At 46.2% G+C, this 68115-nt stretch overlaps 1 protein-coding gene across 1 annotated transcript; it reads right to left on the reverse strand.

Annotated features, from left to right (window-relative positions):
- Window positions 1–7026: 7026 nt before the first annotated feature.
- On the reverse strand, window positions 7027–8576 carry LOC141117735 (E3 ubiquitin/ISG15 ligase TRIM25-like). Its single transcript, XM_073610747.1, has one exon. The coding sequence runs from the start codon at window positions 8524–8526 to the stop codon at window positions 7660–7662; it is 867 nt and encodes a 288-aa protein (XP_073466848.1). The 5' UTR covers window positions 8527–8576; the 3' UTR covers window positions 7027–7659.
- Window positions 8577–68115: the final 59539 nt, after the last annotated feature.

Consider the following 68115-nt stretch of genomic DNA (forward strand, 5'->3'; position numbering starts at 1 on the left):
TGTAATATGGGGGGGCAACTCCATATTAATAACCATTGTTTTGAAATGGGATGTCCAACATATAGCTGTGATGGGTCAGCTGTCCATAAGCTTTTGGCCATATAGTGTAAATGTTTCTTGGCCCTTCTCATGCCAGCATAAAACGGAAGGTTTGACAGTCCAGAGGTGCCATGAGGTCCATTTGTAGTGTTAGGTACTTTTGCTGCAGAAATTTCATTGGGTGGAGGAGAATCTGATAGCTGCTTATCGCCCTAAACCTCCGAATATGTGACAGAATCCTAAGTTGCAATTTTTTTTCAGCATAAATGAGTGGGCCTTGCACAGGAGATGCCCGAGGAAACTCTTTGCATCCTGAGGAACCCCGAAGGTGGACTTTATGAAATCTTAGGACAATGTTTAGCTTCCAATGGTAGGCTGACATATGAGCCAGGAACCAGGAAAAAAATACAATAAGCATCTAGAAAGCAATTTTCCATAATATGTTTGCTGTTGCTGACTGAAAACACTCATATTTGGTTGTCTTTGGCTTTAAGGAATTTGAGTTCCTGACCTGGACCTGGCAGCAAGTAAAGTAATTTCCTTTCTGCACACTTGTTCCAGTCCAGGTACTCAATGTATTGAAGCTGTCGGCTCAGCATGACCGCCAAGCAACTCAGTTTCAGATTTCATTTCTCTCAACAGATGACTTCAAAGAAGAATTCTCACTTTTTTCACTGTTCTATCCCCTAGAGGATAAAATATACATAGTACTTTGTCCCATTTTCTTATGTGCTATGTAAGTCTAGCTATGAGGTCAGACAGGTCACCTCCCCTTCCATTGCAACCTTCTGACAATATAGCTAGTAAGGAGAAGTCTACTTGATAACCAGCACTTGTCTCAGCTATAAGCATGTGCCTGGGGCAAGCAAGGACAAGAGGAATGCAGAGTGGTGGGAGGCTGACTTGCCCCCTTTCCTCTGAATTCCTCTTGCCTCAGGCAAGTGCTTGGAGCCCAGAAAAGCTCTATCAAGCAGCTTTTCCTTTTCTGGCTACAACGTTGGGGGGCCATGAGAAGAGGGGGGCACCTTGTCCGACATCGAAGATAGCATCCCACAGCATATAGGACTTCAAGTACTTTGGTCCCTGTGGGACAGAACACTGTAATAAAAATGGAAAGAAGGGGTTCTTTAAAAAGAAAGCTCTAATTTTAATTTTGTTCTTAACCATTTTAAACTAAGAATATTGCCTGTGCCACTAAGAATGGTTTTACTTTGAAGGCAGGACTGGTGCAAGGATTTTTGACACCCTAGGCGAAACCTCATTTTGCCGCCCCCCTGGCTCCACCCCCGAACCCAACCCTCTTTGCCCTGCCCATGTATACCCCACTTTTTTAACGAAATGCCCATCAAATGCAGCCCACCAGCGCCCATCAAATGCAGCCCACCAGCGCCCATCAAATGCAGCCTCACCATCGGCTATCAATGCAGCCTCACCAGTGCCCATCAAATGAAGCCTCAATAGCGCCCATCAAATGCAGCCTCACCAGCGCCCATCAAATGCAGCCTCACCAGCGCCCTTTCAAATGCAGCCTCACCAGCGCCCATCAAATGCAGCCTCACAAGCGGCCATCAAATGCAGCCTCACCAGCGCCCATCAAATGCAGCCTCACCAGCGCCCATCAAATGCAGCCTCACCAGCGTCCATCAAATGCAGCCTCACCAGCGCCCATCAAATGCAGCCTCAACAGCGCCCATCAATGAATGTTTGCTTGCTTCCATTCATTCAGGAGTCGGGACACAGACACAGTTCTCTGCGCTTCAGACACTATGTCGAATGGAGCAGCGGCTGCCTGCTGATGCTGAGACTTAGTTGCTTGCTGCAGAGAGAAGAGAGTAGGAACACCAGTGGCCGTGCGCCCTAGGCGGCTGCCTAGTTTCCCTAGTGGTAGCACCGGCCCTGTTTGAAAGCTGACTCTTATTCGGGATCACTGCGGCTATGTGGCTGGCACCTCGGCCTTGCAGCGCCAGGTTTAAATTTCTCTGGGAATCTGTCTGCATGGAGGTTGTGTGTTCTTACATTGTTTGCATGGATTTTGGCCAGAACTCCAAAGCTAGAAAAAAAAGCCAGGACGACCGGGTATTTCTCACACCACAGGGTCACTTTATTTCTACAAACCAAAAAATGTGTTTCTGCGCTAAAGTGCGATGAATTACCCAAGAGCTGCACCCATATATATATATATCTATCTATCAAACGAATACCAAAAAGTAATGTAAAAACATATATACTGTACATAAATAATAGTGCGCTTCTTGTTACAAGGCAAAAACAAACAGTACCATAGGTGTACAAAATATGTACTCAAACAGTGAATTAGCAAGTTCATAAAAATAGTTATTTCAGAATCACTGGAATTAGTCCATGTGCCAAAAAATAAATAAATTGTGAAGAAAGTATTACTAATTCTTCTCACAATAATGATGCATTCCACTGGGTATCAAGCCTCGTGAAAAGTTTGGGAAGTACACCATGCCCTCCACCGCAATAAAGCCTCCTACCAGATGGTCATGATCCCCAAATACCAGTGGGCTCTTCTTTGAGGTGGGGGGGCATCAAGAAAACAACACCCGCACTGACAGCACCCCAACCCCCCCCCCCCCCCCCAGGCAGTCTGGCAATAACTCGCTCATGTGGCAGGGCTGTGGTGACCTCTCCTGGAGTGGGGGGGGCAGTGGCAGCTCCGGTGCCTGCTCCTCAAGCTTGTGCCTCCTCTTCCGCCAAAGCGCTAGGCATCCAATAGGATCGCCTGACACTTTAGAGGAACTTTAGTGTGAAAATAGCGAAAATGAATTCGCTATATTCACACAACATGGTGGGAGGGCAATGCTCTGCACTCCGAGGCCACCCTTTTCTGAAGCCCATTAGAGCCTCTGGCTTTAATCAGGTGCATAAAAAAAAAAAAAAAAAAAAAAAAAACACCCCGCATTGGAATCCATGGTCCGGCGCCACTGATATGTAATTCAGGAGGCCGGACACATGGATAGGGGAGGCAGGGCCTGTGTGCCCTCTATGGACGGGCCGCCACTGCCAATTTACAAAGATCAAATGCACAAAGGAAGCATCAGGCGCCCCCTGGTGTCTCCAAGTAAGGTAAGGTATGATCCACTGGGTCCCAACATATAATGTTCACCAATACAATCGCCAGAACCCCAAATCAGACTCAGATAGCCGTCATAGAGGGAACAGTGGAATATACTTACCTTGCTTGGAGACATCAGAAAGGGGCCTGATGCTTCTTATGTGCATTTGATCTTTGTAATTGGGGATCATGACCATCTGGTAAGAAGCTCTATTGTGGTGGCACGTGTGCATGGTGAACCCAGGGCTGATGCTTAACTATTTTGCGCCCTAGGCCTTAGGTGTGGCCAGGGTGTTGTTAGTCCTGCCTAGGGCCAGGCGGGTGACAGGATCAGAGAGCGGACTCATTAGCTACGTTCAGAGAAATTGTGCCTGCCTCCTCCACTGTTCTCGTGCTGCCTCTGCCTCCCCAGCTATCCTTGTGGCCTCCTTCTCTGCCTCCCCAGCTGTCCTTGTGCCCTCCTTCTCCACCTCCCCAGCTGTCCTCGTGCCCGCCTTCTTCACCTCCCCAGCTCTGCCCGCCTCCTCTCCCTCCCAAGCTGTTCTCGTGCCCGCCTTCTCCACCTCCCCAGTTGTGCCCACCTTCTCCACCTCCCCAGCTGTCCTCGTGCCCGCCTTCTTCACCTCCCCAGCTCTGCCCGCCTCCTCTCCCTCCCCAGCTGTCCTCGTGCCCGCCTTCTCCACCTCCCCAGTTGTGCCCACCTTCTCCACCTCCCCAGCTGTCCTCGTGCCCGCCTTCTTCACCTCCCCAGCTCTGCCCGCCTCCTCTCCCTCCCCAGCTGTCCTCACGCCTGCCTTCTCCGCCTTCCCAGCTGTGTCCACCTTCTCCACTTACCCAGCTGTTCTCGTGCCCGCCTTCTCCACCTCCCTAGCTGTGCACGCCTCCCCAGCTGTCCTCGCGCCTGCCTTCTCCGCCTTCCCAGCTGTGCCCACCTTCTCCACCTCCCCAGCTGTTCTCGTGCCCGCCTTCTCCACCTCCCCAGCTGTGCACGCCTCCCCAGCTGTCCTTGCGCCCGCCTCCTCCACCTCCCCAGCTGTCCTCGCGCCTGCCTCCCCAGCTGTCCTCGTGCCCGCCTTCTCCACCTCCCCAGCTGTGCCCACCTTCTCCACCTCCCCAGCTGTCCTCGTGCCCGCCTTCTCCGCCTTCCCAGCTTTGCCTGCCTCCTCTGCCTTTCCAGCTGTCCTCGTGCCTGCCTTTACCTGCCTCCCCAGCTGTGCCCATCTTCTCCACCTCCCCAGCTGTGCCCGCCTCCTCCGCCTCCCAGCTGTCCTCATGCCCACCTTCTTCATCTCCCCACCTGTCCTCGTGCCTGCCTTCTCCTCCACCCCAGCTGTGCCCTCCTTCTCTACCTCCCCAGCTGTGCCCGCCTCCTCCGCTTCCCCAGCTGTCCTCATGCCCGCCTTCTCCGCCTCCCCAGCTGTCCTCATGCCCGCCTTCTCCGCCTCCCCAGCTGTCCTCATGCCCGCCTTCTCCGCCTCCCCAGCTGTCCTCCTGCCCGCCTTCTCCGCCTCCCTAGCTGTGCCCGCCTTCTCCACCTCCCCAGCTGTCCTTGTGCCCGCCTTCTCCACCTGCCCAGCTGTGCCCGCCTCCTCCGCTGTCGCCCTCCTCACAGGCTGAGCTGCTGCTGACCTCATCTGCAGCAGGCGTCACGGATGTCCTCCACAGCTGCTGCTTTCTCTGCAGAGTCAGTCAGCGCCCCCAGCCCTGTGTAGGGCCCCTCATATTCCCCAGCCAGGCTAATGGGGAATTCAGCGGCCGTGGCTGCGCCCCCCCTAGGCAGCAGTGTGCCCTAGGCGGCTGCCTAGTTCACCTAGCGGGAGCCCCAGCCCTGGGTGTACTTCCCAAACTTTTCACGTGGCTTGATACCTGGTGGAACACATCATTATTCATATTGGAAGAATTAGTAATACTTTCCTCGCAATTTATGTTTCATCTGTTTTTGGCACAATTACAGTCATACTGAACCAACACTTTATTTCTAACAGAAGAGAAAATTGGGAGCGTGCATCTTTTGTTTCTGATGTCTAGATGAAGAAAATATACAGTATATGAAAACACAAAATACAGGGGCGACTTTAAGAGCATCAACTGTAAAATAGTAATATCACAAATCAGATTAAAATTTTGCTCACCCAAATCAGTTGTTGGGTAAAAAAGCATGTGGTGCATCATGGCTTAAAGTAGAACTTTGCCCTCACATTTGTAATAGAGGATAACTACCCCCCATGTACAGGAAAGGTGATCATCAATGTTGTACAATGAATGGAGGGCAATATTTTCAGACAGATATACAGTCAGCTGCTGATACTGTGGGGGTTGAGTGCAGAATCTGGTGCAGCTGTGCATGGCAGCCAATCAGCTTCTAACTTCAGCTTGTTCAATTAAGCAATGACAATAAAACCTGGCAGCTGATTGGTTTCTATTGCAAAGCTGCACCAGATGTTGTGCACTCTCTCAATTTTAGTAAATCAACTCCATTTTGTCCAATCTGAGATTTATATAATGTGTTGCAGCCAATATTCAGCAGGTTTTTCACAGTCCTTCTGGACTGGTTGTTGTCAGATGATTATTTGCTGTCCAGCCTCCCACACAGCAGCCATATATACAGTTCTTAAAAGCAGAAAACTCCAGGTAAATTGTTATAAATACAAAATAAGTATGTTTACTATTTTACCTGCCAAAGGATTTTTTTTTTTACCCGTTTCCACTGGCATCACACATATATGGGGCAGCACAGTGGTGGGCCTTGATGGCAAGCTGCTGCATATAAATTTAAATCAGTGCCCCCAGCACCGTGCCTCCGGTGTCACCAACAGCTCACGGCCCAGCAATGATCAGGAGCCGATAGGACTGGTTCACGATCCTGTGATCACTGAGGCTGCCAGTCACATGATCACATGGCCAGGGAAGCCAGGAGCCCCCCATGCAAAAAGATGACATTGCTCTAGCGCAGAGGTCTCTAAACTTTCCAAACAGAGGGCCAGTTTACTGCCCTTCAAACTTTAGGGGGCCGGACTGTGACCATTAAACCATTGGTATCAGTGGGAGGAATAGTGCCCCATCATTGATGTCAGTGGGAAGAAAAGTGCCCCTTCATTGGTGTCAGTGGGAGGAATAGTGCCCCATCATTTGTGTCAGTGGGAAGAAAAGTGCCCCTTCATTGGTGTCAGTGGGAGGAATAGTGCCGCATCATTGGTATCAGTGGGAGGAATAGTGCCCCATCATTGGTGTCAGTGGGAGGAATAGTGCCCCATCATTGGTGTCAGTGGGAAGAAAAGTGCCCCTTCATTGGTGTCAGTGGGAGGAATAGTGCCCCATCATTTGTGTCAGTGAAAGGGATATTGTGTCCCATCATTAGTGTCAGTGAGAGAAATAGTGTCCCATCATTGGTATGAGTGGGAGGAATAGTGCCCCATCATTGGTATCAGTGGGAGGAATAGTGCCCCATCATTGGTATCAGTGGGAGGAATAGTGCCCCATCATTGGTATCAGTGGGAGGAATAGTGCCCCATCATTGGTATCAGTGGGAGGAATAGTGCCCCATCATTGGTATCAGTGGGAGGAATAGTGCCCCATCATTGGTATCAGTGGGAGGAATAGTGCCCCATCATTGGTATCAGTGGGAGGAATAGTGTCCCATCATTGATATCAGTGGGAGGAATAGTGTCCCATCATTGGTATCAGTGGGAGGAATAGTGTCCCCATCATTGGTATCAGTGGGAGGAATAGTGCCCCATCATTGGTATCAGTGGGAGGAATAGTGTCCCATCATTGGTGTCAGTGGGAGGAATAGTGTCCCATCATTGGTGTCAGTGGGAGGAATAGTGTCCCCATCATTGGTATCAGTGGGAGGAATAGTGTCCCATCATTGGTATTAGTGGGAGGAATAGTGTCCCATCATTGGTATCAGTGGGAGGAATAGTGCCCCATCATTGGTATCAGTGGGGGGACTAGTGCCTCATATTAGTGGGAGGAATAGTGCCCCAAGGGCCAGATAAAGGCAAGCAAAGGGCCATATCTGGCCGGTAGGCCGCAGTTTGGAGAGCCCTGCTCTAGCATTTAGATCATATTAAAGGGCCAGTAGAAAGGGGTGAAGGAGACGTCACTTTGACCTTTCAGGTTTTCTTGTTCAATACCCCCCACCTGCTAATAATCATCTTCTCTTTGTTGCTCTGTTGGAGTCCTTGGTAAATACCCGGTACTTCTGGGAAAAGGAGAGGGGTGTGTGACCTCCTAGCAGGTTGCTTGGGCCTGAGCAGCAAATTGCCAGGTATGAACATTGTACCCTGTAGGAGCTCCAGCACCATCCAACATGGAGCTTACTCAGTAGCAGTGGGTGGAGGAGGGGTTCCTTAGAAGACAATCTCTCACTTCGGCCTGAATGGGTCTCTAACTCTGTATGGCCCGTCTTGTGATTTCTGCACAAAGCAGCTTCTTGTATTTCCTCTCTGTCTCCATCACTCAGGAGAGTTTCTTACCCGTGAGCCAAGGGTAGGGTATGCCAGTTGCCACCGTGGCCAGCGTCTGTGCCACCCTGCTAATCAGTACCTTGCCACCTTTCCACCTGAAAACACGGCTGCCAGGACTATTGAAATAAGCGTCGCTAAAAGAAAGAACACAACGACTATTACAATTATCTTGACATTCCGCCTCTTCTCCTCTTGCACAAAACAGAAGAAAACTCCATCCGACTCTTCCTCCAACAACACAGGAAAGGGGTTGGCTGTGTTCAGCATCGCATTGACGTGGGCCATCTTGCACGTCAGCTCGGCCTTCGCCTTTTCCAACTGGCGTATCCGAGAATGGGTCTTCTCCCACTTTGCGGTCAGCGTCTCCATCGTATCTCTCAGCCTCCGCTTTTTTAAATCGAAGGCGTGGTCGATCGCTAGCATCTCATGCCCAATGTGCCATAGTGCCGAAGAGCAATCTTCACAAATGCAAGCTTTATGGTGCCAGCAGTATCGGTCCAGGGCCCGGTTGTGTTTGGGGCATCTTCGCTGCAATAGAAAGTGGTTTACGTCAACCAGGACATGTTCTGTTGACTTACTGTGGAGCCTCAGGTGATGGAGACACAGCGAGACGCCACACAGGAGACACTTCTTCACAGCAAGGACCAATGAGCCGGCACAAGAGATGCAGTAGACCACGGATGACTTTGGTGCCGCCTCCGTAGAGCGGAGATGTTGGGCGACGTCGCTTAACTGTGCATTCCTTTTAAGCTGAGGATGTTTGCGGCTTCCTTCCCCGCACTGAGGACAGGCGTAGAAGCCGCTGGAGGCCTGTGATGCCAGCTCCTTTTTTATACAGACCCGGCAAAAATTGTGGCCACAGTTCAAGGTTACGGGATCTGCAAAGTTTCCCAGGCAGAGTGGGCAGCAGAGCAACCCTTTCAGATCGGAATGCGCCATGGCTAAAGTGCAGAAATGGAAAGTGAACGTGTCCCTTTCCTTGTAGAAACAGGTCTGACCTGTGTTTGTAGAACACACACCCAACTGCAGGCAAAAGTCCGGTTAATTATTGTAGACTTGGAGATGACAAGAGAGAAGAGAATTAACTCCTTCAAATGCTAATGCAGCAGCAACTAGTAACCGGCTGGATCAGATGGGTTTGTCGTGCCCCCTCCGGAGAGTAAGGCCCGGGGCGAGAGAAAATAAATGGAAAGATAGTGCAAGGCCAGCATGACAGTGTGAGAAGGGGAAGCAACTATGGGGTTAAGGATTGTAGTAGGTGGAGAATGGTGGATAAGTGGATTGGATGGAGCAATACGATGAGGAGGGGTTTGTGGTAGTTAGTTAAGGGATAGCTGGGGGTCTCCTGGACAGCTGACAAGGAGGCAGTTTTTTCCACACTACTGCTTATCATAAAAAAACATTTATTTTAAGCATGGACAGGTGGACATGATCCAGGCACGGGGCAGGGGGCCAGAAGACTTTGTAGCCAGGTATCTGCTCTGTATCCTCTATTGCAACCCTAAAGTTGCGCGACTTTTGCCGCAAATTTTACGGCACATTTTTGCCGCAATTTTGATGCGACTTGAAGCAATGCCTGTATATTCTTGAGGTCTATGGACCTCAAGTCGCATCAAAGTGATGCAGGGACTACTTTGAAGTCACATGACAAGTCGCACTAGTGGAAACCGAAGCCTAGGGTTCGGGTCAGCAGTGGGGGGGGGTGGAGCATCCCACGCACCCGGCGGTCTGGTCCGCCGGATCGTTTTTTTTCTCCCGGATACTCTCCATGAGCGTTGGGTCAGTTTATGAGCACCGCCCAGGACCCGTCAGGATTTATGCCGCGTACACATGAGCGGAATGTCCTACAGAAAAAGTCAGACGGAGCTTTTCATCGTATATTCCGATCGTGTGTATGCCCCATCGGACTTTTTACGCCAAAAATTCTGACAGACCTAGAAAGAGAACATGTTATAAATATTTCCGACGGAACCAATTCCTATCGGGAAAACCGCTCGTCTGTATGCTGTTCCGACCAAAAACGACGCATGCTCTGAAGCAAGTACGAGACGGAAGCTATTGGCTACTGGCTATTGAACGTCCTTTTTCTAATCCCGTCGTACATGTTGTAGGTCACCGCGTTCTGGACGGTCGGACTTTGGTGTGATCGTGTGTACGCAAGACAGTTTCTGTCGGAACTCCGTTGGAAAAACCTTCAGAGTTTATTCCGACGGGAAAACCGGTCGTGTGTACAGGGCATAAGGATGAGCTCCGGCGTGTTCGCACAGCCCACGTGCCGAGCCCCCCAGGAAGTCGGCACTGCGCTGTGCTAATCACAGGCAGTGAGACATTGTCCCGATGTGCGGCTGCAGAGATCAGTAAATGTCTCACCGCCTGTGATTAGCGCAGTGCTAAATTCCTGGCGGGCTCTGCACGTGGGCTGTGCGAACACGCCGGAGCTCATCCTTAGTCAGGACCACAGGCGAGGTGATTAACAGCTTCATGGGTGGGGGGCCTGGACGGAATCCCCGGTGTAGGCGGAGCTTGGTGGACAGGGTGTCAGGAAGCGTGCGTAAGCCTCCGTCCGCCCGGCGTCACTGTCCTGAGCTAACAGACCCCTCCCCCTCTGTGGTAAGGGGGGGGGAGTCTCGGCGTGGGAGGAACAATGTCGCGGCCGACAAACGGTTACCAGCTTCGGCCAGCGGCCCTAATGTCCGGTGGCGACCTCTGCCATAAGTGAGAGGGAGGGTAATGGGCCAGGAGAAGGCGGACGGCGTCCTGGGATACTGTAAGGGCTGGAGGTCTGCGCAATATATATCGGCAGGCGGATCCGGTGCGGGGAGGCGGAGCCAGATACGGCACGGATCCACGGCACCCGGGCCTTCCTCGCCCGGGGATGCTTCAAGGGGAGGAACCACAGATTCCAGAAGTGAGGTCAGAAGATGAACTGTCCTGGTCTGTAGAAGACGACTCACAAGGGCATCTGGTTTCTGGAGCAGTGGCTGTTTGGGGTCCCCCTGGACAGCCTGGTAAGACGAATAATTAATTTAACAGCTCTCTTTGTAATGTAGTGGGTAACTTGTTGGGGTAGCTGATGGGAGCGTGGCAGCCCCTCACGGTGCCACGTCGCGGGTGGGGGTATGGCCCACAGGTGGCGGGTTTTGCACCTGCTGCGTCCACAGTTGTGGGATTTATTAGGGGGGCTGCGTGATTTGGTGCATCGTTTTACGTGGGGGGGGGGAACGGGGCAATTCCCCGCAGGTGGCGCTGCGGTAGAATAGTCAAGGTCGGGATAGGGAATGGACACAGTGTGGTACCCCCTCCCCCTGGTTACGGCGGTAGCACCCACCACCACGGGGCCCATAGTATCCCCCCCCCAGAACAGGTGGCTGCTGTTGCAGCATCAGGGAAGGAGGCCGGAACATCGCAGGGGGTCCCGGGGAAAGCTGGACGATGTGCAGATAGGGTTATGCCCGAGGATTCAAAGAAGGAGGATGAGGAAGGAGGCAGTACAGACTGATACCAACGTTTTTCGCCAATTGGCTACAGGCATTTGCCATTATGGGGAGCGTCATAGGTAAAAGAACCCAGAACACGGTTCAGTGCTCTGTTGTTATATGGCGACCACTAAGACATCAGCCCCTGGAAGCGGCTCATGTCCTTAGCGCGGGCTCCGAACCAGTTTTACAGGAGGGGCCGGTGGTGCAGCTTCCCCTGGACTACCGGCCACTAAGCACTGGGGTTTATATGTGGGCAGTACGACAAGGGCAATTGCAAGTGTGCGAGCTTCTGTCGTTTTATTCACGAGTGCTCCAAGGTGGGGAGGTTCTCCTCCCGGGTACCGAGGTTTTCTTAAAAAAAAAAAAGGCAAGGGACATGCCGGGAGTCTGTTTACGAGAGGGAAGACAGCGGTAAGGGAGGGTAAGGATGCAACCTTTCCTAATTTGGTATCCGGACCGTGAGGCTGTGCGGTTGCTGCTGGGGGGGGTTCTTGGAGGGTTAAGATCCCTTGTTTCTCTTAGGGCGGCTACGCCTGTGTCACTGTATTTGCGTTCCACTTTACAACATCTAGGGGGGTCTCTGTACAGCTGGGTAAGGAGATAGCGGGGGTCGCATGGGCGGGCCGTTCACGGTGATGCCTTTGCCGGATTTAGGGATTTCCCCTCGAGGGGCGGTGACTAAGTAGGAGGCACACACGTTTTGCCTTATCCATTGTTCTCCGCTATGGAAACGGGACTCTGAGGGCGAACGCGGACATTGAATCCGTTTTTTTCGTTCGCTCCCCGTACACCTGCACAGTTTCTGCCTGCTGGGGTGCTGCTGACAGGATGAATTTTACATAGATCGTTGCTTACCCATGGGCTTCTCAGTTTCCTGCACGTTATTTGGGATGTTCAGTTGCTTTGTGGAATGGGTGGTTTGAGAACTATTAGGGTTGAATTCCGTCATCCATTAATTGGATGATTTCCATTGCGTGGGGACCCCTTCCGCTACGGTATGTGGGATACTTATGTCTATATTACAGCACATTTAGGGCAGAGTCGGTATTTCCTTGGCAGAGGGCGGGAAGGAAGGCCAGACTGCCATGTTTAGTTTGTTTCTGGTATAGTGATCGTTTCGGACACTATGGAGTGTCGGTTGCCAGAGGATACATTGGTGGCCCTCAAGGCGGAGATCTGTGGGACGCTGGGAATGCGCAAGTTACAGCTTAAAAAGCTACAATCACCGTTGGGTAAGTTAATTTTGCATGTGGCATTCTCCTCATGGGCTGGGTTTGTTTTTTTTTTTGCAGCCGGTTATCGGCTGCTACGGTGGGGGGTTAAGACCTCTACACATTTTTTCCGTCTTAATCGAAAACATCGGGAGGACTTGAGTGTGTCACACATTTTGGTAGAGTATGATGGAAGATCGGTTTGTATGTTGGAGGGGGGTGAGCTAACTCGAATTGGGGTTTTTACGGATGCTACGGGGTCATCAGGTTATAGGGCGCGTTCCTGGTTAGATGCAGGTTTTTTCGGTAACAGGGTACTCCTGGTGCTTCTTCAGGTAGTGCTGGCCATGGAAATCTGGGGCGAGTTGTTTGAAAATTAAAATTAGGTTGAATTGTGACTACTTGGGAGTGGTTCAAGTCATTGACCGCATCTCAGTTCGTCCCAACCCGGTCTAAGGCTGTTGTGCCACAGGGTGCTACGCTGCCTACAATTGAACATCTTTCTATATTCTGTTCACCTCCCAGGGGTAGACAATACGCTAGCGTACTCATTGTCCCGGTTCAGTGGGATAGGTTCAGAGGGCTGGCACCGGCGGCCAAGCAACAGGGGGTTCCTTGGCACAGGTGGCTGTGGGAGATTGTATTGGAGCCGGCTGGATCAGGAGGTCGATGAGTGAGGTTACGGGGACAGCCTACACCAAGTTATGGCGGTAATGGTGGTAGGTCTGAAGGCTAGCGTAGGTGGATCAGGTGCAGTCGGAGGTAAGGATGAGGGTCCTTTATTTTGTCTCTAGGAACATGGTGCGGGGTGTCTTCTATAGAGAAGAAGCTGGCGGACTTAGCGTTTTTCTTTAAGTTACAGGGCGGGATGGATGCTACAAAAATATTTTGGGTTAGACGGGCAGTAGGATATCAGTAGTCACAAAAATGCAAGGATGTTAAGTGGCTGGTGGTCTTCGCAATTTTGTAGGTCAATTTGGCATGGCTGGGAACGCTGTGTTCATTCAGCTTTTTTTGTATTTTTATTTTTTTCACTGGCTTTTTGGGGGCATTTCGGACCAGCGAGCTAGGAAGTTTAGGGGGGTATTTGGGTACAGGAGGTGCTCTGGTAGTAAGGACAGGTGGAGCGTATTGCTGCACATGTCAAAGATGGATCAGGAGGGCTAGGGTGCATGGGTGCAACTGTTTCCCTTGCCAGGTTCCACTGTTTGTCTGGTGAGGGTGGTGTGGCAGTTTTTGGAGGTTCGCCAGCTAGTGGGGGGGGGGCGTTGCTGTGGCATGGGGATGGGTCTCCGTTGTCCAAGTTTCTGTTTTAGCCAATTTTGGGGGTCTACAGGCAGCGTTTTTTTGGGAAAAAGAGAAAAAGACAGTATGCCTCGCACTCCTTTGATATCAGGGTGGCCACAGTGGATGCTCAGTATGGGTTGGATGAGGCGGCTGTGGAGCGGAGTAGGAGATGGGACTCCTGAACATTCCGTAGTTACATTCGCCCTCTGTGGTGGCTGATTAATCGTGGAAAATGGGGGGGAGGGGGGAGAATTTATCATGCTGGGCAAGTATTCATGGTTGTGTAGGGGTTACACAGTGTTTTGTTCTTTCTTTCAGATGGAGTGCAGCACACCTCGTTTGGTTCTAGGGTTACTCTTATGTTCTGGGGACCAGGCGAGCTGCCGTTAAGAAGGATGGTAGGTAGCTAGGCATTTTTCGGGGGGAGGCGGGTGTCCGCTGGTTAGGGGTACCGGGGATGAGGTGGAGCAAGGAAGTGCCTGAGGTGCATTACTTTGCATGCCTTGACAGGCCACCGGACATTCTGGTACTACATGTTGGGGGGAATGATCTGGGGGGGTTCGCTCCTTTGGTAGGTTGAATTCGATTTCCGGCGGCTCTGTTCAGCCTTCACGGATATGCTGGTCTTGTAGTCCAACAAGGTGGCTCGGACTACTTGGCGTAAAGCACGGTCATTTCTGAGATTTTACAAAAAAAAAAAAGTTTATAAAGTGGTGGGTCGAATTTTATTCGTAATGGGGCATGGTCATTTGCCATTTAGTATGAGTCCGATACCGGGCGGTACTACAAGGGGGGATAGGGGTCCATTTATCTGGGGTGTACATGGATTTGTGGTCCCCGGGGGTTGCATGATGGCATTCAAAGTACATTGCAGGTGTGGAGGGGCCCCCAAGGGTAAGGTGTCACCCTAGTGGGCGGTGGCGGTGGTTGGTCTTTTGACAGTGGAAGAAAATACGATTGAGATGGAAGTGTAGGGGGCTCATTGGTGGTATGTGCCCCTCTGGTGTATTCCAGTTACTAAGGTTCGCTGGAATATGGTAATGGTTGCACTGCGGGTGTGGGTTGTCTCTGAGCTGGTGTCACGGCTGGAGGCCTGGTATGGTAAAAGGTCCCGCAGTGTTACAAGTGGAACAAGTTGGAATTCTGGATGCCGTCATAAGACCAACAGGCTGATAAGTTGTTTTTGTTAATAAAAAGGCTGCTATGGCCATTTGTACTTCAATTCATGTGTGGTCTCATTAATTTAGTTAATAGCAAGGGGGACGGTGAGTACTCATGGTCGGGCAGACACAAAACAAGGTGGGACATCTTATCTACACTGGTCATGCAAGAACGTAGTTTTATACACCTTCCCCTACATCAAGGGTATCAAACTCAATTTCCTTGAGGGCCGGATCAGCATTATGTTTGCCCTTAAAGGTCCAGTTGTATCTGTAAGACTATATAAATTATCCAGGGCTTCTTTTCCTCAGAGAATAGGTGCAGGAACTCAACCACATCCACCCCCCTAACCCCCCCCCCCGCGCTGAACCGCATCGAACTGTGGGTGTGGCCAAAGTGTATAGCAGTGGGAGGATCTTAAAGAAGTAATCAATAACAGGAATTTAGGAATAGGGTGTATGCTATGCACAGAGTTCAGGAGTGCACTACATAAAGAGGGCAGTGTTTAGGGGTATACTACATATAGAGTGCAGGGTTAAGGGGTGTGCTACATACATCGTGCAGGGTTGAGGAGTGTACTACTTACAGGGTGCAGGGTTGAGGAGTGTGCTACATAAAGAGTGCTGGGTTGAGGAGTGTGCTATATACAGAGTGCAGAGCTGAGGAGTGTGCTACATACAGGGTTGAGGAGTGTGCTACATACAGAGTGCAGGGCTGAGGAGTGTGCTACATACAGGGTTGAGGAGTGTGCTACATACAGAGTGCAGGGTTGAGGAGTGTGCTATATACAGAGTACAGGGTTGAGGAGTGTGCTACATACAGAGTGCAGGGTTGAGGAGTGTGCTACATACAGAGTGCAGGGTTGAGGAGTGTGCTATATACAGAGTGCAGGGTTGAGGAGTGTGCTACATACAGAGTGCAGGGTTGAGGAGCGTGCTACACACAGAGTAGGGATGAGCTTCGAGTTCGAGTCGAACTCATGTTCGACTCGAACATCGGCTGTTTGCCAGTTCGCCGAACAATTTGGGGTGTTTGCGGCAAATTCGAAAGCCGCGGAACACCCTTTAAAAGTCTATGGGAGGAATCAAAAGTGCTCATTTTAAAGGCTTATATACATGGTATTGTCATAAAAAGTGTTTGGGGACCCGGGTCCTGCCCCAGGGGACATGGATCAATGCAAAAAAAAGTTTTAAAAACGGCCGTTTTTTAGGGAGCAGTGATTTTAATAATGCTTAAAGTCAAACAATAAAAGTGTAATATCCCTTTTTTTTTTTTTTTTTTTACAATAGAATGTAATATCCCTTTAAATTTCGTACCTGGGGGTTGTCTATAGTATGCCTGTAAAGGGGCGCATGTTTCCCGTGTTTAGAACAGTCTGACAGCAAAATGACATTTCAAAAGAAAAAAAGTCATTTAAAACTACTCGCGGCTATTAATGAATTGCCGGTCCGACAATACACATAGAAGTTCATTGATAAAAACGGCATTGGAATTCCCCACAGGGGAACCCCGAAGCAAAATTTAAAAAATAAATGAAGTGGGGGGTCCCCCTAAATTTCATACCAGGCCCTTCAGGTCTGGTATGGGTATTAAGGGGAACCCCGGCCAAAATTTAAAAAAAAAATGCGTGGGGTACCCCCAAAAATCCATACCAGACCCTTATCCGAGCACGCAACCTGGCAGGCCGCAAGAAAAGAGGGGGGACGAGAGAGCGCCCCCCCTCCTGAACCGTACCAGGCCACATGCCCTCAACATTGGGAGGGTGCTTTGGGGGTAGCCCCCCAAAACACCTTGTCCCCATGTTGACAAGGGCCTCATCCCCACAACCCTTGCCCGGTGGTTGTGGGGGTCTGCGGGCGGGGGGCTTATCGGAATCTGGAAGCCCCCTTTAACAAGGGGACCCCCAGATCCCGGCCCTCCCCCTGTGTGAAATGGTAAGGGGGTACCTACCATTTCACAAAAAAAATGTCAAAAATGTTAAAAATGACAAGAGACAGTTTTTGACAATTCCTTTATTTAAATGCTTTTTCTATCTTCTATCTTCTTTCTTCTGTCCATGGCTCTGACCTCTGCACCCCCCTCCAAGGGCTCTGACCTCTACCTCCCCCATCCCCACCTCTGCACACATCAGCCCTCATTTCTCTCTTTCCCCTGCTCCAAAAAGATTTTACATCTCATCTACCTGGCCTTGCTCTAATACCCTCCGGCAGTGTAGGTGGCTCCGCCTCTCTGTCTCATTTGCAGGGAGATCATTGGGCGGTATCTGTACACCCGGGCACAGATGAGGATCACAATGCAACTTACCATGTGATGCTCCATCCCACATTGTGCCTGCATCTTCCTTGTCCCTGCCTTGAATGCGGAGCAGCCAAAGATCTGCGAGAGCCACAGAGAGGAAAGCTGCCCTTGAAAACAGAGAAGGCTTCTGTATTTACAAGTGCAAGTGGACAACTGGGAGCGGAGGACGAGAGCCAGAAGTGGTGGAACGGAGTTCCGCCACGTTCCAGCTGAAAAAAAAGCCTGCAGTTAACCCTTTACACAACAGATTGCTGCCACCACGCGTTTTAACAGAAACATGCACCGTACACTACTAGTATCTACTGTAGCAATTCTAACTATGAAGAAGCGTCTTTCATATTTGCCGCCACACCAGACAGGGATATAGCGGAGGTTAACATATGAGACAGATTCTTTTAGTTCTAATTTAGAGCATTTAGAGATAAGGCTTAAGGATTTTAGGGCTCATTTACACTAGTGTTGCCCTCTGAAAAGCACTCTGTGATGGATCACACTTCAGAGGGAGTTTGTCAGGCAGTGAGGAAGTGATATACTGCCTCCTCACCGCCTGTTTTAACGCATAAAAGCCCTCACTGCAACTGCCTGCATTGCATGCCGGTGAGCTACCGTCCCATTGACTTCAATGAGTTTCTTTCGGTACTGTCCTCCAAACACGACTGATGGGATCATTTTTGCCATGCTGCGATGCAAAGCATTGTGACCACTGCGTGTTTATACCCCCCTGTGCTGCCTTTGCAGCTTGGGGCAGGTTAAAACACAGCTTAACTGCCTCGATTCACACCTACAGGCACAACCAAGCACGGGGCGTTTCCATGCGTTTTTCTCATCGTGTGTAGTGCAGAACATTCATTTAATTCATTTTAATGGGCTACTCGATGTGCGAGGAACATGGAAGAAGTTCCTGACTTTTTTTTTTCCAGTAATGGATTTACACTATTAGGGTCTTTATTTGTTTGCCAAACAAATGGAAGATAGAAGTGAGAGAGAGAGAGAGAGAGAGAGAGCGGCTCTGATTCCTCATACATTGGACCTCTCATTATAAAAGAGTCCGCCTGTTTCAGTGAGTGATCCATCCACAGAGGTGTGTAGGACTTTCTTCACATGAAATACATACAGTCTCTCACAAAAGTAAGTACACCCCTCACATTTTTGTAAATATTTTGTTCTAACTTTTCATGTGTCAACACTGAAGAAATGACACTTGTCTACAATGTAAAGTAGTGAGTGTACAGCTTGTATAACAGTGTAAATTTGCTGTCCCCTCAAAATAACTCAACATACAACCATTAATGTCTAAACCGCTGGCATCAAAAGTGAGTACACCCCTAAGTGAAAATGTCCAAATTGAGCCCAATTAGCCATTTTCCCTCCCCGGTGTCATGTGACTCGTTGGTGTTACAAGGTCTCAGGTCTGAATGGAGAGCAGGTGTGTTAAATTTGGTGTCATTGCTCTCACTCTCTCATACTGGTTACTGGAGGTTCAGCATGGCACCTCATGGCAAAGAACTCTCTGAGGATCTGAAAAAAATTATTGTTGCTCTACATAAAGATGGCCTAGGCTATGAGAAGATTGCCAAGACCCTGAAACTGAGCTGCAGCATGGTGGCCAAGACCATACAGCGGTATAACAGGACAGGTTCCACTCAGAACAGGCCTCGCCATGGTCGACCAAAGAAGTTGAGTGCACGTGCTCAGCGTCATATCCAGAGGTTGTCTTTGGGAAATAGATGTATGAGTGCTGCCAGCATTGCTTGAAGGGGTGAGGAGTGAGCCTGTCAGTGCTCAGACCATACGCCGCACACTGCATCAAATTGGTCTGCATGGCTGTCGTCCCAGAAGGAAGCCTCTTCTAAAGATGATACACAAGAAAGCCCGCAAACAGTTTGCTGAAGACAAGCAGACTAAGGACATGGATTACTGGAACCATGTCCTGTGGTCTGATGAGACCAAGATAAACTTATTTGGTTCAGATGGTGTCAGGCGTGTGTGGTGGCAACCAGGTGAGGAGAACAAAGACAAGTGTGTCTTGTCTACAGTCAAGCATGGTGGTGGGAGTGTCATGGTCTGGGGCTGCATGAGTGCTGCCGGCACTGGGGAGCTACAGTTCATTGAGGGAACCATGAATGCCAACATGTACTGTGACATACTGAAGCAGAGCATGATCCCCTCTAGACATGTGCACAGCCAAAAAATTTGTTCATTTTCGTTTTCATTTCATTAGTTTATTATTTTTTTCGTTTTTCGGGTCATTCGTTATGATCGCGATTCGTAAATTCGTAAATGCGAACATTCGTTCATTCGTACATTCGTACATTTTTACATTTGTACATTTGTAAATTCGTACATTCGTAAATTCGTAAAGTCGTACATTTGTAAATTAGAAAATTCGGAAATTTGTAAATTCGAAGTTTGAAAATCCAAAAACCCGAAAATTCAAAAATCTGAAATAGTAACTATTAAATTATAGGTATTGTAATTTCCTTTCAAATTTGACTGTCAGTGAACGTAACAAATATGAATTTATCCGAAGTTACGAATTATCCAAAACGAATGCTGCATCTAAACAAATGGAACGGAACACATTAATAATAATAATAAAACGTTGTTATTATTATTATTATTGTTATTTATTATTATTAATTCATTACGTTCCATTCCGTTTTTTCGGATAATTCATAACTTTGGATAAATTTGGATGTGTTACGTTCACTAACAGACAAAATTTGAAAGGAAATTACAATACCTATAATTTTTAAGTTACTAGTAATAATTACTAATAGTTAAGTTATTATTAGTTAACTATTATTTCAGATTTCCGAATTTTCGAATTTACAAATTTACAATTTCACAAATTTACTAATGTACGAATGTACGAATGCCCGAATTTACGGATGTCCAATCTTATCGAATTTACGAATATTCGGAAAAAATTTGTTAAACGGGTTTTCGTTCATTCGGATATTCCCGAATTAACGAATTTGTCGAAATTCGTTAAAAAACGAATTCGGAACGAAACAAATTGCACATGCTTAATCCCCTCCCTTCAGAGACTGGGCCGCAGGGCAGTATTCCAACATGATAACGACCCCAAACACACCTCCAAGATGACCACTGCCTTGCTAAAGAAGCTGAGGGTAAAGGTGATGGACTGGCCAAGCATGTCTCCAGACCTAAACCCTATTGAGCATCTGTGGGACATCCTCAAAGGGAAGGTGGAGGAGCGCAAGGTCTCTAACATCCACCAGCTCCGTGATGTCGTCATGGAGGAGTAGAAGAGGACTCCAGTGACAACCTGTGAAGCTCTGGTGAACTCCATGCCCAAGAGGGTTAAGGCAGTGCTGGAAAATAATGGTGGCCACACAAAATATTGACACTTTGCGCCCAATTTGGACAGTTTCACTTAGGGGTGTACTCACTTTTGTAGCCAGCGGTTTAGATATTAATGGCTGTGTGTTGAGTTATTTTGAGGGGACAGCAAATTTACACTGTTATACAAGCTGTACACTCACTACTTTACATTGTAGACAAGTGTCATTACTTCAGTGTTGTCACATGAAAAGATAGAAGAAAAGATTTACAAAAATGTGAGGGGTGTACTTACTTTTGTGATATACTGTACACTGCAAGGTGGTGGTTGGGACAGCATTGTTTTTTATGAACACACAAGATTGGATCGCACATTCTTGAATAATAATAAATCACACAGGCTTTTTTGTTATATTCAAGATTTTATTTTGGTGTATTTGATTATTTTGTTTTATGCATATTTATTTTTCACAGAAGAAAAGATTCATATTGTTACACTGGTATAAAGCTGTTCATGTTTTTGGTATTGCATTGCAGCAGCATAGGTGGTAGAATAAGGGATGCTCCCCATCTGTTCGGATGTGATACAATGTAGCATTGTTACTTTTCATTATACTCTGTTTCATTCATCAGTAGATCAAATTGATGAGCTTTAACCTGCATATAATATCAGTTACAGCAACCTGACAATAATAATTATTTTTTTTTTTAAATGTGTACCTCTTTAATTCTTATTATTACTTAGTCAGCCCTAATTATCACCTTCTTCCCCTTCTCCCCTTGACTGTTTATTTCCTGCTTAATTTATATTTTTCTAACTTTTGCTAAGCACTTAAAGCGGGATTCCGTCATAAAAAAAAAAAAATTAAAAGTCAGCAGCTACAAACACTGTAGCTGGTGACTTTAAATAAGTACTTACCTGTCCTGGGTGCCCACGATGTCGGCCGCCCGAGGCCGACCCGTCCCTCAGCTCTCGGGTCTCGGCACCGCCATCCTAAGTAAGGGAAACAGGCAGTGGAGCCTTGCGGCTTCACTGCCAGTTTCCTACTGCGCACGCGCGAGCGGCGTGGCGCTTTGTGAATGGGACGCGATGTGTTGTGGGACACACACAGTTCCCATAACACACCGCGCCCCATTCCCCAGAAGACAACACGGGGAGCAGAAGACTGAAGATCACCGCGGTGTAGGAAGAGGCAGATTAGGAAGACTGCCTAGCAACAGCCATTTCACGTAAGTAAAAAAAAATGTTTTTTTCTTTTCCTCCATTTTTTTAGGTATTTTTTGGTGCATTTTTTTTTTTTCAGGGTGGACCTCCACTTTAACAGCTCCGGAAGATTTACCCCCCTTCATGACCAGTCCATTTTTTGCGATACGACACTGTGTTACTTTAACTGACAATTGCGCGGTCGTGTGACGTTGTACGCAAATAAAATTGAGGTCCTTTTTTTCCCACAAATAGAGCTTTCTTTTGGAGGTGTTTGATCACCTTCTGTGGTTTGTATTTTTTGCGCTATAAACAAAAAAACCCCCAACAATTTATTAAAAAAAAAAATAAATAAAAACAATATTTTTAGCTTTCTGGTATAAAACATATCCAATAAAAAAAAAAAAAAAAATCAAATTTCTTTATCAATTTAGGCCAATATGTATTCTGCTACATGTTTTTTTGGGGGAAAAAAAATCCCAATAAGCGTATATTGATTGGTTTGCGCAAAAGTTATAGTGTCTATAAACTGTGAGATATTTTTATTGGATTTTATTAGTAATGACGGCGATCAGCGACTTATAGCGGGACCGTGACATTGCGGCAGACAAATCGGACACCAAGTGACGCTTTTGGGGACCAGGTAACACCAATACAGTGATCAGTGCTAAAAAATATGCGCTGTCACTGTACTAATGACACTGGCAGGGAAGGGGTTATCAGGGGCGATCAAAGGGTTAAATGCACGTCTAGGAAGTGTTTACTAACTGTGCGGGGGGGAGGTGCTTTAACTGTGAGAAGACAGAGATCTGTTTTACTGCTTAGCAAAACACAGGATCTCTGTCTTCCCTACTAACAGAACGGCGATCTGTCATGTTTACATAGGCAGGCCGCCGTTCTGCCTCTATCAGGAATGATTGTCAGGTTTCCGGCAGATGTCGGGTCCACCGGACCAGCTGATTGACTCTCGCTGTGTCCAATCACAGCGGAAGCGGGTCACCGCCGCAGACCCGGAAGTGCAGAATTAAGTACCTGTACGTGATTCTGCGCAGAGCAGCTGCCTCCCCGCAGTAAATGTACGTGGGACAGTCTGCAACAGGTTAATCAAAAGTTTTTCTGCTCATTTTGTTCATTCATTTTTTTCAGTGTCACAATAAAAAAAAAAAGTGGAAAATTGAGAAAAAAAATGGTTTGTGTCAAATTTTTATCTATAGATTGCATAAAAACTAAAATATTTTTTGCAAGACAATATCACCAAAAGAAATCCTTGCTTGTCTTAAAAAACAAAACAAAAACAACAGTATATATTATTATAATGATAAATGCAGTGGGGGTCCGTCCATAAAGGGCGCAGGAGCTCCGCCCCCTCTCTCCTGTTATCTCTCTCTCACCATAGATAGATTCATGCATCGCATGAATCTATCTATGGTCGCCGCTGCCGCCCCCTATTCAGGTGTCCGGCCCCTTGAATTGCAGCGGCGGGTTTTTCTTGGACTAGCCTGATTAGAGCCGTGGGCTCTAATAGCCATCCTGATTAGAGCCGTAGGCTCTAATAGGCTTCCAAAATGGTAAACAGCGGGCGCAATGCTGTGCGTTCGCTGTTTACTCAGTGTTGTGTTAGGAAAGCGAATAAATCACTTTCCCAATACTGACCCGCCTCTCAGCCAATCAGGTGCTCGGGTCTGGTTACCTGTCACCTGATTAGCTGAAACAACAGGTGCGATTGGACGCCTGATAGAGAGGACCGGAGACATCGAGGAGCGTGGACATGGAGGACGCCACCGTGACCCGCTGTGAGACAGGTAAGTCCCGATGATGCACACTGGCAGCATTTGATGGGGCACAGTAGCGGCAATTGATGGGGCACAGTAGCGGCAACTGATGGGGCACAGTAGCGGCAATTGATGGGCACACTGGCAGCAATCGATGGGCCACACTGGCAGCAATCGATGGGCACACTGGCAGCAATTGATGGGTACGGTAACTGCGTTTGATGGCACAGTGGCGGCAATTTATGGATACAGTGACTGTGTTTGATGGCACAGTGGCTGCGTTTGATGGCACAGTGGCTGCGCTTGATGGGCACAGTGGCTGCGTTTGATGGGCACAGTGGCTGCGTTTGATGGGCACAGTGGCTGCGTTTGATGGGCACAGTGGCTGCAATTGATGTTTTTTTTTTTAAATCTGTTTGCACCCCCCCCCCCCCCAAAAGAAAAAATTTTGAGCGCCAGCCGCCACTGGATAAATGTATTGCATAATAAACCCGGCACATAGAAATGTAAATCTTGCTCTGGCCCTCGGTGGTGTACAGGTGTGATAGCTGAAGTGGTTAATAATATAATAACAAGGGCTGCATACATTTGTGTTTTTCATATCTGCCTTTCACCTTTAGGTTTTATAGAGATGTCCCCTGTTCCTTGTGGCTAGATTGAGCAGAACATGGAGAGGTCCTCTATTCAGGACTGCAGCCTCTTGCCAGTCATTGCATGCAACCACTTCTTAGTAGATTCCAGTGGGATGGATGGAGGGTGCGTAGCATTTTCTTACTAAAGTCAGTTTAATTAGAACGGGACAGTCTCATGGAATGGATCTCAACATGTAGTCCACCCACACGTTTCCAGAAGAATGCAGATGGGTGGTTGGGGTCCTGTATCTTGCAAGAAAGCAGCATTGGGAGTAGTGACATCCGAAAGTCTGGTGACAGGCAAGAGTAAATGCAGAAAGCAGAGCATACTAATCAACGACCAGATGAAAGTGACAAGCTCTATGGTGGCAGATTGTCTCCGCTCTATTTAAAGTGTAACTCCACTTTTGTTGGGGAAAAAAAAAACAATCCACTCTGGGTGATCAATGTCCATTGCAGGGATTTAACAAATGTAGCAGATTCCTAGTCTTTTTGAAGAAATAACTGTTTGCGTCACCATGTCCTTACCAGACAGATTCTGAATGGGAGGGCCTGGTTAATTATAACCACCCGGTGCACTTTCAGTGTTCTAATGAGGAAAGAACAGTTTCTGAATCCCTGTAGAAGGAGATAACCCTTAGGGAGTATCTAACTAAAAATTAAACTCCTATTGCATGGCATGCCCAAAATGTTACTTGTATCTTAGTGCAGAGGTCTGGGAAAGTCAATGAGCCAATCACACAAGCAGGAAATGACATATCTGAGGCATTCCGTCAATAATTTTTTTTTGTTTTTGTTAAAAGTGGAATTTCCCTTCAATTGACAATCCTTTATACTCAAATACTTGATTTAAAATGGAGCATAAAGCATCACAACTAAAAAAACTAAACTAAAAAACAGCATTATAAGGTCGTGGCTTTTTCTCACTACCTGTCTGGGTTGTCCTTTTATTTCTCTAATCTTCCTCTCACTGTCCTGAATGTCACAAAAATCACTCCTCTCTGACTCTTCTTCCTGTAAGACGGCCACGGGGTCATCATCATTGACCAGGGAGATGATGTCTCCGATCTTCTGGGTCAGCTGATCTCTTGCCATTTCCAGCTGCTGGATCTGATCGGGGATTTGTTCCCTTTTGGTCGTCAACTCTACGAGAATATCATTTAATCTCTTCTTCTTGGCCTCGTGGGCATTTCTGAGGTTTACCACACCGTGAAATGCATGGCTAAAGTTCAATTCACATTTAAAACATATAGCAGTTTTGCACTTACGGCAGTACGAGGAAAAGTCTGAATTGTGTTGTGGACATCTCCTGAGGGTTGGTGAAGCACGGACGTGGGTCAAGGTGTGGTCTGAAGATTTGCTGTGCACTCTGATATGGTTTTGGCACAAAGTGGCTTCACACTGTAGGCACTTCTTGATGGCCGGCACAGGAGCGTGAAGACAGTAAGAACAGAAGACGTTCATTCCTCTCTGTGTCATCTCCACGTTACAGAAAAGCTCCACCCTGTTGCAAAGCCTTTAAGTTGAGGGTCCAAAATTCACTTGGGGCAGGTGGAAAGTCCAACGTAACCCTCAATAGCCAAAGACCTAGTAGTAGTACTGTGTCAGTGTTAAGCTCTCTTCTGGAGGGAATGGTTAAGTTGCTCAACAGAAGAAACCATGGATGAAACCATGAAGAGTTCCAACAGGTCCACGTCCACTGTGTTGCAAAGCCTTTTAATTCTTAAGTTGAGGGTGCAAAACTCACTTCAGCACTCAATGCAGGTGGAATGGCAACATAATCTTCTGTGGAAATATCCTTATTGTGTCTCCAGGAAGCTCTGTGCTTGTTTTTTTATGGTTAACATTCTTATGAAGGGAGCGGTTAAGTGGCACGACAGAAGAAGGTTGTCATAAACATAGTTATGGATCTGACTATTGGTTGACTTTGTACCTCTTTAGGCTCCAGGCTGTGATGGAAAGTGAAAATCAATCACAATCAATCACAAAGGCTTCCATTAATGCCGCGTACACACGAGCGGACTTTCCGTCAGAGTAGACTCTTATGGTCTTTCCGACAGAGTTCCGCTGAAACGGACTTGCCTACACACGATCACACCAAAGTCCGATCGTTTAGAACGCGATGACGTACGACGGGACTAGAAAAAAGAAGTTCAATAGCCAGTAGCCATTAGCTGCCCTTGCGTCGTTTTTGGTCCGTCAGACTAGCATACAGACGAACGGTTTTCTCGATAGGGATTGAGTCCTTTGGAAAGATTTGAAACTTGTTCTATTTCTAGGTCCATCAGAATTTTCGAAAGAAAAAGTCAGATGAAGCCCACACATGATCAGAATGTCCGACGGAATGATTCCGTCGGACCTTCTCTGCCGGAAAGTCTGCTTGTGTGTACGCGGCATTATAGTTCTGTATTAACCCACCTCCTTATCAGGAGGTGGACATCTATTTCTAAAGTGCTGTTTATAGTGGACGGCCAATGTGTCCATTAATGGCCCAGAACCAAACTGCTATCGGACAGATAGGTTCACAGACACAGTGTACAGAACTGATCTGAGCAGCTCTGTACCATGTGATTACTGTGCTGGCCAATCACAAAATATAAACGGTATACTGTTTACACTGGGGAGCTCACCCCTTCCTCTTACAATGGAGGAACAACAAACTAACAAAGGAAAGTTCATGGGTTCCAGGACACAAGCAGTTGCAGATTCAGGGCAGGAGGGGGTCTGAGTGTAGGTTCATTTGTTGACCCTATTAAACACCACCAGAAGAAGGCTTGCTCTCAAATGATCTAAAATTTATTTTGGGTACAGTGTTGCATGAAGAGAATTAACTCTTGCAACTCTCTGGGTAGGGTTGTCATACCTCCCTCCTATGAGCAGGACCAATGACATATTCTCCATGGGTGCAATGTGTGTCCACTGTGCCCTCACACATTGCACAACATAGGGAGATGAAGGCTTCATGACTTTCTTGTCTGGGAAAGGAAGCAGGCCACACATAATAGTTAACCCCCGCCTGCTGGAGGTGGAGTCGCACTCCATAAATGTAAGCAGCGGGTACTACCGAAGCTGTCTGACAGCTGTCATCTCCACAGGAAGGAATGTTTCATCAGATCCTCTCCCCCTGCTACTCCCTGTGGCACCAGATCTCCTCCACATAACAAGCGCTACGCCATTACATGAATCTTTGTTGCAGCTCTAGCTCTGCATCACTTACTACTGATCCCTGACCTCTGCGTCATATCCTACTGATCTCTGCATCATGTCCTAATGATTCATGACCTCTGCATCATGTCCTACCGATGCCTGGGCTCTGCGTCACTTCTCACTAACCTCTGAATTCTGCATCACTTCCTACTGATCCCTGCGCTTTGCGTCACTTCCTACTGATCCCTGGGCTTTATGTCACTTCCTACTGATCCCTGACCTCTGCTTCACTTCCCACTGATCCCCGACCTCTGCGTCATGTTCTACTGATCTCTGAGTCACTTCCTATTGATGCCTGAGCTCTGCGTCACTTCCTACTGATCCCTGGGCTCTGCGTCACTTCCTACTGATTCCTGGGCTTTGCGTCACTTCCTACTGATCCCTGGGCTCTGTGTCACTTCCTACTGATCCCTGGGCTTTGCGTCACTTCCTACTGATCCCTGGGCTCTGCGTCACTTCCTACTGATCCCTGGGCTTTGCGTCACTTCCTACTGATCCCTGGGCTTTGCGTCACTGCCTACTGATCCCTGACCTTTGTGTCACTTCCTACTGATGCCTGGGCTGTGCATCACTTCCTACTGATCCCTGACCTCTGTGTCATGTCTTTCTCATCCCTGACCTCTGCGTCACTTCTTACTGATCCCTGGGCTCTGTGTCACTTCCTACTGATCCCCCACCTCTGTGTCACTTTATACTGATCCCTCACCTCTGCGTCACTTCCTACTGATCCCCCACCTCTGCGTCACTTTATACTGATCCCTGACCTCTGCGTCACTTTATACTGATCCCTCACCTCTGCGTCACTTTATACTGATCCCTGACCTCTGCGTCGCTTTATACTGATCCCTCACCTCTGCGTCACTTCCTACTGATCCCTCACCTCTGCGTCACTTTATACTGATCCCTGACCTCTGCGTCACTTTATACTGATCCCTCACCTCTGCGTCACTTCCTACTGATCCCTCACCTCTGTGTCACTGTATACTGATCCCTCACCTCTGCATCACTTTATACTGATCCCTGACCTCTGCTTCACTTTATACTGATCCCTCACCTCTGTGTCACTTTATACTGATCCCTGACCTCTGCGTCACTTTATACTGATCCCCAGGGGCGTTGCTAGGGGGTGGCTATTGGGGCTATAGCCCCGGATCTGGGGTCCATAGCCCGAGTCTCTTGCTGCAGGGTCCCTGCCTAACCAGCGGGTTGCAGGCTGGCTGCATGAGAGATGCTGGAGGAGAAGAGAGAATCGAGCGGGCAGACGAGCAGAGATGACATCTCTCTCTACCTGCTCCACATCAGCGCTATTCAAAGCCGGGCCTCTTCAATTTGGAAGCAAGGTGCGGCGAGCAGCAGAGAGATGACATCATCTCTCACTGCCCATCACACATGAGCGCTCTTCCACCCTCACAGCACGGTGGAGTGGAGGTCACGTGCTTGCTGTCATCGTGGAGCTCCACTTTGCAGCCAGACCCCCTTGCTTCAATGTCAGAGGTGCAGCGGGGAGCAGCGAGATGACATAATCTCTCACTGCCCGCCCTGCATCACCGCACTCCTGCTATCACTAAATGGACCAGTGCTGTCAGCCTGCCACCAATGCAGCGTCAATGCACATTTGGTAGCACTGGTTGGCATGGCAAGTTACAATTCCCATCAGGTGGCAAATGACAATCTGCAAATGGTGGCAGGAGATGTGGCAATCTGAAAATTGAGCCAGGAGACATGGCAAGTGACAATCTGCAAATGGTGGCAGGTGACATGGCAAGTGACAATCTGCAAATGGTGGTAGGAGACGTGGCAAGTGACAATCAGCAAATGGTGGCAGGAGATGTGGCAATCTGCAAATGGTGGTAGGAGATGTGGTAAGTGACACGCCCAGGGCTCCCACTGATTCTGCAGTATGGTGAGTTGAACCACTTCATTATATATTAGAATGTAACAATAGAAATAATGCACTTTAATCACCCTGACACCATATCAACCATGGTGCCATGATGATTGAAGCGCCAACACCAGCCATCACCCGTGAAAAATTGCTTAGGTCTCCCCCCAACCCCCCCCCCCCCCCCACGGGCATGCAAAAAGGTTGGTGCTGATCCCTGACCTCTGCGTCATTTCCTACTGATCCCCCACCTCTGAGTCACTTTATACTGATCCCTCATCTCTGCGTCACTTTATACTGATCCCCCACCTCTGCGTCACTTTATACTGATCCCCCACCTCTGCGTCACTTTATACTGATCCCCCACCTCTGCGTCACTTTATACTGATCTCTGCACACTACGTTATGTCCTACTGATCCCTGAACTCTGCATCACCTCCTACTGATCTCTGAACTCTGGGTCAACTCCTACTGACAGGGCCGCCATCAAGGGGGGGGGGGGGGGGATTGGTACAGCCCACACACTTGTAAGGGGCCCGAGAGTCTAGAAGGGCCCGGCTGTCTGGCGGGGATGAGAGAAGGCAGGGAGAGATGCATGAGAGCTCCGTGGCTGCACTGGCTTTCAGAATGTGTGCGAATCAGCAGCTGCTGCTGTGTCACTGACATCGGGCTCTTTGCTGCCACCTCTGGTAAATTCCAGCAAGTGCACTCATCGTGTGTTTTGCACAAGAGCTGGGACCAGGAACAGCACCTTCCAAGTAAGGACCAATGTACAACTGAAGAGGAACAGGGGGTGGGGTGGTGTACATGTGTGTCTGTGTACATGTGTGTGTGCATGTGTGTATCTGGGTACATATGTGTGTGTGCCAATGCATGTGTACGTGGGTGTGTGTGCCTGTGTACATGTGTGTGTTTGCCTGTGTACATGTGTGTGTGTGTGTGTGAGGGGGCTGAGAGCATACAGGTGTGAGGGGGGCTGAGAGCGTACAGGTGTGTGGGGGGCTGAGAGCGTACAGGTGTGAGGGGGGCTGAGAGCGTACAGGTGTGAGGGGGGCTGAGAGTGTACAGGTGTGAGGGGGGCTGAGAGCGTACAGGTGTGAGGGGGGCTGAGAGCGTACAGGTGTGTGGGGGGCTGAGAGCATACAGGTGTGAGGGGGGCTGAGAGCGTACAGGTGTGAGGGGGGCTGAGAGCGTACAGGTGTTGGGGCTGAGAGCGTACAGGTGTGAGGGGGGCTAAGAGCGAACAGGTGTGTGGGGGGCTGAGAGCATACAGGTGTGAGGGGGGCTGAGAGCGTACAGGTGTGAGGGGGGCTGAGAGCGTACAGGTGTTAGGGGGGCTGAGAGCGTACAGGTGTGAGGGGGACTGAGAGCATACAGGTGTGAGGGGGCGGAGAGCATACAGGTGGGGGGGCTGAGAGCGTACAGGTGGGGGGGCTGAGAGCGTACAGGTGGGGGGCTGCGAGCATACAGGTGTGAGGGGGGCTGCGAGCGTACAGGTGTGAGGGGGGCTGCGAGCGTACAGGTGTGAGGGGGGCTGAGAGCGTACAGGTGTGAGGGGGGCTGAGAGCGTACAGGTGTTAGGGGGGCTGAGAGCGTAGAGGTGTGAGGGGGGTGAGAGCATACAGGTGTAAGGGGGGCTGAGAGCATACAGGTGGGGGGGCTGAGAGCATACAGGTGGGGGGGGCTGAGAGCGTACAGGTGGGGGGGCTGAGAGCGTACAGGTGGGGGGCTGCGAGCATACAGGTGTGAGGGGGGCTGCGAGCGTACAGGTGTGAGGGGGGCTGCGAGCGTACAGGTGTGAGGGGGGCTGAGAGCATACAGGTGTGAGGGGGGCTGAGAGCGTACAGGTGTTAGGGGGGCTGAGAGCGTAGAGGTGTGAGGGGGGTGAGAGCATACAGGTGTAAGGGGGGCTGAGAGCATACAGGTGGGGGGGCTGAGAGCATACAGGTGGGGGGGCTGAGAGCTTACAGGTGGGGGGGCTGCGAGTGTACAGGTGTGAGGGGGGCTGCGAGCATACAGGTGTGAGGGGGGCTGAGAGCGTACAGGTGTGAGGGGGGCTGAGAGCATACAGGTGTGAGGGGGGCTGAGAGCATACAGGTGGGGGGGGCTGAGAGCGTACAGGTGTGAGGGGGGCTGCAAGCTTACAGGTGTGATGGGGCTGAGAGCGTACAGGTGTGAGGGGGGCTGAGAGCGTACAGGTGTAAGGGGGGCTGAGAGCGTACAGGTGTTGGGGCTGAGAGCGTACAGGTGTTAGGGGGGCTGAGAGCGTACAGGTGTGAGGGGGGCTGAGAGCATACAGGTGTGAGGGGGGCTGAGAGCGTACAGGTGTGAGGGGGCTGAGAGCGTACAGGTGTGAGGGGGGCTGAGAGCGTACAGGTGTGAGGGGGGCTGAGAGCGTACAGGTGGGGGGGCTGCGAGCGTACAGGTGTGAGGGGGGCTGCGAGCGTACAGGTGTGAGGGGGGCTGAGAGCGTACAGGTGTGAGGGGGGCTGAGAGCGTACAGGTGTGAGGGGGCTGAGAGCGTACAGGTGTGAGGGGGGCTGAGAGCGTACAGGTGTGAGGGGGGCTGAGAGCGTACAGGTGTTGGGGCTGAGAGCGTACAGGTGTGAGGGGGGCTGAGAGCATACAGGTGTGAGGGGGGCTGAGAGCATACAGGTGTTGGGGCTGAGAGCGTACAGGTGTGTGGGGGGGCTGAGAGCGTACAGGTGAGAGGGGGGCTGAGAGCATACAGGTGTTAGGGGGCTGAGAACATACAAGTGTGTGGGGGTTGAGAGAGAACATATGTGAAGTGGGGCTTCGAGCTCACAAGTGTAAGGGGGGCTGCAAGTGTACAGCTGCTGGTTTGGGATGTCTCTTTTGGGCAAAATATAAACATGAAAGCACTGATGACTTATAATACACTGTTCATTTTCATATATGATGTTGTAACTGTTAAAATAAAAGGTGTGTGCACGGAAGTACTTGATGGGATGGCTAGTGGGCAGATTCGGTGGGATGGCCAGTGGGCAGGCCCTGGGGAATGTTGGCGGTCAGGCCTAGGGGGGGGCCCAGGCCTAAAGCTGTCTAAGGGGCCCCACAATTTCTGATGGCTGCCCTGCCTACTGATCTCTGACCTCTGCATCACTTACTATTGATCTGTGAATCCTGCGCCATTAACTACTGATCCCTGACCTCTGTGTCACTTCCTGCTGATCTTTAAACTCTGTGTCATGTACTACTTATCCCTGACCTCTGTATCACTTACTACTGATCTCTGACCTCTACATCCCTTCCTTCTGATCCCTGAGCTCTGCCTCATGTCCTACTGATCTCTGACCTCTGCCTCACTTCCTACTCATCTCTGAACTCTGCGTCAACTCCTACTGATCTCTGACCATTGCATCTGACCTGTGAACTCTGCGTCACTTACTACTGATCACTTCCTGCTGATCCCTGGGTTCCGCATCACTTCTTACTGATCTCTGAACTCTGCAACACTACCTACTGATCCCTGACCTTTGCATCACTTCCTACTGATCTCTGCGCCACTTCCTACTGATCTCTGAACTTTGTGCTACTTCCTACTGATCCCTGTGCTCTGCATCACTTCCTCCTGATCTCTGAACTCTGCGCCACTTCCTCCTTATCTCTGCATCTCTTCCTACTGATCCTTGGGCTCTGCGTCACTTCCTACTGATCCCTGACTTCTGCCTCATGCCCTACTGATCCCTCACCTCTGCCTCACTTCCTACTGATCCTTCACCTGTGCGTCACTTCCTACTGATCCCCTACCTCTGCGTCACTTCCTACTGATCCCCTACCTCTGCGTCACTTCCTACTGATGCCCCACCTCTGCGTCACTTCCTACTGATCCCCAACCTTTGCGTCACTTCCTACTGATCCCTGACCTCTGCATCACTTCCTACTGATCCCCGACCTCTGCGTCACTTCCTACTGATCCCCGACCTCTGTGTCACTTCCTACTGATCCCTGACCTCTGCGTCACTTCCTACTGATCCCCCACCTCTGCGTCACTTCCTACTGATCCCCCACCTCTGCGTCACTTCCTACTGATCCCCCACCTCTGCGTCACTTCCTACTGATCCCCCACCTCTGCGTCACTTCCTACTGATCCCCGACCTCTGCGTTACTTCCTACTGATCCCCGACCTCTGCATCACTTCCTACTGATCCCTCACCTCTGCGTCACTTCCTACTGATCCCTCACCTCTGCGTCACTTCCTACTGATCCCCGACCTCTGCGTCACTTCCTACTGATCCCTGACCTCTGCGTCAGTTCCTACTGATTCCTGGGCTCTGCGTCACTTTATACTGATCTCTGAACACTGGGTTATGTCCTACTGATCCCCGACCTCTGCGTCACTTCCAACTGATCCCCGACCTCTGCGTCACTTCCTACTGATCCCGACCTCTGCGTCACTTCCTACTGATCCCTCACCTCTGCTTCACTTCATACTGATCCCTCACCTCTGCGTCACTTCCTACTGATCCCCGACCTCTGCGTCACTTCCTACTGATCCCTCACCTCTGCGTCAGTTCCTACTGATTCCTGGGCTCTGCGTCACTTTATACTGATCTCTGAACACTGGGTTATGTCCTACTGATCCCCGACCTCTGCGTCACTTCCTACTGGTCCCCGACCTCTGCGTCACATCCTACTGATCCCCGAACTCTGCGTCACTTCCTACTGATCCCTCACCTCTGCATCACTTCCTACTGATCCCTCACCTCTGCGTCACTTCCTACTGATCCCCGACCTCTGCGTCACTTCCTACTGATCCCTGACCTCTGCGTCAGTTCCTACTGATTCCTGGGCTCTGCGTCACTTTATACTGATCTCTGAACACTGGGTTATGTCCTACTGATCCCCGACCTCTGCGTCACTTCCTACTGATCCCTGACCTCTGCGTCACTTCCTACTGATCCCCGACCTCTGCATCACTTCCTACTGAACCCCGACCTCTGCGTCACTTCCTACTGATCCCTCACCTCTGCGTCACTTCCTACTGATCCCCCACCTCTGCGTCACTTCCTACTGATCCCCGACCTCTGTGTCACTTCCTACTGATCCCCGACCTCTGTGTCACTTCCTACTGATCCCCGACCTCTGCGTCACTTCCTACTGATCCCTCACCTCTGCATCACTTCCTACTGATCCCTCACCTCTGCGTCACTTCCTACTGATCCCCGACCTCTGCATCACTTCCTACTGATCCCTGACCTCTGCGTCAGTTCCTACTGATTCCTGGGCTCTGCGTCACTTTATACTGATCTCTGAACACTGGGTTATGTCCTACTGATCCCCGACCTCTGCGTCACTTCCTACTGATCCCCGACCTCTGCGTCACTTCCTACTGATCCCCGACCTCTGCGTCACTTCCTACTGATCCCTCACCTCTGCGTCACTTTCTACTGATCCCCGACCTCTGCGTCACTTCCTACTGATCCCTGACCTCTGCGTCAGTTCCTACTGATTCTTGGGCTCTGCGTCACTTTATACTGATCTCTGAACACTGGGTTATGTCCTACTGATCCCCGACTTCTGCGTCACTTCCTACTGATACCCGACCTCTGCGTCACTTCCTACTGATCCCCGACCTCTGCGTCACTTCCTACTGATCCCTGACCTCTGCGTCAGTTCCTACTGATTCCTGGGCTCTGCGTCACTTTATACTGATCTCTGAACACTGGGTTATGTCCTACTGATCCCCGACCTCTGCGTCACTTCCTACTGATCCCCGACCACTGCGTCACTTCCTACTGATCCCCGACCTCTGCGTCACTTCCTACTGATCCCTCACCTCTGCATCACTTCCTACTGATCCCTCACCTCTGCGTCACTTCCTACTGATCCCCGACCTCTGCATCACTTCCTACTGATCCCTGACCTCTGCGTCAGTTCCTACTGATTCCTGGGCTCTGCGTCACTTTATACCGATCTCTGAACACTGGGTTATGTCCTACTGATCCCCGACCTCTGCGTCACTTCCTACTGATCCCTGACCTCTGCGTCACTTCCTACTGATCCCCGACCTCTGCGTCACTTCCTACTGATCCCCGACCTCTGCGTCACTTCCTACTGATCCCTCACCTCTGCGTCACTTCCAACTGATCCCCCACCTCTGCGTCACTTCCTACTGATCCCCGACCTCTGTGTCACTTCCTACTGATCCCCGACCTCTGCGTCACTTCCTACTGATCCCCGACCTCTGCGTCACTTCCTACTGATCCCTCACCTCTGCGTCACTTCCTACTGATCCCTCACCTCTGCGTCACTTCCTACTGATCCCCGACCTCTGCGTCACTTCCTACTGATCCCTGACCTCTGCGTCAGTTCCTACTGATTCCTGGGCTCTGCGTCACTTTATACTGATCTCTGAACACTGGGTTATGTCCTACTGATCCCCGACCTCTGCGTCACTTTCTACTGATCCCCGACCTCTGTGTCACTTCCTACTGATCCCCGACCTCTGCGTCACTTCCTACTGATCCCCGACCTCTGCGTCACTTTATACCGATCTCTGAACACTGGGTTATGTCCTACTGATCCCCGACCTCTGCGTCACTTCCTACTGATCCCTGACCTCTGCGTCACTTCCTACTGATCCCCGACCTCTGCGTCACTTCCTACTGATCCCCGACCTCTGCGTCACTTCCTACTGATCCCTCACCTCTGCGTCACTTCCTACTGATCCCCCACCTCTGCGTCACTTCCTACTGATCCCCGACCTCTGTGTCACTTCCTACTGATCCCCGACCTCTGCGTCACTTCCTACTGATCCCCGACCTCTGCGTCACTTCCTACTGATCCCTCACCTCTGCATCACTTCCTACTGATCCCTCACCTCTGCGTCACTTCCTACTGATCCCCGACCTCTGCGTCACTTCCTACTGATCCCTGACCTCTGCGTCAGTTCCTACTGATTCCTGGGCTCTGCGTCACTTTATACTGATCTCTGAACACTGGGTTATGTCCTACTGATCCCCGACCTCTGCGTCACTTTCTACTGATCCCCGACCTCTGTGTCACTTCCTACTGATCCCCGACCTCTGCGTCACTTCCTACTGATCCCTCACCTCTGCGTCACTTCCTACTGATCCCTCACCTCTGCGTCACTTCCTACTGATCCCCGACCTCTGCGTCACTTCCTACTGATCCCTGACCTCTGCGTCACTTCCTACTGATTCCTGGGCTCTGCGTCACTTTATACTGATCTCTGAACACTGGATTATGTCCTACTGATCCCCGACCTCTGCGTCACTTCCTACTGATCCCCGACCACTGCGTCACTTCCTACTGATCCCCGACCTCTGCGTCACTTCCTACTGATCCCTCACCTCTGCGTCACTTCCTACTGATCCCTCACCTCTGCGTCACTTCCTACTGATCCCCGACCTCTGCGTCACTTCCTACTGATCCCTGACCTCTGCGTCAGTTCCTACTGATTCCTGGGCTCTGCGTCACTTTATACTGATCTCTGAACACTGGGTTATGTCCTACTGATCCCCGACCTCTGCGTCACTTCCTACTGATCCCCGACCTCTGCGTCACTTCCTACTGATCCCCGACCTCTGCGTCACTTCCTACTGATCCCTCACCTCTGCGTCACTTCCTACTGATCCCCGACCTCTGCGTCACTTCCTACTGATCCCTGACCTCTGCGTCAGTTCCTACTGATTCCTGGGCTCTGCGTCACTTTATACTGATCTCTGAACACTGGGTTATGTCCTACTGATCCCCGACCTCTGCGTCACTTCCTACTGATCCCCGACCTCTGCGTCACTTCCTACTGATCCCCGACCTCTGCGTTACTTCCTACTGATCCCTCACCTCTGCGTCACTTCCTACTGATCCCTCACCTCAGCCTCACTTCCTAGTGATCCCCGACCTCTGCGTCACTTCCTACTGATCCCTGACCTCTGCGTCAGTTCCTACTGATTCCTGGGCTCTGCATCACTTTATACTGATCTCTGAACACTGGGTTATGTCCTACTGATCCCCGACCTCTGCGTCACTTCCTACTGATCCCCGACCTCTGCGTCACTTCCTACTGATCCCCGACCTCTGCGTCACTTCCTACTGATCCCTCACCTCTGCGTCACTTCCTACTGATCCCTCACCTCTGCGTCACTTCCTACTGATCCCCGACCTCTGTGTCACTTCCTACTGATCCCTGACCTCTGCGTCAGTTCCTGATTCCTGGGCTCTGCGTCACTTTATACTGATCTCTGAACACTGGGTTATGTCCTACTGATCCCCGACCTCTGCGTCACTTCCTACTGATCCCAGTCCTCTGCGTCACTTCCTACTGATCCCCGACCTCTGCGTCACTTCCTACTGATCCCTCACCTCTGCGTCACTTCCTACTGATCCCTCACCTCTGCGTCACTTTCTACTGATCCTCGACCTCTGCGTCACTTCCTACTGATCCCTGACCTCTGCGTCAGTTCCTACTGATTCCTGGGCTCTGTGTCACTTTATACTGATTGCTGAACACTGGGTTATGTCCTACTGATCCCCGACCTCTGCGTCACTTCCTACTGATCCCCGACCTCTGCGTCACTTCCTACTGATCCCTCACCTCTGCGTCACTTCCTACTGATCCCTCACCTCTGCGTCACTTCCTACTGATCCCCGACCTCTGCGTCACTTCCTACTGATCCCTGACCTCTGCGTCAGTTCCTGCTGATTCCTGGGCTCTGCGTCACTTTATACTGATCTCTGAACACTGGGTTATGTCCTACTGATCCCCGACCTCTGCGTCACTTCCTACTGATCCCCGACCTCTGCGTCACTTCCTACTGATCCCTGACCTCTGCGTCACTTCCTACTGATCCCTGAGCTCTGCATTACTTCCTACTGATCTCTGACCTCTGTGTCACTTCCTTTGGCCTGGAGTGCACACTTTCTGTGTTTGGGGCCGTACACCCACACATATGTCAATTGGGGAGTAGCGTCTGCTACTTCCCAATTGACATGAATGGGACTACCTGCAGGGGGATGCACGGAACACCTGTGCATCCCTAGGTGGGTAACACAGGACCCTCACATGGGTGTAGGCTGTAGTATTCCTCGTGTGAATGAGGCCTAAATATCTTGCTTGTACTGTTTTCCTTGTACTGTGTGAGTGAGGTCTAAAAAAAAGGAATGTCGAAAATAGACAACAATAGCAGCAGTAAAATAAAAGGGGAAAAACTGTGAAAAGTACTTGCTTTTGTCCAGTCTTTGGTTCTAATGTATCAGAGTCAATAGCCCTAAAAATGTTTATTTTTGGACTTCGACTTACGAAAGTGTACAACATTTTACTATTTGACATTGATAGATATGCTATCAGACTGCTATATATGTTTTTTATATGTTATATATATATATATATATATATATTTCTACTTGAATGCATAATGTTTAATCAAAATTTACAAAAAAAACCCAAAATATACAGAAAAAAAAAAATGACTCTCGGCATGTGAATGTAATGTTGATGGGTTATTTTCCAAGAGACCCTTTGCCCCTTGATAAAGTCGTTTTGATGAAACAGAATAACTATTAAGCTTCATCCAGCGGGGATTGTATAAGCACACGCAAGTGTATATATGACCGGTGCTGTACGAGGCACATGAGTCAGGGAGTGTATTTATTCCTATGTTTCAATAAACGTTTTAAAATGGATTTATACTATTAGGCTATGTTTCCACTATTGCGTCCCCAATGTCGCACGATTTTGCCGCAATTTTTTTGCCGCGACTTGAAGCAATGCCTGTGTCTACGGACCTCAAGTCGCATCAAAGTGGGACCAAAGCAGTGCAGGGACTACTTTAAAGTCGCTGCGACTTGAAGTCGCACAGATATGAACGGTACTCATTGGAAATCATGGGGTACGACTTGTCATGCGACTTTTCAGTCCAAAGTCGCATGAAAAATCGCACTAGTGGAAAACATGGACATGTCAGTAGGGCAGAGGTTGGTGTCAGTAGTTTTTTTATTATTCTATTTTTGTATTATTTTTTACAATTTTTTTTTTAGGAGCCCCATAGGGTGGCTTTGGTGAAACATCAGCAGGGGGAATCTGCACCGCATGGGGCGATTAGGGTGTGCCCGGGCACACCCGGCACACCCCCTGCGCACGCCTATGGTGCTTTAACAGCATAGTTTTTTTTTGTGAACACGCAAGATAGGATTGTACATGTTTGAAGCATTAATAAAACACAGAACTTTTTGATTATAGTAGGGATTTTATTTTGGGGTATTTTTATATACAGTATATTTTTATATACAGTAGGGACTTTATAAAAATAAATATATATATATATATATATATATATATTTATTTTTATTTTTTTACAGATGATACATACACAGTGTTACATTGGTGTCATGTTTTGGTATTTCCTTGCAGCATAGGTGTGTGTGTATAATATATAATATATATATAATTTATATAATATAATATAATTTTTTTTTATATATATATATTTTTATATATAATATAATTTTTTTATGTTGCTATTGTATTAATAGCTGCTGCTGTAAAAATCTGGCGCAGCTCTACATAGAAACCAATCAGCTTCCATTTTTTTTTTTTTTTGTCAAAGTTTAATTGAACAAGCTGAAGTTAGAAGCTGATTGGCTACCAGGCACAGCTGCACCAGATTTTGCACTCTTCAGTCTTAGTAAATCAACTCCAGCATTTATAAACAGTGTTCAGATGTGATATATTGTAACATTGTTACTTTTACTCATCCATTCATTCATTACTGTTTCATTCATCAGAAGATCAAAAGGATGAGCTTTAACCTGTACAAGATGTCTGTTTTTTGTTTTTGTTTTTTATGTACCTATTAAACTCTTATTAATACTTAGGTTACCCTTATAAACCCTAAATAGCCTGCTTTCCCCTTTAAGCCGCATACACACGAGTGGAATGTCCGACAGAAAAAGTCAGACGGAAGCTTTTCATCGTCTATTCCGATTGTGTGTATGCCTCATCGGACTTTTTTTTTTTCGAAAATTCTGACGGACCTAGAAATGGAACATGTTCTAAATATTTCCGACGGAACCAATTCCTAACGGTAAAACCGCTCATCTGTATGCTGTTCCGACGGACCAAAAACAACCCATGCTCTGAAGTAAGTACGAGACGGAAGCTATTGGCTACTGGCTATTGAACTTCCTTTTTCTAGTCCCGTCGAAAGTGTTGTACATCACCGTGTTCTGGACGGTCGGACTTTGGGTTGACTGTGTGTAGGCAAGAAAGCTTGAATGGAATTCCGTCGGAGTTCCGTCGGACAAACCTTCGGAGTTTATTCCGACGGCAAAACCGGTCGCGTGTACAGGGCATAACTGTTGATTTCCTGCTTAATTTCTATTTTTTTTTAACCATTAATAATCAAACTTATTTTCATGTATATTTGTTTTGTTCAATTGTGTTTTAGTGTCACATTAAATTAAGGGGGGAAAAACAAAAGAAAAAAAAAAGTTAATTTAAAAATAACTGCAATCATAACCAGAACAATTATTACCAGAATCATAATTTCAGTGTCATTCCCAACAGGAGAAATTATAGTTATAGTATATATTTTTTTGTCTATAGATTACATAAATACTAAAAAAAATTTGCAAAACAATTTAACCAAAGTGTTATGCGATAAAAAGTTACTTTTCTATCTACTTTTGTTTCATTTGCCAGTAGATCAAAAGGATGAGCTTTGATCTGCATATGATGTCAGTTAAAGCAACCTGATACAAATTGAAAAAAAAAAATTAAATATAAATGTGTACCTACTCAATGTTTATAAATACTTTGTTTACCCCAATAAGCCATAATTAACCCTTATTTCCTTTCTCCCCTTAACTGTTGATTTTCTGATTCATTTCTATTTTTCCCAACCATTAATAATCAAAATTTTTTTAACCTGTATTCATTTTGTTCATTTTTTTTTTCATTACATTAAAAAAACTGCAAAGCCTTTTGCCATTTGTAAATAACTGCAATGCTTTGTACAAGAGAATTTAGACTTTTTGGTTTTGTAAAGATTTCAACAATTGAGTACCGTTCGTGATAATTTATTTTATTTGCACTAACATAAGTACTGCTGGGACCTTAGGCTCGATTCACATCTATGCATGTTGCTTTTGAGCGTTTTTGGAGTTTTTTTTGTGATGCTTGCCGCGTTTTTACAGCGTTTTTGTGGCGTTTTTGCCGCGTTTTGCATTTTTTTTTACAGTTTTTTTTTAGACTATACAGTTAAAAAAAAAAAAAAAGCCAAAAACGCAAAAACACTGCAAAAACACTGCAAAAACGCTGCACTTGCGTTTTTGATGCTGGTCCATTGAATTCTATTACATGCAAAACGCTGCATTTTGCATGAAAAAAAGTCCCTGACCCTTTCCAAAAACGCAGAGGTACAAAAAGGCATTGATGTGAACATGTTCCAAAGGAACCCATGTTAAAAAATTCCCATGCATTTCTGCAAAATGCATCAAAAAACGCGCTAGTGTGAATGGAGCCTCAGTGCAAATAATAAAAAAAAAATATCACAGACAGTTCTCTATTGTTTCTGTCGCAAGTGTACTAATACAGCTGCAATCACCTCAAGTATAGATTGCATAAAAACTAAAATCATTTTTGCAAGACAATATCACCAAAACAAAGCCTTGGTTGTCTATTTATACTATACTATATATACTGTACATATGATTATATATTGATATATATATATATATATATATATACACACACACACACACACACACTATTTTATATATATATATATATATATATATATATATATATATATATATATATATATATATAAAATTATAAATTAATTATTAATTATTTATATATATAAACTAATGATAAAGATTTCAGGGCTGCACACATTATGTTTTTCATATCTGCCTGGAGTTCAGCCTTAGATTTTATAGAAATGTCTCCTTGTCCCTTGTAGCCAGTTTGAACAGAGTTCCTCTTTCAAGGACTGCAGCCTCTTGCCGGTAATCGCATGCAACTGCCTTTTAGTGGAGTCCGGTGGGGTTGATGGAGGGTGAGGATATTTTCCTTCTGAAGAATGGTTAATTAGATTGGGACAGTCTCATGAAATGGATATTTACATGTAGGCCACCCACATATTTCATGAAGACTGCAGTTGGGAAATTGGGTCTCTGAAGCATTCAAGAGAGCAGCATTGGGAATAGGGACATCCAGGAGTCTAAATGACAGCCGGGTGTAAATGCATAGAGTGCATTCTAGTGATCAATGAGCAGATTAAAGTGGAACGCTCTATGAAGGTAAATTGTCTCTGCTCTATTTAAAGTGTAACTCCACTTTGGTTGAGAAAAAAAACAATCCTCTCTGGGTGATCAGTGTCTAAGAATTTTGTAGCAGATTCCTACTTTTTCTATTTTGAAGAAATAGCTGTTTGTTTCACCATGCCCTGTGTACACTGATTCTGAATGGGAGGGTCTGTGTTCATTATAATTACCTGGTGCGCTCAGTGTTCTCATGAGAAAAAGCTGCAGTGTCTGCATCCCTTTAAAAGTAGAAAGTCCTTGGGGAGTATCTCACCAAAAAATGAAATTCCTATTGCGGGGGGGCCCAAAATTCTACTTGTATCCTAATGCAGACTTCTGGGGAAATCAGTGAGCCAATCAAAGAAGCAGGACATTACATTTCTTGGGGCCTTCTGTACTAATTTTAAAAAGAATAGCAGCAGAACACAAAGCGATACACATAAAACTAGAAAGTAATAAAACATCTTCCTAATGAACTGTTTGTGCTCCTCTTGTATTATTTCTCGAATCCTCCTCTCACTGTCCAATTGTATGTTACAAAAATCACTCCGCTCCGACTCTTTTTCCTGCAAGACGGTCAAGGGGTCATCGTTGATGACCAGGGAGACGATGTTGCCGATCTTCCTGTTCAGCTGATCCCTTGCCATTTCCAACTCATGGATCTGGTCGGGGATTTGTTCTCTTTTTGTCGTGAACTCTACAAGAACCTCATTTAGTCTGTTCTTCTTGGCCTCATGGGCATCTCTGAGTTGTACCACACCATGAAATATGTGACTAAAATACCCTTTACAGTTAGAACACAAACAGGTTTTGCACTTACGGCAGTACAAGGAAAAGTCTAAATTGTGGTGTGGACATCTCCTGATGGTTGACGAAGCACGGACGTCGGTCAAGGTGTGGTTTGTCGATTCGCTGTGCAATCTGAGATGGTTTAGGCACAAAGTGGCACCACAGGGTAGGCACTTCTTGATAACGGGCACAGAAGCCTGAAGACAGTGAGTACAGAAGTCTTTCGCACCTCTCTGTGCCATCTTCATGTTACAGAAAAGGTCCACCGTGGGGCAAAGCCTTTTTAGCTCTTAAGTTGAGGGTCAAAAATTCACTTTGCCACTCAGGGTAGAAGGAGCACCAACGTAATCCTCAGCAGCCAAAACCTTAATGTGGCTCCAGGAAGCTCTGTGTTAGTTTTTTTTTAACGGTAAACATTTATTTAAAGGGAGCAGTCAAGTTGCTCAACAGAAGAAGCCATCATAAAGTTGTCATAAACATGGTTATGGACCTGATTATTGGTTGACCTTTAGTCTCCAGACTGTGAAGCTACCTTGTGACTATGGGGGAATGCAGAAGTGAAATTTAATCACATGGGACACATTATGAATAGAGAGCAGCCGCTTTTCTCCATCATAATACTTCTACAAGGGCTTGCACCTATTGTTCTTATTTACCACCTCCCTACCGGTAGGTGGACATCTATTTCTGGAGTACTGTTTATAAACAGCACTTCATACATTGCCCTTGGACGGCCATTAATGGCCAGGACTAAGCCGCTATCGGAAAGCTAGGTTCGCAGACACAGTGTACAGAACCGATCTGAGCAACTCTGTACCATGCGATCACTGTGATGGCCAATCACAACGATCACAAAATATAAACAGGATACTGTTTACATTGGAGAGCCCGCCCCTTCCTCTTACAATGGAGTAACGATAAACTAACAAAAGGAAAGTTCATGGGTTCCAGGGCACAAGCAATAGCAGACTCAGGGTATGAGGGGTTTTGAGTGTGGGTTGAGTATGGGGGTCTGGGAACCAAGCCGCTATCGGACAGCTAGGTTCACTTGTGTTTTCTTGTTTTTTTTGTTAATGTTTTTTATTGTGCAAAAAGAACCATTTGGTGATAGCATATACAGTAACAAAGAAGATTAAGTTTTGAATAGTTTTGCGATATGGCTTCATTTAATTGCGGCCGACGTGTACGTATTGAGCGGAACGGATGGCCGAAGCGACGCCTTCTTATGATGTCCTATGACGAAACGTGTAGGAGTTGGATCTTCTGGTTATGTCATTTCTGCTCTTTGGAACGCACGCCGGCTCCCATGTGGATCAAAGTGGCAGAGTCCCTGTGAAAGCAGTTGGCAGATTGTTCTGGGTGGCAGGAGAGGCACTTTATGTGTGGAGTATATTTTTATGGTTTATTTTGGAGTACTTTTTAAATAAACGTTATTTTTACGCTATGAGTATCACTTCCCGCCTTCTTTCCTGTTGATGCATGGTATGAACATATAGAGTTCCCTGGTTGATGGCATAATTGGTACAGTGGCACATATATAGAAAAAAATAACATTAAGGCTATGGGGGATACCTCATCCTTACTCAACTTTGCATAGATAGAGAACCAACATGATGGATTATCTCTGGTACCAGAGAGGGATTTTACACACAAGTTAATAAAGAATACATTTATTGTAACAAAATTTACACATAGAAAACACACACAATAAAAACATCCAATTAATTGCAAGGTTCAATACAATAGTTACAAAAGATATCACAGAGATGGTTGACGCGTTTCACTTATAAGCTTCTTCAGAACCGATTACTCACTTCTTTACCTGGTACAGTGGCACAGTGGATCTGTGGCAAAAAGCCTGTACTGACATTCCTAAGCATATGTTCAGGGGGTCAACAACCAATCGGTAAATTCGGTCCCTGGGGATACTGGTGGTGACAAGTGGAATCATTTGGAGTAGAGCACACACAGAGCACAAGTGCCTTTATTTTAAAGGAATTGTAGCACAAGTGTATTGCACTTTAATTTTCACCTTGCTGGAAAGAAGTCTCCCACGCGCATGGACCAGGTATCTCACCTGGTCCACGCCGAGGTAGCTGACATGTCGCCTCGGCGTGTCTTCCGGGTATTGCGGCTCCAGCGCTGCGAGTGGCTGGAGCCGCGATACCCGGAAGACACGCTGAGGCAACATGTCAGCTACCTCGGCGTGGACCAGGTGAGATACGATGCCTCGTTCTAAGGTAAGTATTTCATAATGAGCTAGTATGCGGTGCATACTAGCTCATTATGCCTTTTACCTTACAGGTGTATAAAAAACAAAAAAAGTGTCAGTGGGTTTACTACTTACTTTAAGGCAGTGTTTCTCAACTCCGGTCCTCAAGGCGCCCCAACAGGTCATGTTTTCAGGCTCGCCATTATTTTTCACAGGTGATTTGATCAGTTTCACTGCCTTAGTAACAGCCGTTTCATCTGAGGGAAATCCTGAAAACATGACCTGTTGGGGCGCCTTTGAGGACTGGAGTTGAGAAACGCTGGCTTAAGGTATGGCCTCTTTCACTTGAATGGGCCGTGTTAGGTGGGTGGTACTGCCCAGCAAACACGAAGGAGGGGATAATGTCTGCAGCACTGTGACTCAAAGCTTTAAAGCAAAGGAAGAACGAGGATTTAAAGAAAAAGGTATTACCAAAATAGACAACAATAGCAACAGTAAAATAATAGGGGAAGTTGAAAAGTACTTGTTCTTGTCCGGTCTTTGGTTCTAATCCAGTGTATCAGAGTCAATGGCCCTCAAAATGGCTCTTGAAACGCATGCAGGATTTCAATGTGTAGATTTTCGTGAGACTCTTTGTCCCCTGATAACGTGATTTTGATGAAGCAGGAGGACTACTGAGCTTAATCCAGTGGGGTACTTCCAGTGCTGTACGAGGCACATGAATCAATGAGTGTATTTATTCTTACGTTACAAAAAGATTTATACTATTAGGGTCTCTTACCTGTTTGCCGTGGCTTGGATTGGAAGATAGAAGAGAGAGAGATCAGCTCTGATTCCTCATATGCTGGAACTCTCATTATAAAAAGGTCAACCTGTTCTGGTGAGTGATCCATCCACAGAGGTGTGAAGGACTTTCTTCACATGATATACACACTGCAAGGTGCTTCTGGAACAGCATAGGTTTTTATGAACACACAAGATTGGATTTGCACATGCTTAAAGCACGAATAAAAGGCTGAGGCTTTTTGGTAGATTAGAGATTTTATATTGGCATATTTGATGGTTTTGGTTCATATATACCCTGTTTCCCCAAAAATAAGACCTAGCGTGATTGTCGGTGATGGCTGCAATATAAGCCCTACCCCCCAAATAAGCCCTACCCTATTTCCCCGAAAATAAGCCCTACCCTGAAAATAGGACCTACAAGGATTTTAACTAGGGCTTATTTGGGGGGTAGGGCTTATATTGCAGCCATCACCGACAATCATGCTAGGTCTTATTTTCAGGGAAACAGGGTATATACACATATATATATATATATATATATATATATATATATATATATATATATATATATATATATATATATATATACACATACCCTATATATGATATATATATACTATAGTATGTATAATTTATGATGGTTGGAAATTGTTGGTGTAAAAATATCATGCATCACATATAATCACACACATTTGATGGACTTGGGTCTTTTTTCAACCTTACCTATTATGTAACCATGTGCAATACCTGCTGCTGTAAACAAACAAAAAAAAAAAGACACTGTCTGACATAAGGGGATTGATATACCAAAACTGGAGAGTGCAAAATCTGGTGCAGCGCTGCATAGAAACCAATCCACTTCCAGGATTTTTATTGTCGAAGCTTAAATTGAACAAGCAGAAGTTAAAAGCTGATTGGCTGCCATTATACAGCTGCACCAGATTTTGCTTTCTACAGCTTTAGTAAATCAACTCCAATGTTTATAAACACTGTTCAAATATGAGATACTGTGGGATTGATTTACTCAAAACTGGAGAGTGCAAAATTTGATGCATCTGTGCATGGTGGCCAATCCACTTTTAACTTCATTTAAGCTTTAAAAAAAAAACAAAACAGGAAGCTGATTGGTTTCTATGTAGAGCTGCGCCATATTTTGCACTGCAAAGCAAACAAGGTTCATAAAGACATGGGTGAGCGAGTTTGGGGTGGAGGCTTAAAACGTTTGTCAGGGCGGGGCCAACTCAATATTGAACCCTACGGACTAAGACTGGGATGCCATTGAAGTGTGCGTGTAAAGGCAGGCGTCCCAATACTTTTGCTAATATAGTGTAGATAATGTTAAGTAATGACAAACTTTTTTTCTGAATAAACAGATATATAAAATAACATATCAGAAATGTAAAAATTGTTCTGGTCCATAGGTGGTGTACAGGTGTGATAGGTGAAATAGTGAAATAGTTCATGATACAATAACGAGGGCTGCCTACATTCGTGATTTTCATAACTACCCGGAGTTCAACTTTAGGTTTTATAGAAATTCTTGTCCCTTGTAGCCAGATTGAGCAGAACATGTAGAGGTCCTCTTTTCAGGGCTAAAGTAAAGGGTCATTTTGGGTGCATAAAGAGTTAAAACCATAGGGCTCAGCCTTTGTGCAACATAGCTTGAAGGTCCAATTAAAGTCCAATGTGGAGTCCAAGGAAGACACTGCTATGGTCTGCTTCAAGGCAGCCACTGCAGTGTGTGAAGTGTATGGATCCTGCAGCAGCCAGAGCTGACAACCAGAGCCAGGAAGTGGAAGGATACCGCAATCCAGCTTGGAGCGCACCGCCGGTGCGGGGGCGGAAGTGACATCAGTCCAGGGATGCAAAGCAGTGTGTGGGCATGGATAGATAAAAATGTGGTGTTGCGCTATTCCTTTAAGTGAACAATGACTCTGTATGTGCTACCACAGTGATGGTGGGTGTCTCTAAAATATACAACAGTAAATCATTACTGCTTAGAGAGTGCCTCTATAATAAAAAAAATAAATAAAAAAATATTATATATAGTGATGGTATGACTTCTAGCAAAGAATATAGATATATACCTATCATGCAGGTAATCCGCTAAATATAACAGTCAAAAACACAAATACATGAAAGTGAATAGTGCTTAGAAATCCTTGTACACACAATAATTAAGTAAAAACAACTAGCTAAAGCATTCCTGGTCTCTAGTTGAACTGGTATGTACCTGCTGTGGCTCGGCACACACCCAGGTGCATAAATGCAACGTGAATAGTGCTTATAGTGTATAACATAAAGTGACAGTCTTACTGAGACTGGGTAATGTAAAGTTCATTAATATACATGCAACACACATGCAAAAAAAAAAACAGTGCTCCACTTGAAAATAATCTGTTCAAAGTCCACAGAATATATATATAAAAGTGATCCACTTGGTGCCAAGTATATGTGACAGTAGTGATTAATCTTCATGCAACACGGCACACACTGGTGGGCAGTGGCCCCTTACCTGAAGGTAATGGGGTACTCGCATTTAGCCACTTCTAGGCATGGCAGCCTTTTGTGTAAAAACCACAGAATCAACCAGCTGTGGGAAATGGTGGTGATGCAGTCCTATCCTGGTTTATCTCCTTTAGGGGCGTATATTCCTTCAAGTAGTGTCCCGGGGTCACCCAGATAAATCAGAAAAGGAAGATCCCACAATGGTATAATATTGTTTGATAAACGTATAAATCTTTATTAAAACTCACATGTACTCACATAAAATCAACAGTACTGGGCAGAGATCCGAGATACGACGAGCAGCGAGCTCGTGATGCAAAGCAAACATATAGTGCCTGTCCCGTCCCTACGCGTGACGTCACGGTCATGTGACTTCTTCAGGGGATACAGGGAGGCACTGTGAATGTCCTTAAATAGCTCCCCATAGACTATAATGGGCGGCCATTTTCCCGAAGCCGCCAGGAAGTGCTGATTTTGCCTAGGGCGGATGGATGCAGTTATATTCCTAGTCAGCCAATACTGACACCCGGGGCGGGCGCCAAACACTGACAGCCACGCCGGACTTAGCCAATCAGCGATCCTGCTCATCTATACTGTCAGCAGAGGGAGAACAGAAAACCTATGACGGCTGAGCAACATATAAGATCACCTGTGTACAGCGGTAGGTAGCCTGGCTATACACGGGCCGATGTTAGACCGGAGCAGATTAAAAAAAAATAAAAATAAAAATAAAAAAGGGGATGTTGGTATATAGGATAAATTAAGGTGATCGTAAGTATACAGTATACCAATACCTGGTCAAACTTCATGTCCATCTTATTAAGGCATAGACAATAAAAATACAAACAATCTATATATAAAATGTATGTAAAAATTATATATATATATAAAATATATATATAAAAAGCTGATCGGTCGGGGAAAGGCATCTCTATAGACAGCAAATATGTCATGGCACATATATAGTCTGGTGACCAAAGTGCTAGTACAAAATCTAAGACGATCTCTAATCGTGATAGGTACTATGCACATTATGTACGCCTAAATATACATCTAAATACAGAATATTACAAAAAGAGAGAACAATATATATATAAAAAAAAATAATAAAAATTTTTTTTTATATGAAAACTGGTGTATCTATCACATGATTCCTCAATGTGCAATGGTGAGGTTAGAAATGTGCTATAATAGCTAGCAAACCTACATGTCAGCCCCAAATGGCTGGTGCAGGAATAGACATAATGGCGGGATAGTAAGAAAATTCCAAATATAAAAACTCAAATATAAAATCATCTATAGTATAAAATGGATATTAAAAATTACTCAGGAAACAGTTCAAGTCAAATTCTATATTGAGGCCTCTTGGCGAGAAAGTGTCCATGGTGAAAATCCACCTGGACTCCATTTGACTGAGGGTCCTGACCTTATGTCCCCCCCCCCGCCAGTGCCTCACATAGGGTTCAATGCCCCAAAATTTTAACTGAGAGGGGTCTTTATTGTGGCATAACAAAAAGTGTTTGGATACGCTATGTTTATCGTATCCGTTTAAAATATTTTTCACATGTTCTTTAATTCGAACTTTAAGCGGTCTTTTTGTCCGACCTATATATTGCAAACTGCAACTACATTGTAGGGCATATACAGCCCCCTCTGTGTTGCAGCAGATGAAATTTCGGACTTCATAGGTGTCCCCCGTAGATGTAGATGAGAAGTGGAAAACTTTCTCGTTGGGGCGTCTCGTTCTTACACATGCGAAGCATCTTTTGCATGGGAAGAATCCTTTCCCTGAAAAAAACGTAAAAGGCTTTTTTGGTGGATCTATCACACTTTTCACCAGTTTATCACGAATTGATGGTGCTCTTATATAAATCTAGGGTTTTTTGGTAAACTTTCCTGTAGTTGTGGGTCTGTCAACAAAATATGCCAATGACGTCTGATTATTTTTTCTATTTTCTTATGTTGTTATAGTCGAGAATGAACGCTGGTTCCTCCATTGGGCGTTTCTGCACGATTTGTCCTTAATCAGTGTTTTACGATCCATCACTGCAACTTCTGCGTTTTTTTTTCTCTATATATCTTTGATCATATCCTTTCGCAGTAAACCTAGCCCCGATTTTCTCTGCTTGTTCAACAAAGACTTGAAGTTTCGTACAGTTTCTCCTCAATCGCATCAGTTGGCCTTTCGGGACATTGTAGAGCCAATTTTTGTGGTGGCAACTTTCTAATGGGAGATAACTATTCCGGTCGACATTCTTAAAGTGCGTTTGTGTGCTAAATGTTAAATCCTCAGGTAGAATGTCCAGATCTAGGAACGTTACCTTCTCCTCACTTATGTCCCATGAAAGTCGAATGTTAACTTCATTTGCATTGAGTTTATCTAAAAAATGTTTTAACTGATTTACATCACCTTCCCATAATATAAAAATATCGTCAATATATCTTCTATAAATTAAAAGTTCCTCTGGTTGATTATTAAAAACAGATTCCTCTTCCTATTTAGCCATAAAAAGCCCAGCTATGCTGGGAGCGAAATTAGCTCCCATGGCTATTCAGGTTTGCTGATGGTAGTACGTATTGTTATACCAAAAGTAGTTATTTTTTAAACTAAAATCCAAACATTTCACCAAGAACCTTCTTTGTAAACATGACAACTCAGAGTATCTCCTCAAGCCCCTTTTGGCAGCTTCACATGCCAAATGGTGGGGTATAATCGTATAGGGGGATGCGACGTCTGCAGTGGCCATAATGCACACCTTGTCTTTTTGGGGGATCCCGTCCAGGATCTGTAAGATATGCTTAGTGTCTCGCAGGTATGCCTTCGTGCTCTGGACCACTGGTTGCAGAAAAAAATCAATATATTCACCTATCCTGGATGTCAGTGAATCGATCCCGTTCACTATTGGCCTCGGAGGTGGGTCTGTTCCATTTTTATGGACTTTTGGTAGTGAATATATGATAGGGGTGCGACATGAGTCAGGTACAAGAAACCTTGCTTCTTTTTTACTAAGAATGTTCTTTTTTGCCCCTAGATGTACTATTTGCTCAAACGCCTTCCTGCATCTGAACATAGGGTTACTTAGTAGTTTCGTGTAGGTGTTTGCGTCATTTAGCATATCCATCATTGATTTATGATATTGTTCCTTAGACAGAATGACGATCCCTCCTCCCTTGTCCACTGGTCGGATCACGATTTCTTTCCTTTTCATCAATTTGCATATCCCGCTCTTGATATGTTTCGGGTCTTCTCTCTTCTTGATCTTCAAATCCTTAATCTCATCCAGCACAACTCTTTTAAAGACCTCTACATATTTGTTATCTTTAATCGGCGGATTAAAAACTGAACTGTTCCTTAATGTGCTAAGTAAAATATTGCCATTCTCCATTCCTGTGTATCTCATAGGGTTTCCTGCAGTGTATTTCTGAATATTTACTTTCCTCACAAATTTTTGTATCCCGATATACGTTTCAAATTTATCCAGGTGCTTTGTCGGCGCATATTTCAAGCCTTTATCTAAAACCCCAATCTCTTCGGGGGTGAGCACCTGGCCACTCAGATTAAAAATGCCTTCTCCCTTCACTCTCTTTTTCGCTTGTTCTCTCTTTCCGGCTCTCCGTCCCCTCTTCTTTCTGGACTTCTTCTGGGATATCTTGTCTCGTCCGGATTTCTCGGTGGATGGTTTGGCCTGTCCCTGTCTAAAAAAGGCTTATTAGGGTCAGAATATCCATAATGTGTCGGGTATTGTCTGCCTTGTCTATCATCATCTTCTCTATTCATTAAAGGGGCGTAGTAGTTATATGTGGCTATTGGGCTTCGCTCATACTGCCGATGATAGTTTTGCTGTGGACCTGTCCTTTGGCCTTGACCATAATCTTGGAAGGCGCATCTATCCCTTGGTCTATGATGATCATAGGGTGGTGCCCTATTGTCTCTCTGATCGTGAGCCATTCTTCTCTGATCTCTATGATCGTAGGGTGGTCCACGCTGGTCCCTCTGCTTATATGGAGGTCTCTGCTGATTGTTCCTGTATGGAGCTTTCCTATTATTTTTCCAATTATACGGTCTCCTTCCTCCATTCTGCGGGGTCCGGTTATAATATTGAGGTCTCCTTTCACCTCTATATGGGGTATATTGGTAATATTCTGTGTTTCTCTCGCCGTAGTCTGTATTTCTTGGTGTCAGGCCTCCACTCCCGTCCCTTTGAGCCTGATAGTCAGGCTCAAAGGGACGGGATGTGTCCGGGTGTGTCATTTGCCTGTTGTGAGTATACCCTCACTGTTCTTTCCGGTGTAGAGTATGTTGAGCGTGTGTCGCTTTTCCCTATCTGGTTTTGCCATTTGAACACTTGGTTGTTCCGAAAGTCATTAGTATCCCTAATATGTTTTTTGCTCTTCCTTTGTTGGACTTCTTTATCCTTCTTCACAAGATCTTTATTTAGTTGTGAAGTTAAGTTTTTAAATTCAGCCGTGTCCTTATAAGGTTCTAGTTCTTCTCTTATTTCTAGAATATTTTGATCTATCTTCTTATTCTTTCTGTGCTTTCTTTCTAGAAGGAAAGAAAATAGCTCTAGACCTTTGTCATTGAAGAATTTGAACCATTCCTCATTAGATTCTGAATCCATCAGGCCATCATTCGGGGGGACGTCCCATCTTAATCTCCTTGGGACTATGTTTTCTTTCAGATAGGTCTGATTTTCAAGTGGAGCACTGTTTTTTTTTGCATGTGTGTTGCATGTATATTAATGAACTTTACATTACCCAGTCTCAGTAAGACTGTCACTTTATGTTATACACTATAAGCACTGTTCACGTTGCATATATGCACCTGGGTGTGTGCCGAGCCACACCAGGGGCATACCAGTTCAACTAGAGACCAGGAATGCTTTAGCTAGTTGTTTTTTCTTAATTATTGTGTGTACAAGGATTTCTAAGCACTATTCACTTTCATGTATTTGTGTTTTTGACTGTTATATTTAGCGGATTACCTGCATGATAGGTATATATCTATATTCTTTGCTAGAAGTCATACCATCACTATATATAATATTTTTTTATTATAGAGGCACTCTCTAAGCAGTAATGATTTACTGTTGTATATTTTAGAGACACCCACCATCACTGTGGTAGCACATACAGAGTCATTGTTCACTTAAAGGAATAGCGCAACACCACATTTTTATCTATCTTTGTCATAGCCAGGGGCAGGCTGTACCCTTCCCGGTGTAGGCTGCTTTTCCTGACCTTACATATATATTTTGGCTTCTCCTTTCTTCCCCCCGTTTTATGATAGCGCAGGAATATTTTCTATCCTAGTGTGTGGGCATGGGTTTGCATTGCATGCTCCTTCCTCAGGCCCCGCTGCACCTAGGACCAGGTCAACAGCGTTGTTTACCCTTTTAATAAGCGAGTTGTAGCTTTTAACATGCAAGCTGCCAATTTATGAGCTTAATAAAAATTGTTGGTTTGCTGCACTTAGATGGCGCCTTTTCAGGTGGCATCCTCTTTTCGGGGCTGCGGCCTCTTGTCAGTCATTGCATGCAACTGCTTCTTGGTTGACTCCAGTGGAAGGGGATGGAGGATGTGAATATTTTCCTTTCTGAAGAATGGTCAGGGCAGACTCATGGAATGGATTTTAACATACAGGCCACCCGCATGTTTCCAGAAGACTGCAGTTGGGCATTTTGGGCTCTGCAGCTTTTAAAAAAAAAAGCAGCACATGGGATAGGGACATCCAGGGGTCTAGATCAGGGGGTCTCCAAACTTTCTAAACAAAGGGCCACTTTACTGTCCTTCAGACTTTAGGGGGGGTAAGGCTAGGGCCAGTGGGAGTAGAAAATGTCCTGGCATCCAATGGGAGCAAACAATGCCTTATCTTTGGTGTCATTGGAGGAACAGTGCCCCATCGTTGGTGTCAATAGAAGAAATTCTGCCCCATCATTGGCGTCAGCAGAAGGAATTGTGCCCCATTGCCGGTGTCAGTGGGAAGAATTGTGGCCCATAGTTGGTATCAATGGAAGGAATTGTGCCCTATCGTTGGTATCAGCGGGAGGAACAATGCCCCAGTGTCAGCAACAGGAATTATGCACCATCGTTTGGGGTCAGTGGCAGGGGTGGACTGACAACTTATGGGGCCCCAGGGCAATAGGAGATTATGGGGCCCCCAGGCAATCAGAGATTATGGGGCCACACAGTGTACACACACACAGTATACAATCACACAGTATACACATCAGTGTATACACAGACATGTTTCTATTGGCTGAGAAGTTACTGGAGAGGTGTGGCAGCTATAATCTCGAGATTTTTAGACCAAAGGGATGTCGGTAAGGGACATTTCAGAGACAGATGTAAAAAAAAAAAAACACAGATTTTTACATACTGTCCCTGGTTTTACTGAGGCTGGCAACCCTGATGGGGTCCCCTAGTGGACCAGGGCCCTCGGGCAGTGCCCAAGTGGCTCAATGGTCAGTCCGCCCCTGGTCAGTGGATGAAATTGTACCCCAAGGCCTGGTTATAGGCAGGCAAAAGGGGCCACGGTTTGGAGATCGCTGGTCTGGATGACAGCCGGGTGTATATACATAGAGGGTAGTCTAGTGATCAATGACCAGATGAAAGTGAAAAGCTCTATGAAGGTAGACTGTCTACAGTTAAAAGTGTAACTTCACTTTTTTTGAAAGAAAAAACATTCCCCTCTGGGTGATTGGCAAGAATTTTACCAAACTTTGTAGCAGATTCCTACCTTTTCTGTCCTGTGCAGACTGATTCTGAATGGGAGGGTCTGTGTTTATTATAATCACTTGATGCACTTTCAGTGTTCTAATGAGGAAAGCTGCAGGGTTTGCACCACATTTAGAAGTAGATTTCCCTTGAGGGGTATCTCACCAAAAGTGAACATTTTACTGCACTGGACAACAAAAATGTTACTTGTCACTTTGTGCAAAAGTCTGAGAAAAATCAGTGAACCAATCACACAAGCAGGAAAATGACATTTCTTGGAGCATTCTGTACATCAGAAGGCTGTACTAGTTTTTTTTTTTTTCTTGAAAATGGAACTCTCTTTTAATTGGCAGTGTCTAATTTAGACACAATTTGTTGATGTAAATGGAATAGAAGAACACAAATCATTATAAATAAGAAAAGTAGAAAATAAAACAGTATCCTAATATCGTGGTCTTTCCTCACCGTCTGTACTCCTCTTGTAATTCTCTGATCCTCCTCTCACTGTCCACTTGCACGTCACAAAAATCCCTCCGCTCCGACTCTTGTTCCTGTAAGACGGTCAAGGGGCTCTCGGCGTTGACCAGGGAGAGGATGTTGCTGATCTTCTGGTTCAACCGATCTCTTGACAATTCCAGCTGCTGGATCTGGTTGGGAATTTTTTCCTTTTTTGTCATCAACTCTGTAAGAACCTCATTCGATCTCCTCTTCTTCTCCTCGTGGGCATCCCTGAGGTTTACCACACCGTGAAATGCATGACTAAAGTTCTGTCCACATTTAGAACATAGACAGGTTTTGCACTTATGGCAGTACCAGGAAAAGTCTGAGTTGTGTTGAAGACATCTCCTAATTGTTGGTGAAGCACGGGCGTCGATCAAAGATGTTTTTGAGACAAAGAGGCTTCACAGGATAGGCACTTCTTGACGACAGGCATTGAAGCCTGAAGACAGTAAGAACAGAAGACTGTTATACCTCTCTGTGTCATCTTCGCGATGCAGGAAAGGTCCACCGTGTTGCAAAGCCTTTGAGCTCCTAAAATGAGGGTCCAAAATTCACTTTGCGCAGGTGGAAGTCCAACGTGATCCTCAGTAGCCAAAAACCTTGTGAATACGGATATAGGAAGCACTGTGTCCACGTCTCAGTGTGAAACATTCTTTTAGAAAGAATTGTTAAGTTGCACAACAGAAGTAACTATGGATTAAATAATGAAGGATTCCAAATGTTTGCTTTGAGGGAGCTGGTTAGTTTGTTTGGCATACACATGGCTCTGGATCCAAGTATTGGTTGGCTTTGTTCCTTGTAACTCGTAGTCTCTCTCTTCTACCCTTCTGCCGCTCTGTGCTGTTTCTGGTCCCTGGGGCCTCTCGTTCCAGGATCTTTGCTATGCACGTCGGGACCCTTCGGGGTAAGACCGCGCTATATTAAGATTCCTCTCGACTCAACTCAACTCGACTCAACTCAACTCCTTATTCTCCAAAGTGTGAAGCTGACTTTGTGATTGTGATGGAAATTTGTTGAAGTGAAATTTAATTATGTGGGACACAGTGGTGGCCAGTGCTCTATATTTGGGGGGGGGCAGCAAACAAATGCCAATTGATGAGATTGTACAGTGTATGGGCAGAGGGGGGTACCCGCCGTATGACTTCTCCCCGTAGCTCAGGGTCACCACCAGCGTGTCATTCACCATCTGTTCCACCAGGACTGGCACCAGGGCTCCTGCTGGCCTCCGCCTCTATGCTCGCTCTGGCTTCTGGATGCCAGCTCCAACCCTCCCGGCCACAGGCCTGCACAGGAACAGAAAGTGTGTCCTGAGACCCGATTGGCCAGGGAGTCCCAAGACTCCCTGGCCAATCGGGTCTATGGACCTGCCTTCTGATTAGCCGGGAGGGAAATCAGGAAGACAATAGCGAATATTAATTCCCTAATGTCACACAAGTGGGTGGGCTCAGGGTGCAGTGCTCTTTGCCCCGAGCCCACCCTTTTTTTGAAGCCAATTAGAGTCTAATGCACACACGATCAGAAATTCCGCCAGCAAAAGTTGGATGTGAGCTTTTGGTCAGAAATTCCGACCGTGTGTTTGCTCCATCGGAACTTTGCTGGCAGAATTCCAGCCAGCAAAAGATTGAGAGCAGGCTCTCTATTTTTCGGTCGGAAAAAGTTCCTATCTGAAAATGCGTTCGTCTGTATGCAATTCGGACGCGCAAAAATCACGCATGCTCGGAAACAATTTGACACGTGCTCGGAAGCATTGAACTTCATTTTCTCGGCTCGTCGTAGTGTTGTACGTCACCGTGTTTTTGACGGTTGAAAGTTCAGAGAACTTTTGTGTGACCGTGTGTATGCAAGGCAAGCTTGAGCGGAATTCCGTCCGAAAAACCATCCAAGATTTTTCCGACGGAAATTCCGCTCGTGTGTACGGGGCATTAGGCTCTAATCATGTGCTTAAAAAAGAAACCATTGGCATCCATGCGTCCGACATGTAGATTAGGGGGCTGGGCGCATGGATAAGGGAGGCGGTGCCCCTGTGCCCCTTATGGACGGGCCGCCACTGGTGGGACATATTATGAATAGTTACAGGAGAGCAGAAGGGGATATTAAACACTTCAATACTGGGCACTTTGCTGCCCAGTATAATGTAATAAGTAGTAACAGCGCCACAGATGTGTGCTCAAATGAACAGCTGCTACTCCATAATTGTGAAAAAAAAAACAATTTGTGAACTATTTAAAGTTATAAGAATAGCACTAATCCACGCACAAAAAAAACGTTACAATCTAAAATGGTGGATACTACAAATTATAACGTGTATATATGTGTTTAAACCAATTGTTCAACATTTGCATGTGTACATATACAGTGGAGACGGAAAGTATTCAGACCCCCTTAAATTTTTCCCTCTTTGTTATATTGCAGCCGTTTGCTAAAATCATTTAAGTTCCTCATTAATGTACACACAGCACCCCATATTGACAGAAAAAAACAGAATAGTTGACAAAACTGAAACATCACATGGTCCTAAGTATTCAGACCCTTTGCTCAGTATTTAGTAGAAGCCCCTTTTGATCTAATACAGCCATGAGTCTTTTTGAGAAAGATGCAACAAGTTTTTCACACCTGGATTTGGGGATCCTCTGCCATTCCTCCTTGCAGATCCTCTCCAGTTCTGTCAGGTTGGATGGTAAACGTTGGTGGACGGCCATTTTTAGGTCTCTCCAGAGATGCTCAATTGGGTTTAAGTCAGGGCTCTGTCTGGGCCATTCAAGAACAGTCACTGAGTTGTTGTGAAGCCACTCCTTCGTTATTTTAGCTGTGTGCTTAGGGTTATTGTCTTGTTGGAAGGTAAACCTTCAGCCCAGTCTGAGGTCCTGAGCACTCTGGAGAAGGTTTTCGTCCAGGATATCCCTGTACTTGGCCGCATTCATCTTTCCCTCGATTTCAACCAGTCGTCCTGTCCCTGCAGCTGAAAAACACCCCCACAGCATGATGCTGTCACCACCATGCTTCACTGTTGGGACTGTATTGGACAGGTGATGAGCAGTGCCTGGTTTTCTCCACACATACCGCTTAGAATTAAGGCCAAAAAGTTCTATCTTGGTCTCATCAGACCAGAGAATCTTATTTCTCACCATCTTGGAGTCCTTCAGGTGTTTTTTAGCAAACTCCATGCGGGCTTTCATGTGTCTTGCACTGAGGAGAGGCTTCCGTCGGGCCACTCTGCCATAAAGCCCCGACTGGTGGAGGGCTGCAGTGATGGTTGACTTTCTACAACTTTCTCCCATCTCCCGACTGCATCTCTGGAGCTCAGCCACAGTGATCTTTGGGTTCTTCTTTACCTCTCTCACCAAGGCTCTTCTCCCCCGATAGCTCAGTTTGGCCGGACGGCCAGCTCTAGGAAGGGTTCTGGTTGTCCCAAACATCTTCCATTTCCATCTACATGTCAGCCCCAAATGGCTGGTGCAGGAATAGACATAATGGCGGGATAGTAAGAAAATTCCAAATATAAAAACTCAAATATAAAATCATCTATAGTATAAAATGGATATTAAAAATGACTCAGGAAACAGTTCAAGTCAAATTCTATATTGAGGCCTCTTGGCGAGAAAGTGTCCATGGTGAAAATCCACCTGGACTCCATTTGACTGAGGGTCCTGACCTTATGTCCCCCCCCCCGCCAGTGCCTCACATAGGGTTCAATGCCCCAAAATTTTAACTGAGAGGGGTCTTTATTGTGGCATAACAAAAAGTGTTTGGATACGCTATGTTTATCGTATCCGTTTAAAATATTTTTCACATGTTCTTTAATTCGAACTTTAAGCGGTCTTTTTGTCCGACCTATATATTGCAAACTGCAACTACATTGTAGGGCATATACAGCCCCCTCTGTGTTGCAGCAGATGAAATTTCGGACTTCATAGGTGTCCCCCGTAGATGTAGATGAGAAGTGGAAAACTTTCTCGTTGGGGCGTCTCGTTCTTACACATGCGAAGCATCTTTTGCATGGGAAGAATCCTTTCCCTGAAAAAAACGTAAAAGGCTTTTTTGGTGGATCTATCACACTTTTCACCAGTTTATCACGAATTGATGGTGCTCTTATATAAATCTAGGGTTTTTTGGTAAACTTTCCTGTAGTTGTGGGTCTGTCAACAAAATATGCCAATGACGTCTGATTATTTTTTCTATCTTCTTATGTTGTTATAGTCGAGAATGAACGCTGGTTCCTCCATTGGGCGTTTCTGCACGATTTGTCCTTAATCAGTGTTTTACGATCCATCACTGCAACTTCTGCGTTTTTTTTTCTCTATATATCTTTGATCACATCCTTTCGCAGTAAACCTAGCCCCGATTTTCTCTGCTTGTTCAAGAAAGACTTGAAGTTTCGTACAGTTTCTCCTCAATCGCATCAGTTGGCCTTTCGGGACATTGTAGAGCCAATTTTTGTGGTGGCAACTTTCTAATGGGAGATAACTATTCCGGTCGACATTCTTAAAGTGCGTTTGTGTGCTAAATGTTAAATCCTCAGGTAGAATGTCCAGATCTAGGAACGTTACCTTCTCCTCACTTATGTCCCATGAAAGTCGAATGTTAACTTCATTTGCATTGAGTTTATCTAAAAAATGTTTTAACTGATTTACATCGCCTTCCCATAATATAAAAATATCGTCAATATATCTTCTATAAATTAAAAGTTCCTCTGGTTGATTATTAAAAACAGATTCCTCTTCCCATTTAGCCATAAAAAGCCCAGCTATGCTGGGAGCGAAATTAGCTCCCATGGCTATTCAGGTTTGCTGATGGTAGTACGTATTGTTATACCAAAAGTAGTTATTTTTTAAACTAAAATCCAAACATTTCACCAAGAACCTTCTTTGTAAACATGACAACTCAGAGTATCTCCTCAAGCCCCTTTTGGCAGCTTCACATGCCAAATGGTGGGGTATAATCGTATAGGGGGATGCGACGTCTGCAGTGGCCATAATGCACACCTTGTCTTTTTGGGGGATCCCGTCCAGGATCTGTAAGATATGCTTAGTGTCTCGCAGGTATGCCTTCGTGCTCTGGACCACTGGTTGCAGAAAAAAATCAATATATTCACCTATCCTGGATGTCAGTGAATCGATCCCGTTCACTATTGGCCTCGGAGGTGGGTCTGTTCCATTTTTATGGACTTTTGGTAGTGAATATATGATAGGGGTGCGACATGAGTCAGGTACAAGAAACCTTGCTTCTTTTTTACTAAGAATGTTCTTTTTTGCCCCTAGATGTACTATTTGCTCAAACGCCTTCCTGCATCTGAACATAGGGTTACTTAGTAGTTTCGTGTAGGTGTTTGCGTCATTTAGCATATCCATCATTGATTTATGATATTGTTCCTTAGACAGAATGACGATCCCTCCTCCCTTGTCCACTGGTCGGATCACGATTTCTTTCCTTTTCATCAATTTGCATATCCCGCTCTTGATATGTTTCGGGTCTTCTCTCTTCTTGATCTTCAAATCCTTAATCTCATCCAGCACAACTCTTTTAAAGACCTCTACATATTTGTTATCTTTAATCGGCGGATTAAAAACTGAACTGTTCCTTAATGTGCTAAGTAAAATATTGCCATTCTCCATTCCTGTGTATCTCATAGGGTTTCCTGCAGTGTATTTCTGAATATTTACTTCCCTCACAAATTTTTGTATCCCGATATACGTTTCAAATTTATCCAGGTGCTTTGTCGGCGCATATTTCAAGCCTTTATCTAAAACCCCAATCTCTTCGGGGGTGAGCACCTGGCCACTCAGATTAAAAATGCCTTCTCCCTTCACTCTCTTTTTCGCTTGTTCTCTCTTTCCGGCTCTCCGTCCCCTCTTCTTTCTGGACTTCTTCTGGGATATCTTGTCTCGTCCGGATTTCTCGGTGGATGGTTTGGCCTGTCCCTGTCTAAAAAAGGCTTATTAGGGTCAGAATATCCATAATGTGTCGGGTATTGTCTGCCTTGTCTATCATCATCTTCTCTATTCATTAAAGGGGCGTAGTAGTTATATGTGGCTATTGGGCTTCGCTCATACTGCCGATGATAGTTTTGCTGTGGACCTGTCCTTTGGCCTTGACCATAATCTTGGAAGGCGCATCTATCCCTTGGTCTATGATGATCATAGGGTGGTGCCCTATTGTCTCTCTGATCGTGAGCCATTCTTCTCTGATCTCTATGATCGTAGGGTGGTCCACGCTGGTCCCTCTGCTTGTATGGAGGTCTCTGCTGATTGTTCCTGTATGGAGCTTTCCTATTATTTTTCCAATTATACGGTCTCCTTCCTCCATTCTGCGGGGTCCGGTTATAATATTGAGGTCTCCTTTCGCCTCTATATGGGGTATATTGGTAATATTCTGTGTTTCTCTCGCCGTAGTCTGTATTTCTTGGTGTCAGGCCTCCACTCCCGTCCCTTTGAGCCTGATAGTCAGGCTCAAAGGGACGGGATGTGTCCGGGTGTGTCATTTGCCTGTTGTGAGTATACCCTCACTGTTCTTTCCGGTGTAGAGTATGTTGAGCGTGTGTCGCTTTTCCCTATCTGGTTTTGCCATTTGAACACTTGGTTGTTCCGAAAGTCATTAGTATCCCTAATATGTTTTTTGCTCTTCTTTTGTTGGACTTCTTTATCCTTCTTCACAAGATCTTTATTTAGTTGTGAAGTTAAGTTTTTAAATTCAGCCGTGTCCTTATAAGGTTCTAGTTCTTCTCTTATTTCTAGAATATTTTGATCTATCTTCTTATTCTTTCTGTGCTTTCTTTCTAGAAGGAAAGATAATAGCTCTAGACCTTTGTCAAGGAAGAATTTGAACCATTCCTCATTAGATTCTGAATCCATCAGGCCATCATTCGGGGGGACGTCTCATCTTAATCTCCTTGGGACTATGTTTTCTTTCAGATAGGTCTGATTTTCAAGTGGATCACTGTTTTTTTTTTTTGCATGTGTGTTGCATGTATATTAATGAACTTTACATTACCCAGTCTCAGTAAGACTGTCACTTTATGTTATACACTATAAGCACTATTCACGTTGCATATATGCACCTGGGTGTGTGCCGAGCCACACCAGGGGCATACCAGTTCAACTAGAGACCAGGAATGCTTTAGCTAGTTGTTTTTTCTTAATTATTGTGTGTACAAGGATTTCTAGGCACTATTCACTTTCATGTATTTGTGTTTTTGACTGTTATATTTAGCGGATTACCTGCATGATAGGTATATATCTATATTCTTTGCTAGAAGTCATACCATCACTATATATAATATTTTTTTATTATAGAGGCACTCTCTAAGCAGTAATGATTTACTGTTGTATATTTTAGAGACACCCACCATCACTGTGGTAGCACATACAGAGTCATTGTTCACTTAAAGGAATAGCGCAACACCACATTTTTATCTATCTTTGTCATAGCCAGGGGCAGGCTGTACCCTTCCCGGTGTAGGCTGCTTTTCCTGACCTTACATATATATTTTGGCTTCTCCTTTCTTCCCCCCGTTTTATGATAGCGCAGGAATATTTTCTATCCTAGTGTGTGGGCATGGGTTTGCATTGCATGCTCCTTCCTCAGGCCTCGCTGCACCTAGGACCAGGTCAACAGCGTTGTTTACCCTTTTAATAAGCGAGTTGTAGCTTTTAACATGCAAGCTGCCAATTTATGAGCTTAATAAAAATTGTTGGTTTGCTGCACTTAGATGGCGCCTTTTCAGGTGGCATCCTCTTTTCAGGGCTGCGGCCTCTTGTCAGTCATTGCATGCAACTGCTTCTTGGTTGATTCCAGTGGAAGGGGATGGAGGATGTGAATATTTTCCTTTCTGAAGAATGGTCAGGGCAGACTCATGGAATGGATTTTAACATACAGGCCACCCACATGCTTCCAGAAGACTGCAGTTGGGCATTTTGGGCTCTGCAGCTTTAAAAAAAAAAAGCAGCACATGGGATAGGGACATCCAGGGGTCTAGATCAGGGGGTCTCCAAACTTTCTAAACAAAGGGCCACTTTACTGTCCTTCAGACTTTAGGGGGGGGTAAGGCTAGGGCCAGTGGGAGTAGAAAATGTCCTGGCATCCAATGGGAGCAAACAATGCCTTATCTTCAGTGTCATTGGAGGAACAGTGCCCCATCTTTGGTGTCAATAGAAGAAATTCTGCCCCATCATTGGCGTCAGCAGAAGGAATTGTGCCCCATTGCCGGTGTCAGTGGGAAGAATTGTGGCCCATAGTTGGTATCAATGGAAGGAATTGTGCCCTATCGTTGGTATCAGCGGGAGGAACAATGCCCCAGTGTCAGCAACAGGAATTATGCACCATCGTTGGGGTCAGTGGCAGTGGTGGAGTGACAACTTATGGGGCCCCAGGGCAATAGGAGATTATGGGGCCCCCAGGCAATCAGAGATTATGGGGCCACACAGTGTACACACACACAGTATACAATCACACAGTATACACATCAGTGTATACACAGACATGTTTCTATTGGCTGAGAAGTTACTGGAGAGGTGTGGCAGCTATAATCTCGAGATTTTTAGACCAAAGGGATGTCGGTAAGGGACATTTCAGAGACAGATGTAAAAAAAAAACACAGATTTTTACATACTGTCCCTGGTTTTACTGAGGCTGGCAACCCTGATAGGGTCCCCTAGTGGACCAGGGCCCTCGGGCAGTGCCCAAGTGGCTCAATGGTCAGTCCGCCCCTGGTCAGTGGATGAAATTGTACCCCAAGGCCTGGTTATAGGCAGGCAAAAGGGGCCACGGTTTGGAGATCGCTGGTCTGGATGACAGCCGGGTGTATATACATAGAGGGTAGTCTAGTGATCAATGACCAGATGAAAGTGAAAAGCTCTATGAAGGTAGACTGTCTACAGTTAAAAGTGTAACTTCACTTTTTTTGAAAGAAAAAACATTCCCCTCTGGGTGATTGGCAAGAATTTTACCAAACTTTGTAGCAGATTCCTACCTTTTCTGTCCTGTGCAGACTGATTCTGAATGGGAGGGTCTGTGTTTATTATAATCACTTGATGCACTTTCAGTGTTCTAATGAGGAAAGCTGCAGGGTTTGCACCACATTTAGAAGTAGATTTCCCTTGAGGGGTATCTCACCAAAAGTGAACGTTTTACTGCACTGGACAACAAAAATGTTACTTGTCACTTTGTGCAAAAGTCTGAGAAAAATCAGTGAACCAATCACACAAGCAGGAAAATGACATTTCTTGGAGCATTCTGTACATCAGAAGGCTGTACTAGTTTTTTTTTTTTTCTTGAAAATGGAACTCTCTTTTAATTGGCAATGTCTAATTTAGACACAATTTGTTGATGTAAATGGAATAGAAGAACACAAAGCATTATAAATAAGAAAAGTAGAAAATAAAACAGTATCCTAATATCGTGGTCTTTCCTCACCGTCTGTACTCCTCTTGTAATTCTCTGATCCTCCTCTCACTGTCCACTTGCACGTCACAAAAATCCCTCCGCTCCGACTCTTGTTCCTGTAAGACGGTCAAGGGGCTCTCGGCGTTGACCAGGGAGAGGATGTTGCTGATCTTCTGGTTCAACCGATCTCTTGACAATTCCAGCTGCTGGATCTGGTTGGGAATTTTTTCCTTTTTTGTCATCAACTCTGTAAGAACCTCATTCGATCTCCTCTTCTTCTCCTCGTGGGCATCCCTGAGGTTTACCACACCGTGAAATGCATGACTAAAGTTCTGTCCACATTTAGAACATAGACAGGTTTTGCACTTACGGCAGTACCAGGAAAAGTCTGAGTTGTGTTGAAGACATCTCCTAATTGTTGGTGAAGCACGGGCGTCGATCAAAGATGTTTTTGACACAAAGAGGCTTCACAGGATAGGCACTTCTTGACGACAGGCATTGAAGCCTGAAGACAGCAAGAACAGAAGACTGTTATACCTCTCTGTGTCATCTTCGCGATGCAGGAAAGGTCCACCGTGTTGCAAAGCCTTTGAGCTCTTAAAATGAGGGTCCAAAATTCACTTTGTGCAGGTGGAAGTCCAACGTGATCCTCAGTAGCCAAAACCCTTGTGAATACGGATCTAGGGATCACTGTGTCCACGTCTCAGTGTGAAACATTCTTTTAGAAAGAACGGTTAAGTTGCACAACAGAAGTAACTATGGATTAAACAATGAAGGATTCCAAATGTTTGCTTTGAGGGAGCTGGTTAGTTTGTTTGGCATACACATGGCTCTGGATCCAAGTATTGGTTGGCTTTGTTCCTTGTAACTCGTAGTCTCTCTCTTCTACCCTTCTGCCGTTCTGTGCTGTTTCTGGTCCCTGGGCCCTCTCGTTCCAGGATCTTTGCTATGCACGTCGGGACCCTTCGGGGTAAGACCGCGCTATATTAAGATTCCTCTCAACTCAACTCAACTTGACTCAACTCAACTCCCTATTCTCCAAAGTGTGAAGCTGACTTTGTGATTGTGATGGAAATTTGTTGAAGTGAAATTTAATTATGTGGGACACAGTGGTGGCCAGTGCTCTATATTTTTTTTTGGGGGGGCAGCAAACAAATGCCAATTGATGAGATTGTACAGTGTATGGGCAGAGGGGGGTACCCGCCGTATGACTTCTCCCCGTAGCTCAGGGTCACCACCAGCGTGTCATTCACCATCTGTTCCACCAGGACCGGCACCAGGGCTCCTGCTGGCCTCCGCCTCTATGCTCGCTCTGGCTTCTGGATGCCAGCTCCAACCCTCCCAGCCACAGGCCTGCACCAGGAACAGAAAGTGTGTCCTGAGACCCGATTGGCCAGGGAGTCCCAAGACTCCCTGGCCAATCGGGTCTATGGACCTGCCTTCTGATTAGCCGGGAGGGGAATCAGGAAGACAATAGCGAATATTAATTCCCTAATGTCACACAAGTGGGTGGGCTCAGGGTGCAGTGCTCTTTGCCCCGAGCCCACCCTTTCTTTGAAGCCAATCAGAGCCTAATGCACACACGATCAGAAATTCCGCCAACAAAAGTCGGATGTGAGCTTTTGGTCAGAAATTCCGACCGTGTGTTTGCTCCATCGGAACTTTGCTGGCAGAATTCCAGCCAGCAAAAGATTGAGAGCAGGTTCTCTATTTTTCGGTCGGAAAAAGTTCCTATCTGAAAATGCGTTCGTCTGTATGCAATTCGGACGCGCAAAAATCACGCATGCTCGGAAACAATTTGACACATGCTCGGGAGCATTGAACTTCATTTTCTCAGCTCGTCGTAGTGTTGTACGTCACCATGTTTTTGACGGTTGAAAGTTCAGAGAACTTTTGTGTGACCGTGTGTATGCAAGGCAAGCTTGAGCGGAATTCCGTCCGAAAAACCATCCAAGATTTTTCCGACGGAAATTCCGCTCGTGTGTACGGGGCATTAGGCTCTAATCATGTGCTTAAAAAAGAAACCATTGGCATCCATGCGTCCGACATGTAGATTAGGGGGCTGGGCGCATGGATAAGGGAGGCGGTGCCCCTGTGCCCCTTATGGACGGGCCGCCACTGGTGGGACATATTATGAATAGTTACAGGAGAGCAGAAGGGGATATTAAACACTTCAATACTGGGCACTTTGCTGCCCAGTATAATGTAATAAGTAGTAACAGCGCCACAGATGTGTGCTCAAATGAACAGCTGCTACTCCATAATTGTGAAAAAAAAAACAATTTGTGAACTATTTAAAGTTATAAGAATAGCACTAATCCACGCACAAAAAAAACGTTACAATCTAAAATGGTGGATACTACAAATTATAACGTGTATATATGTGTTTAAACCAATTGTTCAACATTTGCATGTGTACATATACAGTGGAGACGGAAAGTATTCAGACCCCCTTAAATTTTTCCCTCTTTGTTATATTGCAGCCGTTTGCTAAAATCATTTAAGTTCCTCATTAATGTACACACAGCACCCCATATTGACAGAAAAAAACAGAATAGTTGACAAAACTGAAACATCACATGGTCCTAAGTATTCAGACCCTTTGCTCAGTATTTAGTAGAAGCCCCTTTTGATCTAATGCAGCCATGAGTCTTTTTGAGAAAGATGCAACAAGTTTTTCACACCTGGATTTGGGGATCCTCTGCCATTCCTCCTTGCAGATCCTCTCCAGTTCTGTCAGGTTGGATGGTAAACGTTGGTGGACGGCCATTTTTAGGTCTCTCCAGAGATGCTCAATTGGGTTTAAGTCAGGGCTCTGTCTGGGCCATTCAAGAACAGTCACGGAGTTGTTGTGAAGCCACTCCTTCGTTATTTTAGCTGTGTGCTTAGGGTTATTGTCTTGTTG

This window comes from Aquarana catesbeiana, linkage group LG13 (genome assembly GCF_042186555.1).
Source record: "Aquarana catesbeiana isolate 2022-GZ linkage group LG13, ASM4218655v1, whole genome shotgun sequence".
NCBI classification, from domain to species: Eukaryota; Metazoa; Chordata; class Amphibia; order Anura; family Ranidae; genus Aquarana; species Aquarana catesbeiana.

Bases quoted from the DNA above. Each gene is read 5' to 3' on its own strand.
- LOC141117735 (XM_073610747.1), bottom strand. From the start codon at position 8,526: ATGGCGCATTCCGATCTGAAAGGGTTGCTCTGCTGCCCACTCTGCCTG.